Source organism: Hyperolius riggenbachi, chromosome 11 (assembly GCF_040937935.1).
Source record: "Hyperolius riggenbachi isolate aHypRig1 chromosome 11, aHypRig1.pri, whole genome shotgun sequence".
In the NCBI taxonomy this organism is placed as follows: Eukaryota; Metazoa; Chordata; class Amphibia; order Anura; family Hyperoliidae; genus Hyperolius; species Hyperolius riggenbachi.
Genome location: NC_090656.1, coordinates 13,843,604 through 13,915,692, shown reverse-complemented (window position 1 = coordinate 13,915,692; position 72,089 = coordinate 13,843,604). Strand labels below are relative to the sequence as shown.

The 72,089-nt window shown below is 48.7% G+C and overlaps 1 protein-coding gene across 1 annotated transcript; it reads left to right on the top strand.

Moving 5' to 3' along the window:
* The first annotated feature begins 15,960 nt into the window (after window positions 1-15,960).
* LOC137538030 (sulfotransferase 2B1-like) lies at window positions 15,961-53,740 on the top strand. Its single transcript, XM_068259966.1, has 6 exons — window positions 15,961-16,851; window positions 36,012-36,220; window positions 36,352-36,478; window positions 39,858-39,952; window positions 49,664-49,844; window positions 51,707-53,740. Exons 1-6 carry the CDS (start codon window positions 16,713-16,715, stop codon window positions 51,820-51,822), a joined length of 867 nt encoding a protein of 288 aa, XP_068116067.1. The 5' UTR covers window positions 15,961-16,712; the 3' UTR covers window positions 51,823-53,740.
* Window positions 53,741-72,089: the final 18,349 nt, after the last annotated feature.

Below are 72,089 nucleotides of genomic sequence, written 5' to 3'. Positions count from 1 at the left end.
CCGCAAGGACACGGGCCAAAACCTCCATCTTGGAACGATTTCTAACAAAGGCCTGTTGGCCGCATGGCAACCGCCATTTTGGGACTTTCGCCAAAGACTTGCGATTGCCGCATGGACTACCAATAACGGTATTTGAACTGTATATAATCGGACTTTCTGTTTCTTTTCCTCTCTTCCCTCTGTCAAATCAATCTGTTCTAAAATAAGCTGTGTGTATGTAGTTTAGAAATAAACTAACGATTTTATCGTTCAGTCTTGTGCCTGTTCTGGTCATCTGATTGCTGCTATAACGAATCTGCCCTCTGAAGAGTCAGTCATACTACCGCATTGTTTTATGGTTCGCTTATAAATTGTTGATTTGCTAGCTAGGTTGTAAATAACCGTTTCTTCCTTCTAGGATTAGCTAGTACCAGATTACCTGTGCGAAATCGATAACTTTCGTTTCTCGATTGTAAACACAATTCGAGATTGCATCATATAGGGACCCAGTAATCTTTCTTTAACGTCACATTGCTCACAGTCTTTAAGACGTCGGAAGGGACTATTCCCCGAACGGTGACTTAAGCGTGTTGAATGTGATTGGGCTGGCTACCTTATTATGATAGCGTTGGGGTCTCTTCGCCCTAGTTGGAGACTGTCTGCTCCATTCATCCAATCAGACAGTGGTGGCAGTGTATTTACCCGATTTCCAGCGCAAAATCGATATTTGTAGTTTACCGATTGTATATACAATCAGAATTGTACATGTATGGGCATCTCCAACCGATCTTAACCGTTTACTACGCACGCAGTGAATTTGCCTCCAGAAGTCTCTAGTGCATGAGACCTGCATGGCAACAGTGGCCTAGTAATACGGGATTGGTGGATGTTTGTCCCATTACATATTGTCGGCAGCTGCGCGATTAATCTTTGTCAGTCTGTTCACCGTACTTCCTGCGTATGCTAACGGGAGCAGATTAGCCGGGATTGGCACGCTCTGTCGCCCTTTTCTTTCTTCTACCTCTGACGATCCAGCAACCGGTCTCATTGTCCGTCTGCGCCCGTACTTCCTGCGTACGCTAACGGGAGCAGATCTCGACGGGATCGCAGGGCTGGATTGTCACATGCATACTCCCAGGGTGAGGCATTTTTTGGATTGCGGAGGCGTTTCTGCCTCAATGTTAAGTATAGGAAAAACGCAAACCGCTCTGCAAAACGCCTGTTCAGAGCGGTTTTGCGTTACAGAAGCTGTTCAGTAACAGCTTTACTGTAACAATATATTAAATCTATTACACCAAAACCGCTACACAAAACCGCAAAATGCTAGCTGAAACGCTACAGAAAAAGAAGAAAAAGCTTTTCAAAATCTGCTAGCATTTTGCGGATCTGCTAGCGGTTTTTGGTGTGCACCAGGCCATAGGTTGTGCTGACCTAAAATGTTTTGTCAATGTGTAGTCAGAGTAGGGATATGCAAGTATGCTTCCAGATTCACTGGCTGACACACAAGAGTAGGGAAGTGACCTAAATGTCAACCAACGACTCTCTCCCTTACAGGAAGCACTAGGCAAACCCATTCAGGGGTAAGCCTGCTGGTGTGTATCTTGCTGTCCACAAAGCGGATACCAGGACACACAGGACCATGAGGTCGTATGCCTCTGGTGTGTTGTCTGAAGTACAGGCAGATATGGGAGTCAGGAACACGTTCAGTAGCCAAGTAGACGCGTGCATCAGGTTGGGTTAACCTGTTCCTTGCGTCAATTCAGGGAGGTGTCATAAACAATACGAAACATCATGCGCAAAATCAATTTTGTATCGTCCAGCACAGCAGTGTCATTTTTCTGTTTAAACCTACAGGCACTTTTTTTTTCCTTTTGCTTGCTCCCCATCACCCATTGTGAATAGGAAGCACCATTTGTTACTGGCAAATGATGCTCTTGGAAGTGTCAGGTGTGTAGCGGTCACGTACCTGAGTCTTCGGATACCGGTGTGTGGAGTGCAGCGACCCTTGCGACTCACCACCAATTGTCCCTGAGTTTGAGACAGGCAGCGCAGGGCAGTGAGGAGCAGGAGAGCTGTTGGACTTCTGTTTGAGTGTAGGCCTCCAGTTATAGATGAAAGCTTCTCCTGATGATGGAGCCGCAACCCCGAGGAAACATGTGAAGTGCTGAAGAAGACTTGGGGTTCCGGGGAACCAGAAACAGGCCAATGGACTCTTCGTTGAGCAGAACAGGGACTGACAGCAGATTGGTTCCTCAGGACGGTTACCGTCGGCAACCAGGTGAGTAATTGGACAGAGCAGATCGGGTTCTCAGACAAGCCAGTATCGGTAACCAAGCGGGAAGTTGGACAGAGCAGGATTCGGCAGCAGATCGGGTTATCATACAAGCCAGGGCAGGGCCGGATTTACCATAAGGCACACTAGGCACGTGCCTACAGGCACCGGATTGGGCAAGGGCGGGGTTTTAATTGCCCCTTTCAAGTTTAAAAACCTTAAAGTGCGATCCTCCATGACCGCGCCGCTCGCCCCGCCCACTTTCGTCATAATCGGGCAGCCGCCTCACTCTCCTCACACACAGTGACTGTCAGACAGGCTGAGGGCGGCTCTTGCAAGCACAGCTCTCTCCGCCCACCGCCGTATTCATGCCTGGCCTGCACGCAGCGCTGCAATTCCAACAAGCCTAGTAGAGCAGCTGTGTGCATAGGCATCGCTCTGCTGCCGCTGGGATGGGAGAAACCATGTGGGCGCCTGGCAGGCATCGCTTACCTGCCAGTGTTAAGCCTGCCTGTGCCCAGAGCCCTGAATGAGAGGGAGAGAGATAAGTACAGGGAAGGTAGGGAAAAAGCTCCGCCCCCTCTCTCGTCCTGTTCAGCAGCCACCAGCCAGCATGTGTGTGTGACAGGCGGGGAGTTCAGTGTGCAACGTGGTTTGTAGGTTTTCACTCTCCTGACTGATGTCACCGTTGTCTGCCCGCTCCCATCCCTCTTCTCCCTCTTCATCCATCCATCTCCTGTGACTGTCAGGGAGAAGGGGTCAGGCCGGGGCACACTCAGTTCGGGGGTCGGGAGGTTGCTGAGAGTGCAGAGCAGCTTTAGCTCCTGCTGCCTTCTCCCGAGATGGATTCCTCCTGCTTCGCTCTAGTCTAGCCTGACAAAAAGTGTCACATGGTAAGGGAACTTCAAAGCTGCCATGGATGGTACTTTCTGCAGTGAAAGTTAGCTAGCTGTTTGAATGGGGGAGGGGAAGTGAGGGTTTTGTTTTGTGTGGGGATGGGGAGAGTGTGTGTGTCTGTGACCTATGTGTGTGTGATCAGTGCGTCTGTCTGCGTGATCTGTGCGCCTGTCTGCGTGATCCGTGCGCCTGTCTGCGTGATATGTGCGTTTGTGCGAACGAGAGAGATCTGTGGGTGCGACCTTTGTGTATGTGTGTGTGGCATAAGTAATAAAATGGCGTCTGGAAATTTGAGTGCCCAGGAAAGCCAATAGTAGAATATTGGTAAATTTACCAGTATTTTACTTTTAAAATGTAAAGAAGGATGGTAAATATTGGTTAAATATCATTATTTTACTATAGCTCAACCTAACCCTACTCTGAACAGAACCCTCCCCCAGAGGCTTAACCTTAACAGCCCCCCTTCCTCCAAACAACCTATTTGACGCTAACCCTAACAGTCTTCCCTCACACAAACAACCTATCAGATGCCTAACCATAACAGCCACCAACCCCCCTCCCTCCCCCCCACTATTTATCGGGCTCCACAGGCTCCCAAATTTCCAGATAATACCGCCATTTCAATGGCGGTATTATCAATATGCATTACGTTGCACGTTTTTTTTTTAATAGCTAAAAGGGGAGTGTCTTGGAGGTGCGGCCTGTGCTGAGGGGTGGAGCTTAGGGCGCAAGAACGTATGTGCCTATAGGCTCCTAACCTCTAAATCCGGCCCTGAGCCAGGGTCAGCATTCAGGAACAGGAACAGAACAGAGCACGGAGTCACAGAGACAGACACTAGCTGCAATTCTACAGCAACTTGTCAGTATTGCTTCCTGGTTTAAATAGGCCTCTAGGCGGCAAAATGGGTACGCATGCGTGTACGTGATTACGCGTCACGCCAGCGCACAGAGAATCCGCGTCCAACGCGGACCTCCATACGCACACGCGACGTGTGTCAACACCCCCCCCGGAAGAGGAGCATGTCAACACACACACGCCGGACCCCCGTGTGTACCTGCCGCCAGACCAGGTCAGTGACTGTCAGGAAGCCTGCATCAGATTTACAATCCCTCCCAAAACACTGAATTAGACAATAGGAAAATCTCAATAATTTGAGATGGGGTTATTACAGACAGAAAACAAAATAGATTTGCCAGTTTCAAAAAAGAAAAAACAAAAACAAACCATAGCTTGTCCACCTTATAGCATTCTAGCTGCTATGGAAACAGAGTTATTCACCGTTTGCTGACCACGCATGTTAACCTATCGATATTTAGTGTCATTTGATTAATCATTGGCTGCAGGTTACAAATCTGCCCTCGGATTCGCTGTGGGTCAATCCAGACGGAAACGGAGAAGGTTATTGGTAAACGGTGTCATTTTTTTTTTTTGCTTGTAAAAAGTTTGCCTACCTTAGTCACCAGGGGATACACACACCCAGTTCTCAGGTAAATACAGCCCACAAAGTCCGATTCTATAAAAGTCTGTTCCCTGAGCAACCATGTTGTCTCCCAAATTCCATCAACTAAGCTCTTCACACACGTGCCCTCCAGGAGATCAGGGCACATGGACCTCCATCATTTGCTTCTTTTCAAGGACTTTGAACTGGACTTTATTTCATTCAATCCCACAAGGACTGCTAAACTAAGTAAACCCTTCACAGTTACTAGGGATGATCACAGATATGCAAATTGCTCTCAGGTGATACAAATTTATGTAAATTTTTATACAGCTTGAAAATGGACCAATCAATTTAATCTTGGGTTTTACATTGATTGGTCCGTTTTCAAACTGCATACCATTGCATAATTTCGGAACAATTGGCATCTCATTGATCAGGGATGTTGCTTCCTTTGATTTTATGCTTTGTGTTATGTGCTAACTAGTTTATGTAAATGTGTGTAATGCCTTTTTGTTATTAAAATTTTTTAAAAATAGTTTTAAATGGTTATGACCTGTTCCTCAACATACACAATTGTACCTGCTCCTTCGAAAGCGCTACCTTGTGTTCTAGAGTAGTTTGCGTCTACAACCTGTATGCTTGAAATCGGGGACAGATCGACAGATCTGGCGCAGATCCCTGCATATAGCTAAGGGTTAAGTTGCAGTGTTCTCAGTGTGTTATTATAGTTATAGTTGTGCACTGACTCGCACGTGGTGGCAAGCATTTGAATTGTATGTGTGTGGTGAATCCTTTGGCATCAGAAAACTCCTCTCTGCTTGTCGGTTCATAGATTGCGAACCCACAAATGGGCATCTATGCGCAAAGGGACAGTGAGACCGAGTTTCTGGATGAGTGATTAACCCAGTCACGGATCGGCCTTTACGGTCCTTGACAGACTTCTATCCACAGAACTTTCCATAACTGGACTATTAGATCTTTCGTCTGGACTTATCGCAAAGGGCACGGTAATATGACAAACTGCTCCAGGCATTATATTCAGTTGTTTTCACTTTTAAAGGGAACCAGAGACGCCGGACTTATAAAAAGAAAAAAGATTTTATACATACCTAAGGCTTCTTCCAGCCCCATAAGCCTGGATCGCTCCCACGCCGCCGTCCACCGCTTCCTGTATCGGCGGTACCGGGTCCCGTCACTTCCGGTGGACGCGGCCAATTGTCCGCATCACAGGGGCTCCCAGCATACCCTTACGCGTGCGGCTGCGCAGTATGCAGCCGCACGCGTAAGGGTATGCCGGGAGCCACTGTGATGCGGACAATTGGCCGCATGCTGACGCCGACTGGCCAAAACTACAGGACCCGGTACCGGCGGATACAGGCAGCGGAGGACGGCGGCGTGGGAGCGATCCGTGTGTATGGGGCTGGAGGAAGCCTCAGGTATGTATAAAATCTTTTTTCTGGGGCTTCTGGTTCCCTTTAATCATTTTTACTGTAAAGATTTGTGTCAATTGCTATATATAGTTATTGGCCTGGTGCACATCAAAACCGCTAGCAGATCCGCAAAATGCTAGCAGATTTTTAAACGCTTTTTCTTCTTTTTCTGTACCGTTTCAGCTAGCATTTTGCGGTTTTGTGAAGCGTTTTTGGTGTAGTAGATTTCATGTATTGTTACAGTAAAGCTGTTACTGAACAGCTACTGTAACAAAAAACGCCTGGCAAACCGCTCTGAAGTGCCGTTTTTCAGAGCGGTTTGCGTTTTTCCTATACTTTACATTGAGGTAGAAACGCATCCGCAATCCAAAATCTGCAGCAGCCCGGGAGTATGCGTTTCTGCAAAACGCCTCCCGCTCTGGTGTGCACCAGCCCATTGAAATACATTACCCTAGCGGATCCGCACCCGCAAGCGGATCGCAAACCGCAGCAGAACCGCTCTGGTGTGCACTAGGCCATTCTTTTTTTTTTTTTTTTTAAATAAACGATTAGAAATTAGATGCTTGTTCTGAAATCTCTGCAAAAGGTTCACGTTTCCTGAGAGAACGTTACCATAACCGTTTTGATATTAATGCTGTTATTTTTTATATCCCTAGAAAGGTTGTTGCACTCGCATTAACCTTTTTTCCTAGAGGATTTAGCTAAAGTTAGACTTGGCGTATTCTCACGCTAAATTGAGAATTGGTGGCAATGACCGGGTCTCTATACGAGACCACAGATTGTGTATATATATATACACACAATCGAAATTGGACGGTGTGTGTGTCAAAAACATTAGCAAGGGCTTTAAAAAATAAATAAATAAAAAGAAAATCACAAAGCGCAGTGTGTGAATTAGCCCAAAGGACGTGGCCAAGTAGTTTACTATATGATATGTTTACTATACGAGAATTGGTCATACATTGTACATTTATACAGCACATGGTTGGGATCTGGGGATGGAGTTTACTATAGCCAGAAGTTTACTATTCCAGAGGGCAATGCTTTTGACCTCAGTTGGCAGAACTTGTGCTGTAAATTCTTGGAATGCTTTTATCTCTCTCTACTAGAAAATATAGAAACTGAAAGCAGTCCTCTGTTATTGTCTCACACTGCCCCCTAGTGACAAGTGCGTGCGTATGTATGAGTCGCTGGTGATTTGGGCGCAGGGCGAGCCGAATGATGGCTCTCCCTGCTGCCACAAAACTCCCCAGCAGCGTTACTATTCCCCCTCTGAGCTGTCAAAACTCAGAGAGATATGTAATTCAAGGTCCGGCAACTGCCGTAGCCCCAAAGTACCATTACGCGCCCTGCGCAGCATTACATTGCTGCTATGGGGTGGCTAGTTTCAGAAACAACCTGCTTTGTGACACATGGCCATAGATACGCATTACAGCATTACTAATTACAGGTGAAGGAGGATCCGCAGGCACAGTGGGATAGTTGTGACCATGATTAAGGGCGAACTTTAAACCCGATACGCGTTAGCTGTTCCTGTGGCTTTTTTGGGATCAGTGAATAATGGCGCACAGCGCCTATGCATAAAAATGGCGCTGCATCAGAAAGATACGCTTATCGCTATTTATCGTTAGTACTGCATAATAATGGCGCACAGGGAAAAAAGAAGAAAGACGGCACACACTAACGTTATTTATCAATAGTGGCACACACTAACGTTATTTATCAATAGTGTCACACACTGACGTTATTTATCAATAGTGGCACACTCTAACGTTATTTATTAATAGTGGCACACACTGACGTTATTTATCAATAGTGGCACACTCTAAACGTTATTTATTAATAGTGGCACACACTAACATTATTTATCAATAGTGGCACACACTAACATTATTTATCAATAGTGGCACACACTAACGTTATTTATCAATAGTGGCACACACTAACGTTATTTATCAATAGTGGCACACTCTAACGTATATTTATTAATAGTGGCACACACTAACATTATTTATCAATAGTGGCACACACTAACGTTATTTATCAATAAGTGGCACACACTAACGTTATTTATCAATAGTGGCACACACTAACGTTATTTATCAATAGCGCCCTACATAAGCCAAACTGCAGACGTTATTTAACTGCAAAACGGGGAATGGATTTAATGTAAACGCTGTCAAGGTTAGGGTTAGGCACCACTGGGGGGGGGGCTCTTAGGGTTAGGCACCACTTGGGGGGGGGGGGGGGGGTCTTAAGGTCAGGCACCACCAGGCGGGGGGGGGGGGGTCTTAGGGTTAGGCACCACTAGGGGGGTCTTAGGGTTAGGCACCAGTAGGGGGTGGTGGGTTAGGGTTAGGCATCACCAGGGGGGTGGTTAGGGTTAGGCATCACCAGGGGGGTGGTTAGGGTTAGGCACCACCAGGGGGTGGTTAGGGTTAGGCACCACCAGGGGGGTGGTTCAGGGGTTAGGCACCACCAGGTGTGGGTGGTTAGGGTTAGGCACCACCAGGGGGGGTGGTTAGGCACCACCAGGGGGGGTGGTTAGGGTTAGGCACCACCAGGGGGGTCTTAGGGTTAGGCACCACCAGGGGGGTCTTAGGGTTAGGCACCACAAGGGGGGGTCTTAGGGTTAGGCACCACCAGGGGGGGGTCTTAGGGTTAGGCACCACCAGGGGGGGTCTTAGGGTTAGGCACCACCAAGGGGGTCCTTAGGGTTAGGCACCACCAAGGGGGTCTTAGGGTTAGGCACCACTAGGGCGGTCTTAGGGTTAGGCACCACCAGGGGGGGGTCTTAGGGGTTAGGCACCACCAGGGGGGGTCTTTAGGGTTAGGCACCGCCAGGGGGGGTCTTAGGGTTAGGCACCCGCCAGGGGGGGTCTTAGGGGTTAGGCACCGCCAGGGGGGGGTCTTAGGGTTAGGCACCACCAGGGGGGGGTCTTAGGGTTAGGCACCGACCAGGGGTGGTTAGAGTTAGGCACCACCAGGGGGTGGTTAGGGTTAGGCACCACCAGGGGGGTTTAGGGGTTAGGGATAGGTATTGAAAGGGGTTCTGTGTGTTAACGGTAAATAACAATAAGGCTTTAACGTCAAACAATAAGGCTTTAACGTTAAATAGCGATAAGCGGCAAACGGATTAGCGGCAACAACGTGCGCCATTATTCGCAGGCGCCATTTTCAGATGGATGCGGCTTTTTCGTGTCATTTGTATGTGTTTTTTTCAATAAAGAATACCAGCTTTTACTATCCCACTGTGCCTGCTGCGGATCCTCCTTCACCTGTTGTTACCTATGGTTTGGCTAACCTGATCCTGCACCAGTGGGTCGTCCTTCTGGGGGTTTCAGAGCGTTTGGCCTTCTACCTAAGCATTACTAATTAGAAGCAGGGAAATGTAACACATAAGAAATTAAAAAGAGAAATGTGCTAAGGCCTTGTTCATATTATAAGTCGCCACTGCCATCGCTGAGCGCTTTTGTGAGCACTTTGTAAAGCGATTTTAGAGCGATTTGCGCTTAAGCGCTTTTGTTGGGCAATTTTTTTTCTTCCTGATGACACTCAGGAAGTGAAATCTTTGACCTGGAACAGAATAAATACAATGTATTCTTAAAAGCGCTGGGGAATTCGATTTTCAAAGCACTTTTTCAAGCAATTTGCGATTTCACTATACTTTGTATTGAAGCGCAAATGGTCAGGAAATGGCGCAGGAGCCACTTTCGCGATTGGAAAGAAAGCTCATCGCTCATGTGAGAACACTCATGTAAGCGACCATTGCACTAGCGCTTTTAAAATCGCCAGCGCTAAATAAAAAAAAAATCAAACGCTCACAGTGTGAACAAGACCTGAAATAAATTGGCCTGGAGCACTTGCAAGCCTCTAAATAAATTATCTGCTGATCACTACATATCAGGGCAGTTTCTAGGCTACATTGCACCCAGGGCGAGGGTGTAAATATTGACCCCCCCCCCCTCTCCATGGACTCGATAACCCTTACTGTGTAGGGACAGTCACACAGCCACAGGTCACAAGTAGATGTGCCTACTTACTAGTGACCAGTCACTCATCCAGGAGGAAGCAGGGACCAGGAGAACACACAGGCGAAGAGAGCCTGGAAAGCCGTCTCCTCCATGGGTGTTGCACACTGACAGCCTGCAGTACCGCTACAGGACATCAGGTGTCCTCACACGCTGGTGACGTGAAGATGGCTTGACGGCAGCCTAGGAGGAGTCAAGGAAGGTGATCGCGCTGGTGTTCTTTCTTCTTCCATCCAGCTGCACGGAGCGTCACCTGCTTCCTAGCGCCTAGCGGTTATGTCCTTCTGCTTGCACCCCCCCCTCCCCTCCCGTCTTCTACTTGCAGGTCTGTCCGCAAGGCAGTCGACCTACCCAAGTAACAGCCCTGCTACATATCACAGAATCGTGGAACCAAATGGTGCAGTGCTGGTTTCAGGCCAATGAGAGGGGCGCTGCATCTAACCGTAGACGCATATATGAAACTCATATTTTCCACCTTTAGAAGCGTTGCAGAGTTAGCAGTTGCTCTTAAACAGATATAGATCTATAAACCACTGCAGCTCAGATACGATCAGCACTTAGCTTCTGCAAAGACAACATGGCTGCTTTATGGCCCCAGGCATCCACCAGCACACAGCCAGTGCCGGGTGTGAGGGGTATCTCTGAACTGGAAACAGAAACTTGTCTAGAGGAAAATTCCTGAGATTCTCCTTCACAGCAACACAATCTACTCAACAAGCAAACATCTTGTGCCTGACCTGGTGAGCTGCTGTAATGGATAGACAGAGAACTATGATATACACTGACTATCTTAAAGTGTATCTGTATTGAAAAAGTTCCCCAAAGTAATACTTTCTGTACTTTGAGGCTCCTTGCCGGTCCATCTCTGGGACCCTCCGAAGCCTGTTGACAAGGGCTTGGCGATGGAGCGCATTGCACAGTGCAGATGGCTTGCAAATTATCACGGAGCTTAACCTCCTGGGGACTGCGTAATGTAAATCCTACGCCGCACTTGTGGCTGTCCAACTCTGATGCGGTGTAGGATTTACGTCACCTGCCATTTCCGCTCCCAATGCGATCATGCGCACCCGAGAGGGGAGACTAAGCTGTTATATGACATCTACCCTCAGTGATCATGCGCCATGAGGACGCAATAGCAGCATAGGGGGCGATATTGTGGCTGGGAACGCGAATAATCACTCGTGTTCCCAGCCTGTCAGATCCTGACGGTGAAACCGGAAGTGGTCGCCGGTAGGGACGGGAGGATCGCAGAGACATGGCGAGGGCACCGAACGGCTGCAGGGGGCTGAGGGAAGCCCCAGGGGAGTAAAACTCATTTTTTTGGGGAGACTTAAAGGGAACCTTAAAGAGACTCCGTAACAAAAATTGCATCTTGTTTTTTATCATCCTACAAGTTCCAAAAGCTATTCTAATGTGTTCTGGCTTACTGCAGCACGTTCTACTATCACCATCTCTGTAATAAATCAAATTATCTCTCTCTTGTCAGACTTGTCAGCCTGTGTCTGGAAGGCTGCCAAGTTCTTCAGTGTTGTGGTTCTGCTATGAACTCCCCCTTCCAGGCCCCTCTATGCACATTGCCTGTGTGTTATTTAGATTAGAGCAGCTTCTCTCTTCTCTCTTATCTTTTACAAGCTGGATAAATCGTCCTCTGAGCTGGCTGGGCTTTCACATAGTGAGGAATTACAGACAAGGGCAAAGCTGTTTGCAGGAAGAAAAGAGCAGCCTGAAACTTCAGTGCATGAGAGATGCAGGGGGAAAGAAACACACAAAGGATCTCTTGAGATTAAAAAGGAAGGCTGTATACAGCCTGCTTGTATATGGATGCATTAGCAACAGCTTTTTCAAATCACTAGCGATTAGAAATTGCTCCAAGTGGGTTTCTGGTCTACGTGTGTTTGTCAAAAACGCTTTCACCGATTTCAACGAAACTTGGTATACAGATCCCTTAATACCTGGGATGATATGTTCTGGGGGATCTCACGTCCCCCCTGCTCACCTAAGTGGAATTGCAAAAAGCCTATCAGACCACACCCATTCACGTCAATTGGGAAAAAAAAATGTAAAAGGCTGCCATTCTCACAGTAATAAAGCCAGAGTCCCCAAACTTGGCACAGGTGGTCACTTGGTGATGGAGGCTACAAATTCAGGAAAAGTGGGCGGAGCATAAAGAAAGCAATTACATTTCAGCTGTTTATTTTAACCACTTGCCGACCGCGCACTCATACCGAGCGTCGGCAAAGTGGCAGCTGCAGGACCAGCGTCGCCGGCTGCAGGCTAATTAATCAGGAAGCAGCCGCTCGCGCGAGCGGCTGCTTCCTGTCAATTCACGGCGGGGGGCTCTGTGAATAGCCTGCGGGCCGCCGATCACAGCTCGCAGGCTAAATGTAAACACAAGCGGAAATAATCCGCTTTGTTTACATTGTACAGCGCTGCTGCGCAGCAGCGCCGTAAGGCAGATCGGCGATCCCCGGCCAATCAGCGGCCGGGGATCGCCGCCATGTGACAGGGGACAGCCTGTCACTGGCTGCACAGGACGGATAGCGTCCTGTGCAGCCCAGATTGCCAGGGGGGACAGGGATGAGAGGGAGGGGGGGAATTTCGCCGCGGAGGGGGACTTTGAGGTGCCCCCCCCCCGCAACACCCAGGCAGGAGCGATCAGACCCCCCCCATCACATCATCCCCCTAGTGGGGAAAAAAGGGGGGCGATCTGGTCGCTCTGCCTGCACCCTGATCTGTGCTGAGGGCTGCACAGCCCACCCAGCACAGATCAGCTAAAACAACGCTGGTCCTTAGGGGGGGGGTAAAGGGTGGGTCCTCAAGTGGTTAAATGGGAAAATGTAAACTGCAGCCATTATTATACTGTTAATTGCAGAGTTCATACTTGACACAGTTGGTCACTGGGTGACTGGGATTAATATTCAAGAAAGTGGGTGGTGCCTACAGCATAGGGGACTATAAATGGGAATATTTAAACTGCTGCCATTCTTACACCGTTAATGGCAGAGGCTTCAAACCTGGTACAGTCGATCACTGGGTCACCGGGGGTCAAATTCACTTAAGGGGTGTAGCCACAAACACCCAATCAGATTTTTTTGCTGGATAAAACGGCTTCACATTCTTGTCAGTAACACAAAAGCTCACAGACTTGGTCACTGAGGGATTGTATGGCAGCAAACGTGTGTGTTTGTGTGTGTGTGTGTGTGTGTGTACGTGTGTACGTGTGTGTGTACGTGTGTGTACGTGTGTGTGTACGTGTGTGTACGTGTGTACGTGTGTGTGTACGTGTGTGTACGTGTGTGTACGTGTGTGTGTACGTGTGTGTACGTGTGTGTACGTGTGTGTGCGTGTGTGTACGTGTGTGTGTACGTGTGTGTACGTGTGTGTACGTGTGTGTGTACGTGTGTGTGTACGTGTGTGTGTACGTGTGTGTACGTGTGTGTGTACGTGTGTGTACGTGTGTGTACATGTGTGTACGTGTGTGTGTACGTGTGTGTGTACGTGTGTGTGCGTGTGTGTACGTGTGTGTGTACGTGTGTGTACGTGTGTGTACGTGTGTGTACGTGTGTGTGTACGTGTGTGTACGTGTGTGTGTACGTGTGTGTACGTGTGTGTACGTGTGTGTGTACGTGTGTGTACGTGTGTGTGTACGTGTGTGTACGTGTGTGTACGTGTGTGTACGTGTGTGCGTGTGTGTGTACGTGTGTGTACGTGTGTGTACGTGTGTGTGTACGTGTGTGTACGTGTGTGTGTACGTGTGTGTACGTGTGTGTACGTGTGTGTGTACGTGTGTGTGTACGTGTGTGTACGTGTGTGTGTACGCGTGTGTGTACGTGTGTGTGTACGTGTGTGTGTACGTGTGTGTACGTGTGTGTGTGTGTTTTACACACACTTTAAAGTTTGCTGCTATGGGCAGTAGCGTGTGTATTGCATCAAAAAATTACAATTTTCAGCCTTATGTGAACATACTGAGGGACAGGAAGCGATAAACACAGAACAACAGAGATCGCCAAGAAGAGGAGAGAAGTGAGGTGCCAGCATGGGACCCCGCATGCCAGCGTCACTGCAGGTGAGTATTTGTAATTGCTGGACGAGCCTTACCGTTACTAGTTTTTTTTTTTTTGTTTTTTTAAGTGGACTAGTCAGGCAGGTAAGGACAACTGAAGCATGAGGGATCTGGATGCCGCCATATTTTGTTTCCTTTTAGGGCTTGTTCACACCTAGAGCCTTTTCGCATTTTTTTTTTTGTAAAGTGCTGTCGATTTCGAAAGGTATAGGGGGAAATTTTTTTTTTTTCGCAAAACGTTTGAAAAATCGGTTGGTATAGCGATTCCCCCAGCGCTTTTAAGAATACATTGTATTTATTATTTTATCGGTCAAAGCGTTCACTTCCTGACCGGAGTCAGGAAGTGAAAAACAAATCGCTCTGCGAAAGCGCTTTGAAAAGCGTTTTACACAAATTCACAACATGCAAGTAAGCGCCGGTAGGGGGAAAAATAAAATCGTGCGGAAAAAAACCAAACAATCACACATGTGCGACCTTACTAGGAAACCACGTGGGGCGCGCGTGTATGCAGAATGGAGGGATCCCGGAGGCATCAGGGGACAAGCGCCAGCCGCGGACAGGTAATGTATACTTTACATGGGGCACCGGGAAGACATTTTTCATTAGGGACGGCATCGAGACAGCGGATGCAGCGCACAAGGCCGATTCCGGATTGATTTCAGAATTAAATTGATCCGGAATTGGCCTGTGGTGTATGGGCAACTGACAGATCTCTCTCTAATTAAAGATTCGATTTTGGAGAGAGATTTGTCTCTTGGTCAAAACTGCCCATACATCCCTAGATGTACCTTTAGGCTGCTTACACACCAAGACGTTACAGGCGCACGTTAGTGCGCCTGTAACGCTCCCCCAACGCACAGCAATGTAACACAAGTGGGCTGTTCACACAGCCCACGTTGCGTTACATGTAACGCTGCACGTTCTCCGCAAAGTGCAGCATGCTACGGCGTTGGAGCGGCTATAGCCGCGTTAGACTGTTTGCACATGCGCAGTGGGGGGCGGAGAGGAGGCGGGGAGAGCCAGCTACAGTAGCCGCGCACATGGCTACTTAATATTCACTGCACTGGCGGGCGCTGATTGGCCGGCGGGACCACGTGATGCGGAGTGTCTCGCTCCGCATCACGTGGTCCCGCTGGCCAATCAGCGCCACTCTGGGAGACATTATAGGAATCGAGCCGCCTAACGCGGCTCACTCTACCGTCGGCTCTTGCAGCACCATACATTGTGTTAGGTGCATGTTATGCGACCTTAACGTGGCACCTAATGCAACGTCTTGGTGTGCAAGAAGCCTAAAGGGAATCTTAACTGAGAGGGATATGGATGTTTCCTTTTAAACAATACCAGTTGCTTGGCAGTCCTGCTGATCTCTTTGGCTGCAGTAGTGGCTGAATCACACACCTGAAACAAGCATGCAGCTAATCCAGTCTGACTTCAGTCAGAGCACCTGATCTGCATGCTTGTTCAGGGGCTGTGTCTGAAAGCAACAGAGACACAGGATCAGCAGGAGAGTCAGGCAACTGGTATAATGTTAAAATGAAAAATCCATATCCTTCTCAGTTTAGGTTCCCTTTAACACCGTACAGTTCTCTACTGCTATGGTCTGAAGGTAGTTACAGATGTGCTCCCAGACCACCCCCTTCCCTCGTGGTTAGACAGGGACGAGTTTGACGAGAGGCGCCGTACTGCTGCGATCACTTCACTGTGAACTGTGTACATATTTCAAGGAAAGGCAGAAAGTTCTCTGGCTCTGCACCTGATTGGATGTCTGCAGTAACACAGCTTCCTCCTGTCACTGCTTTATATCCTGTACTGAGCCCCCTCCCCCAGACACACTGAGTATATGGGTTTGTAGTGACAGCTCAGAGCAAGGTACTTCAGCAAGGACTAACTTCAGCATTTTGGATTTTTAAACTTGTCTGCCCTGATTGGCTCAGGCAGGCCACCCAGCAGCCCCCCCCTCCCTCCCCCCCCATCTCTGCAGGCAGAGGGCGGAATATTAAGAATCTGAAGGGAACCTCAGGACTGCAAACTTCTTACAGCTGTTCAGCAGGACTCTCCAGCTTACATCTCTGCATTGGAAAGAGTTAGGGCTCATTTCCACGGACAATTATTGTTATATAGCGCCAGCATCTTCCGTGGCGCTGTACAATAGCATACAGGGTATGACAATACAACAGTTGATACAAGACAATAGGATATAACAGCACACAGTTGAACGGTGTGCTCAGCAAGCAGTTGTCGGGCAGTAGTGAGCAGTTACCAGGCAGCAGTTAGTTGTGAGAGTTTGAGAGGCATTTCACTGCCCATCAACTGCTCGTGGAAAAGAAGCCTTATCCTGATCCTCCAGCTTATATCGCTGCACTGAGCAGAAATTATCCTGATACCCTGCCTGCAGTATCCTTCACGTTACATTGTAACAGAGGAATCTGGCTTACATTTCAGCACTGTTATGATTATCCTCTGACTTACATCACTGAACTCTGCAGTTGATTTGATCTTGCGGTCTGTATCGATACACTGTCTGCAGTTATCTTGATCCTCTGGGTTATATTGCTGCACTGAATCCTTCTGATCCTCTGTGGTTAATCAGGAATTGATATGGACAGGATGTCGGTGACAGAAGAATTTGCCGGAATTCAGCTGCCAGGGCACCTCCACACCCCGGAATCCCTCCGATACGCTCAGGACTTCCAGTTCAAGGAAGGAGATGTGGTGATTGTCACCTATCCTAAATCAGGTAAGACTGGGGCAGAGAGCTTGCACTCTATTCCCGTCACTCGGCTTTGGTCTGTGATAACTGAACCCGAACTGCAGTTAGTGGCGCTAGTCTACTTTAGGGGACCCAGCAGGAACCCTCATAGGGAACAGTTCTCTAATCACAGCATAAAGCATTGCGATTGGCCAATTAGTTTGAGTGGGTGCCCTCCTCCACCCAATCACATTAGCTTTATCTCTATGACACTTCCTGCTGGGTCCCCTAAAGTAGACTAGAGCTACATACACACATGCGACAACGATCGTTCGTTGTGAACGACGAACAAACTTTTAATTGACGAAAGAACGACCTGAGTAAAGTTAGTTTTTAAAAGTGTGTAACGATCTGATCGTTAGAACGAACGTTACATCACGTAAAGCAACTATTGCGCCTGCGCATAAAAATGAAAAGTTCCATGGAGAAATAGTAAAATGCGCATGTCAAGCCTAGTACGAATGATCGTTTCCAACGATTTACTACTTTTGCAAACGATCGTCGTCGGAAAAAATCCGCCAAGCTAGATTGTTCGTTTTGAACGATCTAGCTCGTCCGTCGTTAGACTTAATGGTCGTTGGCTGCTTTTTTTTAAACGATTGTCGTTTGGAACAATCGTTTCAAACAACTATAGTCACGTGTGTACGCACCTTCAGGCCCAGTTAGCATCATATGGTCAATCAGCCATAGTGTTTTCATACAAGCATTATATTACGATCTATGGGCTGGATTCACTAAATTGTCATAACTCAAATATCACACCTTATCAGAGATATCACGCCTTATCAACGTTAACACCTTATCAGAGTAGCATAGCGAGCGCTATGAACCCGCAGGGGCCCAGGGCAGGACAAGTGCCATTACCAATTAGCAGGCATAAGTTCGTAGCGCTTGCTATGCTACTCTGATAAGGTGTTAACTCTGATAAGGTGTGATATTTGAGTTATCACGGTTTATTGAATCAAGCCCTATATGTATTACAGGCTTTATGTGGGATTTACATGTCAGCAGTAGTGGCAATATATTCTATTAACAATGTAGCCATTATATCAGTAGCACCAGCAATATGTATAATATTTATACAGAGCATATCCGCAACACAGACATTAGCTGAGCATTATATAGGTGATATATGATAATATCTGCAAATTGGCCATTATATAGGATGGATATGGGTATAATAGCCTGCTGACTTCAGCTTTATCAGTTGTTGAACTGCAACTCCCAGCAGCACAGTTATTGTACCGGTTATGTAGACTGCAGCAATAGTCAGTAATCCTCCAGATTGCTCACCTCCAGGTTCCTTTAAGAAAATACTTAAAGCGCACCTGAAAGGAGAGGGCTATGGAGGCTGACTTACTTTTCCTTTTAAACAATGCATGTTACATGGCTGTCCTGCTGATTCTTTGCATCTAATACTTCAAGCCATAGACCCTGAACAAGCATGCAGCAGATCAGGTGCTCTGACTGAAGTGTGACTGGATTAGCTGCATGCGGTTTTCAGGTGTGCGATTCAGAAGCTACTGCAGCCAAAGATCAGCAGGACTGCCAGGCAACTGGTGTTGTTTTCCTTGTTAACCACTTAAAGGGTCACTTAAGTAAAAAAAAAAACAAAACATTATTACTGACCTGGGGCTTCCACTAGCCCCCTGCAGCTGTCCGGTGCCCACGCAGTCTGGCTCTGATCCTCCTGTCCCCGCCGGCGGCTACTTGCGGTTTCGGTGACAAGCTGGGAACGCGAGTGATTCTTCGCGTTCCTGGCCGCAATAGCGCCCTCTATGCTGCTATTGCGGCCAGGAACGCGAAGAATCACTCGCATCACTGAAACCGGAAGTAGCCGCCGGCGGGGACAGGATCATCGGAGCGAGACTGTGTGGGCACTGGACAGCTGCAGGGGGCTGGTGAAAGCCCCAGGTCAGTAAAACTCTTTTTTGTTTAACTTAAGGCTGCTTGCACACCAAGACGTTACAGGCGCACGTTAGTGCGCCTGTAACGCTCCCCCAACGCACAGCAATGTAACTGCAATGGGCTGTTCACACAGCCCACGTTGCGTTACATGTAACGCTGCACGTTCTGTGCAAAGTGCAGCATGCTACGGCGTTGGAGCGGCTATAGCCGCGTTAGACTGTTTGCACATGCGCAGTGGGGGGCGGAGGAGGCGGGGAGAGCCAGCTACAGTAGCCGCGCACATGGCTACTTAATATTCACTGCACTGGCGGCAGCTGATTGGCCGGGGGGACCACGTGATGCGGAGTGTCTCGCTCCGCATCACGTGGTCCCGCTGGCCAATCAGCGCCACTCTGGGAGACCTTATAGGGATAGAGCCGCCTAACGCGGCTCACTCTACCGTCCTATCTTGCAGCACCATACGTTGTGTTAGGTGCACGTTATGCGACCTTAACGTGCCACCTAATGCAACGTCTTGGTGTGCAAGAAGCCTAAGTGTCCCTTTAAGGACCAGAGCAATTTTCACCTTTCAGTGCTCCTGCCTTTCGTTCACAATTAACTTAATCACAACAAATTGTTTTGCCACCAATTAGGCCTCTTTTCCATGAACGGTTGATCAGCAGTGAAATGCCTCTCAAACTCACAACTGCCTGCTGCTGCCTGGTAACTGCTTGCTGGGCATACACGTTCAACTGTCTGTGGAAAGAAGGCCTTAGGCTTTCTTTGGGTGGTACATTTTGCTAAGAATTATTGTAGTCTAAATGCATTTTAACAGGAATAAGGAAAAAAAATGGAATATAGGTCTTAGTTTTCAGCCATTATGGTTTTAAAATAAAATGTTTACTGTGCATAAAACCCACACATTTGCTTATGTCCTGGGGTACTTATCCGTTAGCCGGGCGCATCCTCTAGGTGGCGACAAAACTCCACCAGAGTTACATCTTTCCCTACTATCCATGTCGGCCTGGAGGGGGAATAGTAATTAGCGCCACCTGCCGGATGCGCCCGGCTAACGGATAAGTACCTGTCCTGGTTATTACAAAGTTTACAATATGTCCCTAATACATGTATGGCAACAATATTTTATTTAGAAATAAAGGTGTTTTTTTTTCTGTTTTGTATCCATCACTAATTACAAGCCCATATTTGCAAAAATAACAGTAATATACCCTCACGACATACATATTAATAGAAAGTTCAGTCCCTTAGGTAACTATGTACGGTATTTTGTTTAATGTCTTTTTCATATGTGCAAATGTTTTGGTAACTATGGGAGAGTGGGGAAGGTAAGGGGTTAATTTTAATGGGAAATGTATGTATTAGTGAGTAATGTACTAGATGCTTCCCCCTTTCTGCCCTGCCCCCAAGTACACAATATGCGTGTACGTTACTTTGGTTTTTGTCAATGACCGCAGGCATCTCATTGAGGCTGATGATCATTGACACAGGCATGTAGATCAGGGAGTTCTCATTCACTGATCTCCATACTAACAGATGGGGACGAGAGTGCACACGACTGCGAGCCGGGAGCGGGCACTGCAGCAGATAAGTAGCTACGTCCCTGGGACTTCAGATTAATTCCTGCAGGGCATAGATATACTGCACACTATGCAGTAACCAGTTAAAAGGAAATGAATACGACAGCTATGATACATTTCTCAGTTCAGGTGTCCTTTAGGACTTTTTATTTCCCTACCTCTTTGGATGACAGGTTCACAGAAGTCAGTCTGAGAATTACTATACTGATAGCTGAATGTTCCCAGCATGCCTTGCAGACTGCATTCAGGAATGTCAGAGTAATGTGGACACTGCTTCTAGGGGTACGAGTGCTGGGGCTGCCATTCTGCTTCTAGGGGTACAAGTGCTGGGGCTGCCATTCTGCTTCTAGGGGTACGAGGGCTGGGGCTGCCATTCTGCTTCTAGGGGTACGAAGGCTGGGGCTGCCATTCTGCTTCTAGGGGTACGAGGGCTGGGGCTGCCATTCTGCTTCTAGGGGTACGAGTGCTGGGGCTGCCATTCTGCTTCTAGGGGTACGAGGGCTGGGGCTGCCATTCTGCTTCTAGGGGTATGAGGGCTGGGGCTGCCATTCTGCTTCTAGGGGTACGAGGGCTGGGGCTGCCATTCTGCTTCTAGGGGTACGAGGGCTGGGGCTGCCATTCTGCTTCTAGGGGTACGAGGGCTGGGGCTGCCATTCTGCTTCTAGGGGTACGAGGGCTGGGGCTGCCATTCTGCTTCTAGGGGTACGAGTGCTAGGGCTGCCATTCTGCTTCTAGGGGCTACGAGTGCTGGGGCTATCATTCTGCTTCTAGGGGCTACGAGTGCTGGGGCTGCCATTCTGCTTCTAGGGGTACGAGGGCTGGGGCTGCCATTCTGCTTCTAGGGGTACGAGGGCTGGGGCTGCCATTCTGCTTCTAGGGCTACGAGGGCTGGGGCTGCCATTCTGCTTCTAGGGCTACGAGGGCTGGGGCTGCCATTCTGCTTCTAGGGCTACGAGGGCTGGGGCTGCCATTCTGCTTCTAGGGCTATGAGGGCTGGGGCTGCCATTCTGCTTCTAGGGCTACGAGGGCTGGGGCTGCCATTCTGCTTCTAGGGCTACGAGGGCTGGGGCTGCCATTCTGCTTCTAGGGGTACGAGTGCTGGGGCTGCCATTCTGCTTCTAGGGGTACGAGTGCTGGGGCTGCCATTCTGCTTCTAGGGGTACGAGGGCTGGGGCTGCCATTCTGCTTCTAGGGGTACGAAGGCTGGGGCTGCCATTCTGCTTCTAGGGGTACGAGGGCTGGGGCTGCCATTCTGCTTCTAGGGGTAGAGGTGCTGGGGCTGCCATTCTGCTTCTAGGGGTACGAGTGCTGGGGCTGCCATTCTGCTTCTAGGGGTACGAGGGCTGGGGCTGCCATTCTGCTTCTAGGGGTATGAGGGCTGGGGCTGCCATTCTGCTTCTAGGGGTACGAGGGCTGGGGCTGCCATTCTGCTTCTAGGGGTACGAGGGCTGGGGCTGCCATTCTGCTTCTAGGGGTACGAGGGCTGGGGCTGCCATTCTGCTTCTAGGGGTACGAGGGCTGGGGCTGCCATTCTGCTTCTAGGGGTACGAGTGCTAGGGCTGCCATTCTGCTTCTAGGGGCTACGAGTGCTGGGGCTATCATTCTGCTTCTAGGGGCTACGAGTGCTGGGGCTGCCATTCTGCTTCTAGGGGTACGAGGGCTGGGGCTGCCATTCTGCTTCTAGGGGTACGAGGGCTGGGGCTGCCATTCTGCTTCTAGGGCTACGAGGGCTGGGGCTGCCATTCTGCTTCTAGGGTTACGAGGGCTGGGGCTGCCATTCTGCTTCTAGGGCTACGAGGGCTGGGGCTGCCATTCTGCTTCTAGGGCTACGAGGGCTGGGGCTGCCATTCTGCTTCTAGGGCTATGAGGGCTGGGGCTGCCATTCTGCTTCTAGGGCTACGAGGGCTGGGGCTGCCATTCTGCTTCTAGGGCTACGAGGGCTGGGGCTGCCATTCTGCTTCTAGGGGTACGAGTGCTGGGGCTGCCATTCTGCTTCTAGGGGTACGAGTGCTGGGGCTGCCATTCTGCTTCTAGGGGTACGAGTGCTACGGCTGCCATTCTGCTTCTAGGGGTACGAGGGCTGGGGCTGCTATTCTGCTTCTAGGGGTACGAGGGCTGGGGCTACCATTCTGCTTCTAGGGGTACGAGGGCTGGGGCTGCCATTTTGCTTCTAGGGGTACGAGGGCTGGGGCTGCCATTTTGCTTCTAGGGGTACGAGTGCTGGGGCTGCCATTTTGCTTCTAGGGGTACGAGTGCTGGGGCTGCCATTCTGCTTCTAGGGGTACGAGTGCTGGGGCTGCCATTCTGCTTCTAGGGGTACGAGTGCTGGGGCTGCCATTCTGCTTCTAGGGGTACGAGTGCTGGGGCTGCCATTCTGCTTCTAGGGGTACGAGTGCTACGGCTGCCATTCTGCTTCTAGGGGTACGAGGGCTGGGGCTGCCATTCTGCTTCTAGGGGTACGAGGGCTGGGGCTGCCATTCTGCTTCTAGGGGTACGAGTGCTACGGCTGCCATTCTGCTTCTAGGGGTACGAGGGCTGGGGCTGCCATTCTGCTTCTAGGGGTACGAGGGCTGGGGCTGCCATTCTGCTTCTAGGGGTACGAGGGCTTGGGCTGCCATTCTGCTTCTAGGGGTACGAGGGCTGGGGCTGCCATTCTGCTTCTAGGGGTACGAGTGCTGGGGTTGCCATTCTGCTTCTAGGGGTATGAGTGCTGGGGCTGCCATTCTGTTCCTAGGGGTACAGGTGCTGGGGCTGCCATCCTGCTTCTAGGGGTACGAGGGCTGGGGTTGCCATTCTGCTTCTAGGGGTGCGAGGGCTGGGGCTGCCATTCTGCTTCTAGGGGTACGAGGGCTGGGGCTGCCATTCTGCTTCTAGGGGTACGAGGGCTGGGGCTGCCATTCTGCTTCTAGGGGTACGAGTGCTGGGGCTGCCATTCTGCTTCTAGGGGTACGAGTGCTGGGGCTGCCATTCTGCTTCTAGGGGTATGAGTGCTGGGGCTGCCATTCTGCTTCTAGGGGTACAGGTGCTGGGGCTGCCATCCTGCTTCTAGGGGTACGAGGGCTGGGGCTGCCATTCTGCTTCTAGGGGTACGAGGGCTGGGGCTGCCATTCTGCTTCTAGGGGTACGAGTGCTGGGGCTGCCATTCTGCTTCTACGGGTAGAGGTGCTGGGGCTGCCATTCTGCTTCTAGGGGTACGAGGGCTGGGGCTGCCATTCTGCTTCTAGGGGTACGAGGGCTGGGGCTGCCATTCTGCTTCTAGGGGTACGAGGGCTGGGGCTGCCATTCTGCTTCTAGGGGTACGAGGGCTGGGGCTGCCATTCTGCTTCTAGGGGTACGAGGGCTGGGGCTGCCATTCTGCTTCTAGGGGTACGAGGGCTGGGGCTGCCATTCTGCTTCTAGGGGTATGAGCGCTGGGGCTGCCATTCTGCTTCTAGGGCTACGAGGGCTGGGGCTGCCATTCTGCTTCTAGGGCTACGAGGGCTGGGGCTGCCATTCTGCTTCTAGGGCTACGAGGGCTGGGGCTGCCATTCTGCTTCTAGGGCTACGAGGGCTGGGGCTGCCATTCTGCTTCTAGGGCTACGAGGGCTGGGTGTCACACTCACCATCTCAGGTCCCGGCGTCAGTCTCGTGTCCGTTCCGGGGTGCGCACGCACAGGGGGTCATTGGCTGTTGTGTCTGGACTTCCTGGTTGGCGGTGCGCGGCGTTGCGCGGTGTGCGCATGCGCGCGGGCTGTTGTGCGCGCGCATGTGCAAGGTTTTGCGCGCGGCGCTGCGCGTGCGCGCGCATGCGCGCATCACTGTGCGCGCAGTGCGCATGCGCAGGGCGTTAATTTCGGCGCCAAAATCCAGTATAAAAGCAGCACTGGCCATTACTCCAGTGCTGCTCGTTCTGACAGCTTGGCGTAAGCCCCGTGGAAGCTCTGCCCTATTAGTTGCTGTATTGATTCCTGGATTTGACCCTTGGCTTGTGACCCCGACTTCTCTTGATTGCCGCCTGCCCCGACTCTTGGATTGTACCTCGTTTTGCTGATTGCCGCCTGCCCCGACCTCTGGCCTGTGACCCTACTACGCTGATCTCTCCTGCCCCGGACCTCTGGCAACTGTCTGACTACGTTTACTCATCTCACATATTAGCGTCGCTGTTCTCCTGACCACTTGCTGAGGTTATCCCAGTTGTGACCTGGCTGGGCACTAGGCAGCGAAATCCTGCACTCCCCTCCTGGGGGTGTGGGCGAAGACCCGTGGTCGCTTAGATCCACTTCTGGGTAACGCCTCTTCCTTCAGTGGAAAGGTCAACAGCGTCTGAAGATACCATTGAAGATAACACTGGGGCTGCCATTCTGCTTCTAGGGGTACGAGGGCTGGGGCTGCCATTCTGCTTCTAGGGGTACGAGTGCTGGGGCTGCCATTCTGCTTCTAGGGGTACGAGCGCTGGGGCTGCCATTCTGCTTCTAGGGGTATGAGGGCTGGGGCTGCCATTCTGCTTCTAGGGGTACGAGGGCTGGGGCTGCCATTCTGCTTCTAGGGGTACGAGTGCTGGGGCTGCCATTCTGCTTTTAGGGGTACGAGGGCTGGGGCTGCCATTCTGCTTCTAGGGGCTACGAGTGCTGGGGCTATCATTCTGCTTCTAGGGGTACGAGGGCTGGGGCTGCCATTCTGCTTCTAGGGGTATGAGGGCTGGGGCTGCCATTCTGCTTCTAGGGCTACGAGGGCTGGGGCTGCCATTCTGCTTCTAGGGCTACGAGGGCTGGGGCTGCCATTCTGCTTTTAGGGCTACGAGGGCTGGGGCTGCCATTCTGCTTCTAGGGCTACGAGGGCTGGGGCTGCCATTCTGCTTCTAGGGCTACGAGGGCTGGGGCTGCCATTCTGCTTCTAGGGCTATGAGGGCTGCGGCTGCCATTCTGCTTCTAGGGGTACGAGTGCTGGGGCTGCCATTCTGCTTCTAGGGGTACGAGCGCTGGGGCTGCCATTCTGCTTCTAGGGGTACAGGTGCTGGGGCTGCCATCCTGCTTCTAGGGGTACGAGGGCTGGGGTTGCCATTTTGCTTCTAGGGGTACGAGGGCTGGGGTTGCCATTTTGCTTCTAGGGGTACGAGGGCTGGGGCTGCCATTCTGCTTCTAGGGGTACGAGGGCTGGGGCTGCCATTCTGCTTCTAGGGGTACGAGGGCTGGGGCTGCCATTCTGCTTCTAGGGGTACGAGTGCTGGGGCTGCCATTCTGCTTCTAGGGGTATGAGTGCTGGGGCTGCCATTCTGCTTCTAGGGGTACTAGTGCTGGGGCTGCCATTCTGCTTCTAGGGGTACGAGCGCTGGGGCTGCCATTCTGCTTCTAGGGGTACGAGGGCTGGGGCTGCCATTCTGCTTCTAGGGCTACGAGGGCTGGGGCTGCCATTCTGCTTCTAGGGCTACGAGGGCTGGGGCTGCCATTCTGCTTGTAGGGGTACGAGTGCTGGGGCTTCCATTCTGCTTCTAGGGGTACGAGTGCTGGGGCTGCCATTCTGCTTCTAGGGGTACGAGTGCTGGGGCTGCCATTCTGCTTCTAGGGGTACGAGGGCTGGGGCTGCCATTCTGCTTCTAGGGGTACGAGTGCTGGGGCTGCCATTCTGCTTCTAGGGCTACGAGGGCTGGGGCTGCCATTCTGCTTGTAGGGGTACGAGTGCTGGGGCTGCCATTCTGCTTCTAAGGGTACGAGTGCTGGGGCTGCCATTCTGCTTCTAGGGGTACGAGTGCTGGGGCTTCCATTCTGCTTCTAGGGGTACGAGTGCTGGGGCTGCCATTCTGCTTCTAGGGGTACGAGTGCTGGGGCTGCCATTCTGCTTCTAGGGGTACGAGTGCTGGGGTTGCCATTCTGCTTCTAGGGGCTACGAGTGCTGGGGCTATCATTCTGCTTCTAGGGGTACGAGCGCTGGGGCTGCCATTCTGCTTCTAGGGGTATGAGGGCTGGGGCTGCCATTCTGCTTCTAGGGGTACGAGTGCTGGGGCTGCCATTCTGCTCCTGTCTCCTCACCTGGATCCTGATGTAGCTCTGCTCCTCAGCTGCAAAGGTGAACACTGATCAGTAATAATTATTCACCCACTCATTGATGTAGAGAACAAGGCAGATTTCCAGGGGTGGAATATGCAAATAATGCAAATAATTCCAAGTTGGTGCACATTTTATGCTACTTTTATGCAGCTTAGAACTGGACTAATCAAATGCTCCAATGCAAATCCAGCATGCAAGTTTCTGCAGCTTGACTCTAGTGGCTGCATGCATGCTCCAGGTGTGACTCTGCTGGCTGCATGCTTGTCCCAGGTGTGACTCTGCTGGCTGCATGCTTGCTCCAGGTGTGACTCTGCTGGCTGCATGCTTGCTCCAGGTGTGACTCTGCTGGCTGCATGCTTGTCCCAGGTGTGACTCTGCTGGCTGCATGCTTGTCCCAGGTGTGACTCTGCTGGCTGCATGATTGTCCCAGGTGTGACTCTGCTGGCTGCATGATTGTCCCAGGTGTGACTCTGTTGGCTGCATGATTGTCCCAGGTGTGACTCTGCTGCCGGCATGCTTGTCCCCGGTGGGACTCTGCTGGCTGCATGCTTGTCCCCGGTGGGACTCTGCTGGCTGCATGCTTGTCCCCGGTGGGACTCTGCTGGCTGCATGCTTGTCCCAGGTGGGACTCTGCTGGCTGCATGCTTGTCCCAGGTGGGACTCTGCTGGCTGCATGCTTGTCCCAGGTGGGACTCTGCTGGCTGCATGCTTGTCCCAGGTGGGACTCTGCTGGCTGCATGCTTGTCCCAGGTGGGACTCTGCTGGCTGCATGCTTGTCCCAGGTGGGACTCTGCTGGCTGCATGCTTGTCCCAGGTGGGACTCTGCTGGCTGCATGCTTGTCCCAGGTGGGACTCTGCTGGCTGCATGCTTGTCCCAGGTGTAGACGTATCCAATTTTGAGTAGTCAATTTTACCTCATCCCTGTAGTAAGAACTTACCTACCAATCTGCTCATAGTACATGGAGGACAGGTGGTAAAATTGGCCAGTCGCTGGACAATCAGAATTGGATGTGTAATGTAACCGTGATGATGATTTATTATTTTCTAGTACGGTCATCTTCCGTGGTGCTGTGTAATGTTAGTAACAATTGTCATATAGAGGTGACAACACAACAGGGACTTAGGCCTGGAACCCACTGACTAGAGTGATTTTCTGAGCGTTTAGGGAGCGATTTAAACCGCTAGCGATTTTCCCAAACGCTCAGCTAATGTTAATGGATGGGCCAAATTCCACTGGAGCGACTGCGATTACCAAATCGCAGGACATGCAGCATTTTTGCGTTTCTGCAATGTAAAGTATATAAACGCTGGCGTAATCGCTCATCAAAACCTGCACAGAATGATTTTGCTAGCGTTTTGAAGTTAATGCACACTGTAAAACAATTAAAATTAATTGAAAGGACCAATCGGAATTAAAAACGCTAATCGCTACACAATCGCTGGCAAAAAGATGACACTTTTTAAAAACCCTACCAAAATCGCTCATGAAATCGCTTACAAACCGCTCATACAAAACGCTAGCGATTACAATTAGCGATAGTGTTTTGTAGTGGGTTCCAGGCCTAAGGGCCCTTCTCCACTAGGGAGCGTGATCGCAAGTGCAATTGCGCTGCATGCGATCATGCAACCCACAATTTCCAATCGCTGGTTTGCGCCGTGAAGCTGTCTGGAAGGGCTCCTCTTTAAGTAACAAGATAAAGACCAGAATAAAGTGCTTTATTGAGGACGATTCATTTCCTTGTAAAACTATATAAAAGTTGATATTGTTTACTTTTATTGACAGCAGCGGAGGATCTTCTGTCACATCCAGCACATGCTGCCATTACTGGGGACACAGACGGCCACCATCACCTGGTGATGTAATGGGGGGGTCACATCTGTATGAGGCTGGGGGAGGATCTGTATAGTTGAGCCATGTGTCCCGTGATAACAATGGCTCTGAGCTCTGTAGCTCCACAGTGAAGATGCAGTACTTTCTCTGTCCATTGGTTGGTCAGGGAGACATATGTGGAGACAGGGAGACATGTGTGGAGACAGGGAGACATGTGTGGGTAACGAGATTCAGGGATCACACAGCTCATTCCAATTTTCAGCAGAGCTGTATTTAAGGCACTGTAGGCATGTGCCTACAGGCGCCTGATGATGCGCCTAATGATGGAAAGGTGGGTCACTCCCCTCCCTGAGGGCTAGGGATGGGCTTTCGAGTCCAAACGGACTCGAATTCGGGATTTAAAAGAAGTCTGACTAGTTAACTTACCCAGGAGTCTCCGGGGACGTCTGCGTTCCATTATGTGTCATAGGCGTAATGAAAGCATGAAGCCGGAAGGAGGAAGTCCTTCTGGACTCGAAAGCCCATGCCTGCTGAGCGCCTCCCTCCCTCCTTCCCTATGCGGAGTCCTGATGAGAGTGTAAATGAGAGGTTAGTCAGCCTGTTCTCAGCATTCCACTTCAGTCGGGGGCACCTCTAGCTACCTAATACTGAGGGAACCTCTGGCTACCTCATACTGAGGGACACCAGTAGCTACCTATGATGAGTAAGGGAACAGCCAGCACACTTGCGGGGCAGCTCGGGGGTTTGTAGGTTCATGGAGGACAAAGTCGCCACCGTCAAATTAGTAATATATCAATTTAAATTATAGGAATAAAGTTTAGAGTCAATCAAGCACATTTTTTAGTATATATATATATATATATATATATATATATATATATATATATATATATATATATATATATATATATATATATATATATATATATATATATATATATATATATATATATATATATATATATATAATGGGCCCCAGGCTGTGAGTATCAGCAGGACTAAGGAAGGAGTGTGTTTAAAGTTTTTTTTGGGGGGCTTCATGATTTATAGTTACACGACTGGATGGGAATAAAGTTTTTAGAGTCAATTAAGGACTTTTTTTTTTAGTAGGAAAATACATAAATTTACATAGATCTGCACATCAGTCCTGAAAGAGGGACAAATGAGGAAGAAAGAGGGACACAGGCACTGGGAGGCTATGTTGGGAGTTGGGACAGTTGGGAGCTATGTCTATAAGCTCCTGTGATGTAAATCCGGCCTGATTCCCTAGCACAACTCCAAACTAGTGATGTTAGCTATGAGTTCCTAGCTAGCTGTAATAAAAAAATTAAATTAAATGGCGGTGCCCGTGGCAAAGAGGGGGGCGGAGTGTTTAACTAACTTATGCTGCCGCCTATAGCCTTTGCATTGCATATCACGCCATTACTTCCTTCTTCCCGGTTTGAAGGAGGAAGTAACCGCGAATGGACCACATCAGCCATAGATGGTGGTAAACCCCACCCCCCTCAGCCACGGGCAGCGCTATGTAATTGAAATTTTGACTACTCGTAGCAAACCTCACTACTCCCAACTGTCCCTCTTTTGGAATCCTTCCTGTCCCTCTTTCTACCCCTTTTCAGGGTTCATGTGCAGATCTGTGTACATAAATATGTATTTTTCTATTGAATTTTTTTTTTTTTTTTTTTTTTTTTTTTTTTTACTTCATACTTTATTCCCATAATTTTATATTGATATATTTCTTATTTTCAAATGTGAATATGAAGGATAATGATGAACCAGGATAGAAAGGACCAGTGGGGTTTGAATTAGAACAAAACATTTTTCGGTACTTATGTATTATCCCATCTGGAAAGTTTGGCAGCTTTTTGTTAAAGTTCTGTTTGATCCCCCAGGAAGATCTGACCATTTCTGGAAAGCTGAAAGTCCCGGCTTTCCTTTGCACCGGGTCCCGAGTCAATGCGATGCCGCCATTCCCATGTTAGGGGGGGGGTTTGGGGGACGAGTGTCCCCTGCATTTTGCTGCAGAGAGCACAGTGGAATGGAGTCTCCTGCGCATGCCAGTAAGCCAGAGAGGAGACGAGGGTGCGTAGCTGCACTGCTCCTTTATCTGTAATGAGAGACCCATAAGTTTTGAAGACCTCCCAGGTGTGCTGCTTATCATCATGTCGGGTTCGTCCCCTACTTCTGTAATTGCACTTTCTGCAGCCAAGTTCACGGGACACCCCTCCTTCAAAACCCCATAACTTGGGGACTGAGCATCATACTGACTTGGGACCCAGTGCAACAGAAAGCCGGGACTTTCAGCTTTCCAAAAATGGACAGAACAAAAAGCTGCCAAACTTTCCAGACGAGATAAGTAAGTACCCATTTTTTAATGAAATCTTTATGGTATGCGTGACTAGGGTTGCGCTGGGGGCATGATTAGAGATGTGGCGGGGGCAAAGCATAAAGGAGAAGTAGCGAGGCGATTTAATGGCTCAAAGTTGCATGAAGGGGGGGGGGGGGGGGGGGGGGGGGCGGCATGTCATACAAGAAAAATGTAGACGGGAGGGAGACTGGCTAATCCCTGATGAGAGCTGTATGACAGGCCTGGAAACATACCGCCCAACTTTTTGAGATGGGATTAGATTAGGGACACTTAAAGGACAAGTGCAAGATGAAAAACAAAAACTAAGCTCTACTTACCTGGGGCTTCCTCCAGCCCCTGGCAGCCGTCCTGTGCCCTCGCTGCAGCTCCGGTGTCCCAGGATGCCCTCCGTTGGAGATGCCGACCTCGCCAGCTCGGCATCTTCTGCACCTGCGCGATCGTGCGGCCGCACCGCCCGCAATCGCACTCACCTGGCCTGGAGCATTCTGCGCAGGCGTAGTACTTCTCCACCTGCACAGAATGCTCTAGGCTACGTGATCGCGAGTGGCGCAGAAAGGGACACATAGGCTGCCAGGGGCTGGGGGAAGCCCCAGGCTAGTAGATCTTCTTTTGTTTTTGTTTTTTTCATCTTGTTTTTCTCGCACCTTTTAAGTGTCCCTCTTTCTTATCCCAAAAAGTTGGGCGGTATGTTTCCAGGCCTGTCATACAGCTCTCATCAGAGTTTAGTCTCCCTCCTGTCTACATTTTTCTTGTATGACATGCATCCCCCCCACATGCAACTTTGAATCATTAAATCCAGATGGCTAACCTAAGCTAATTTGATTGGATCCGTCCCAGGAGAGCTGCCTCACCCGGCAATGTAGGGAGTACTTCCTGCATCCTTCGGTGATGATGGCATGAAGATACTGAGATATTAATAAATACTTGCTATCTTGCTATTATTCTTCAACAAACAGTACCTACTAATTATTAAGTTGAAGTCAGATTAGTAGGAAAAAGTCTTGCACTAGATGCTCCGGGGAGATGGGAACCAGCTGGACGTGTTTGTGCCCTGCAGAGAAACACTTGGCCATCAACAATTGATGGAGAGAGGCACTATACCTTTTACTAAACCACACAGCTATTCCTAGGCAGGGTACAGACACAGAGATCCCAACTGTCCCTCTTTTGAAGGGACAGTCCCTCTTTGGGAGCCCTGTTCCTCTTTCCTCCTCATTTGTCTCTTTCAGGACTTTGTCCCTCTTTATATGTAAATATATATTTTTCTCTACTAAAAAAAGGTGTCTGAGTCTAAACTTTATTCCCATCCTTTAAATGGATATATTACTAATTTTAAAATGTTAATATGAAGGAAAATGAACCAGGATAGAAAAGACCAGTGTGGTTTGAATTATAAAACATATTTTTCTTATGAAATCTTTATGGTATGCGTGACTAGGGGTGTGACGGGGGCGTAATCAGGGGTGTGGCTTAAGTCCCTCTTTCTCATCTCAAAAAGTTGGGAGGTATGCAGACAAGTTGGCATAACAGGGGAGTAAACAAGCCTGAGGCCAGAAACCTACTAGGATCGATTTCTAATCACTAGTGATTTGAAAAACTCTTGCTAATGCAATGCTATGGGGGATGTTTATAAAATCACATCGCTCCAGTGGGATCACACCCATAGCATTACATTAGCAAGAGTTTTCAAATCACAAAACGCTCAGAAAATCGTTCCTAGTGGGTTTCTGGCCTTACAGTTGTTTCGCGATAAGCTGCTTCTTCAGAGGCTTAACAACCTCTGAAGTGGGTTACCACAAAACCGCTGACAGGCTTGTTCACCCCACTGTTATGCCACCTTGTCTGTACCCAGCCAAGGAATAACATGTGGTTTTGTGAAGGTATAGTGCCTCTCTCCTTCAATTGTTGAGTCCTAAGTTAAAGTGTTGGGCCATACGTTATGATTATTTCCTGTATCACAATGTGAATCACTTTTTTGACTTGACTTTTTTTTCGCTGAGCTTTACAGTATATAGTCTTATTGCTAACTGTCCCTCCCCCTTAGAGGGGCTCACAAATTCCTACCTTAGTTATACATCCATTATAGTCTAAGGCCAGGGGAAACCCATACAAACATGGGGGGAAAAACAAACAGAATCAGTACAGGTAGTGTCCTGACCCAGATTTAAACTGCAGACCGAGCACTGTAAGGTAAGAATGCTATCCAATATGCCACCCCCCAGACAACTGCACTTATTGGATTTGTTGGGCCACTGTGTAAGCTGCCCTTCAGACCATGAAACGTGCATCAGGCTCTACCACATGTTCTGCTACAATCAAGTGAATATCAGTGCAGTTTCTAGGCTAAAATGCACCCAGGGCGAGGGTGTAAAAATTGCGCCCCCCCCCCCCCCGCAGCAAGGTATGGGTGCCCGCAGTATAGGTTAGCCAGGTCTAGTTGCACTCAGTATAGATTCCCCCAGAATAGGTACCCCAGTATAGGTAGCCAGCTATAGGTCCCCCCAGTATAGGTAGCCAGGCATAGGTGTATAGATTAGCCAGGTAGGTGCCTCCAGTATAGGTAGCCAGTATAGTTGCCCCCAGTATAGGTTAGATAGGCAGGCGTCCCCGGTATAAATTAGATAGATAGTAGGTGCCCCCAGTACAGGTTAGCTAGGTGGGTGCCTCTAATATAGGTAGCCAGAATAGTTGCCTCCAGCATAGGTTAGATAGGTAGATGCCCCCAGTATAGGTTAGTTAGGTAGGTGCCTCCAATATAGGTAGCCAGTATAGTTGTTACCTGTATAGGCTAGCTAGGTAGGTAGGTGCCCCCAATACAGGTTGGATAAGTTAATGCTCCCACTATAGGTTAGATAGGTAGGTGCCCCCCAGTATAGGTTAGATAGGTAGGTGCCCCCCAGGATAGGTTAGATAGGTAGCTGCCCCAATATAGGTTAGGTAGGTGCCCCCAGTATAGGTTAGATAGGTAGCTGTTCACCAGGATAGGTTAGATAGGTAGCTGTTCCCCAGGATAGGTTAGATAGGTAGGTGCCCCCCAGTATAGGTTAGATAGGTAGCTGCCCCCCAGGATAGGTTAGATAGGTAGGTGCCCCCCAGGATAGGTTAGATAGGTAGCTGCCCCAGTATAGGTTAGATAGGTAGCTGCCCCCCCGTATAGGTTAGATAGGTAGCTGCCCCCCAGTATAGGTTAGATAGGTAGCTGCCGCCCAGGATAGGTTAGATAGGTAGCTGCCCCAGTATAGGTTAGGTAGGTGCCCCCCATGATGGAGGGGGGAGCCGCAGCCGCAGGGAGGGCAGTCCGACCTCTCCCTCCCTCTCCCCGGGCCGCCCTCCGTGTGATCTCCCCTCGGACTGCAGAGTAATGCAGCAGGGAAGCGCTATAGAAAACTACTCACCTCCCTGGTTCCGATCGCTGCTCTCTCGCCGCCAGTCTTATCTCTCCATACACGCTGATACACGCTGCTTCCTGTTTAGCCGGAAGCAGCGTGTGTGTGTGTATCAGCGTCTATGGAGAGAGAGAGGAGACTGGCGGCGAGAGAGCAGCGCTTGGAACCAGGGAGGTGAGTAGTTTTCTATAGCGCTTCCCTGCTGCATTACTCTGCAGTCCGAGGGGGGATCGCATGGAGGGCGGCCCGGGGAGAGGTCGGGCTGCCCTCCCCGCGGCTGCGGCTCCCCCCTCCATCATAGCGCCCCCCTCCCGCACGGCCATAGAAACGGCCCTGGTGAATATTTAGTATAACAGTCATGCCCTATTTCAATGTCCTTAAAAAGAACACTATCGATTAACATGGGTTTTTTTTAAATTTTAGATGAGAATAGTTTCGGAAGTGCTGTTAAGTAGGGGTGTATATATTTGCCTGATAGCCTCTTTGCTTACGGTTATCAAATTCCTTTCACACTTCGCTGACTCCAAATCTGATGGACCAGTGAACCATGAGGGGAGGGGGGGATTTCCTCACACTACATCTGTTTACCCTGTGTGTGAGATAAGTCTTACTAGCTTAACTGCAGCTGCCTGTGCCTCTCTGAATGAGCTGTCTGCATGGAGAGCAGAGGAAATGTATCTTGTTTGTAATTGTGTGTGAAACCTGACACCCGAGGCTTTTCACATAACTCTGTAGTCTGTCATGCAAATAACAGTGTAATGCTGAAGCAGGGGTACACACCTTTGCAAATGAATCATCCCAATACAGCTAAATCCTACACACAATGAATTACAGTTTTTGCCTCTGATATTTAACATGAAAAGTAGGAAAATGTTTACACAGCTACTTAGACATTATTTGTACACTGTCATTTTAGAACACTTGGTTATTGATAGTGTTCCTTTAATAATAATAAAAAATCCACTTATTCATGACTATTGGTAATATTCATAGCTGGATCATCTACAAGGCAATTCTAGGCTGTTGCCTAGGGCTTGGAGAGAGTCTAGGGGCCTGGGAGGTGATCATCAGCAGTCGGCAAAAACTGCTATCTTGCCTGGGGCCCCATTTTATCTTGATCCATTTCTGGTAATAGTGATTGTGTTTTTAATTTGTTCTCTTTACAGACCTACACCATATCCATGGATGGTATGTTACCCGTGGTGGGTCAGTGTCTGACATGGCCTACAGGATCTTTCTATTTTTAGAATGCCTGCATTATGTTTTTAGTTTTTGAATTGTATACCAGGAAAATCTCACTAATATTAAAAATGCAAAAGTTTGGATGTTTCTCAATCACACAACAACGGCTGAACGGATTTGAATGAAATTTGGCACACACATAGCACATTACCTGGAATAACATATAGGATACTTTCTATCCCCATAGCCAAAAAGTGGGCGAGAGACAAATGCAAAAATTACTGAGGAAATGTAAACTGCAGCCATTCTTACACTGTTAATGGCAGGCTTCTCAAACGTTGCACAGTTGGTTACTGGGTGACTGGGAATAATCTTCAGAAAAGTGGGTGGAGCCTACAAAAGCCAATCAAAATTCACCTATTGATTTTCAATGGGAATCTTTAATTGCTGCCATTCTTACACTGTTAATGGCACAAGCCCTAAAAACTGGTACAGTTGGTCATTGGGTGACTGGGGTTCAAATTCAGAAAAGGGGGTGGAGCCACAAACAGCCCATCAGATTTGTTTCATTTCAGTGCAAATTATTGATCCCAAAGACCGCAAAGCTCACAAACTTGGCCATTGAGTAATTGTGTGTTAGGGTTAGAAAGTGGGCATGCCCCAGTGTGGTTTCAGGACCTCCATCTGTTGGCCATGCTCTACACACGCTTTTACAGAGGTCGTATAAGTAGAAATCACTGATATCTCTGGCCTTCTAGTGTTCTCAAGCGATATCTCTAGGCATGTATTAGTCACACTGCCCCTCCTACCTGAGTGGGAGGTGCTCTGCTGTACGCACAGAAGCTAATGCCCTGAATTGTGCATTTATCACAGGTACCACCTGGATGCAGGAGATTCTGACCCTCATCTACAGCCAGGGAGACCCCGAAATTGCCACCACTGTCCCCAACTGGGAGCGCACCCCGTGGCTGGAGCACATATATTTCAAGGACCTCTTGAAGGAAGGAGAGGGACCCCGGATCATCACAACCCACCTGCCTAGCGAGGTCTTGGCCCCGGCGCTGCAAGACACAAAGGCCAAAGTAAGCAGTTGAGCAGAGAGCCATTCTCTAATGAAACTGGGCTTATCTTTCCAGTAGAACATTGTGATCTGTTTTTATGCTGTGTCTGAATTGATGCTGCTGGTTGGTAACAGCCCTGTCTGTATCTTCAGGTCATCTACATCGCCAGGAACCCCAAGGATGTGGCCGTCTCCTACTACTACTTCCACAAGATGGCCAAGTTCCTCCCAGAGGTGGGATCCTTCCCAGAATTCCTCCAACTCTTCCTGGAGGGCAAAGGTGAGGCCGGAGCTCTGAACTCCTCTGTGGGAGAGCATGTGATGGTTCAAAAAGAGGGACTGTCCCTCCAAAAAACAGACAGATCAAAGCTATGCCATAACCAGGGCCAGTTCTAGTCTTTTTGCTGCCTTAGGCAAACTTGTGAGGATGCCCAACCCCAATTCCCATCCCCCCCCCCCCCCGCCTCCCGATTTGGAATGATCGCACAGCATCCGACAATTTTCTCTGCTTCATTTAATGTTCTCACATGACATGCTGCAGCTCAACATAATAGCACTCTGACTGGCTGTGAGTCTGTGACAAACAAACTGCTCAGCCTCTCCATGCCTCCTCAGACAGGACAGCAGTGGCACCTCCTCCCTTCTGCTGTGTAAGTCAAGTGAAACACTGCTGCAGTCCTGCCTCCCCCCTCCTCACTCGCTGTCAGACTCCTCACACAGCACAACAAGCTGCTTTTCCCCAATGCTGCTCTCCTGCCTCCCCCCTCCTCACTCACTGTCTGACTCCTCACACAGCACAACAAGCTGCTTTTCCCTAATGATGCTCTCCTGCCTCCTCCCCCTCCTCACTCACTGTCAGACTCCTCACACAGCACAACAAGCTGCTTTTCCCCAATGCTGCTCTCCTGCCTCCCCCCTTCTCACTCACTGTCTGACTCCTCACACAGCACAACAAGCTGCTTTTCCCTAATGATGCTCTCCTGCCTCCTCCCCCTCCTCACTCACTGTCTGACTCCTCACACAGCACAACAAGCTGCTTTTTCCCAATGATGACCTCTTCACCTCACTCTCCTCTTACTTCTCCTACTCTGACTGCATGCTGTTAGTGTAAAAGCACAAACATGCTTCCCCTGTAATGTCTGCGCCTGGTGCAAATGTTTCACCTTGCTTCATGAGAGAACCGGCCCTGGTCATAACATCAGGCTTAAGCTGGCCATATACCAGACAATCGTTGTACAGTCTCACCACTTGCAATAATGTTTTTTCCTAAGCTAACTGATCAATGTATTCTGAATCTGTTGGCCCTATTATAGATGGCCACCAGATTTGATCATCCGATAGATCCCTGCCAGAACAAATCTGATCTGAGCGGGATCTAGTACTGCCACACACTAGGCATATATTTTTAAAGAACAACTGAAGTACGGTAAGAGGGAGGCTGACATATTTATTTCCTTTCAAGTAGTACCAGTTGCCTGGCTGTGATGCTGATCCTCTGATACTTTCAGCCATGGCCCCTGAACAAGCATGCAGCAGATCAGATGTTTCTGACATGATTGTCAGATCTGACAAGATTTGCATGCTTGTTTCTGGTGTGACCAGCCCTGGATTTACATCATATATCACCTATAGGCACAAATTTCTGGGCATGCTAGACTTTGCCCTCCAAGAACCTACAAACCCCAAATGAACTGCATCACAAGTGTTCTGGCTGGCCCAGCTGTCACTTCTCTCCTTTAGTTCCCTTGCCCATCATAGGTAGCTACCGGTGTCCCTTAGTATAGCCAGAGGTACCCTCAGTATTAGATAGCTAGAAGTGCCCCTGACTGAAGAGAGATCTGGTCAGTGGAATGCAGAGAGCAGGGTGAGTAACCTCTTATTTACACTCTGCTCGGGACTCTGCATTGGGAAAGAGGAAAGGAGGCACTAGGAGAGGAGAGTGAACCGCCTTTCCAACATTAGGCGCCTGTAGGCACGTGCCTACAGTGCCTTGTGGTAAATCTGGCCCTGGGTGTGACTCAGACACTACTGCAGCCAAATAGATCAGCAGGGCTGCCAGGCATCTGGTATGATTTAACCATTTCAGCCCTCAGTGTTTTTTCACCTTATGCAAACCAGCAAGGTGGTGTAGTGGATATCACTCTCGACTTGCAGCACTGGGTGCAAGGAGTATGCATGTTCTCCCCGTGTCTGTGTGGGTTTCCTCTGGGCACTCCAGTTTCCCCCCACAACCCAAAAACATACTGATAAATTAATTGGCTTCCCTCTAAATTCTCCCTAGAATACAATACATACACTACACAATAAATACATAGACATATGACTATGGCAGGGATTAAATTGTGAGCCCCTCTGAGGGACAGTTAGGTGACATAAAAATATACTCTGTACAGCGCTGCGTAAGATGTTGGTGCTGTATGCATACTAAATAAAAATAATCAGTGCTTACATATTATACCATCTGAAGAGTTTGGCAGTTCCTTGTTTAAGTTCTGTTTGCTGCACTACCAAGATTTAACCCTTTTTGAAAAGCTGAGAGTCCCGGCTTTCCATTACACCAGGTCCCGTGTCAGTGTAATGCTCTGTTGCCAAGTTAAAGGGTTTTGAAGGAGGGGCGTCCCCTTGCATCTTGGCTGCACAAAGCGTGATTGCAGAAGTACCGGACAAACCCGACATGGATGATCAGCAGCGCCCCCGGGAGGTGGTCTTCTGTCGCAGGGACCTCATTACAGAAGATGAAGGAGCAGACAAGCTATCCACCCTCCTGACCTCTCTCTGTGGGGCTGGAGACTATTAAGAAGAAGGAGCAGCCCAGCTATACACCCTCTTCACCTCTCAAGATGCAGGGGACGCCCCTCCTTCAAACCCTTTAACTTGGCAATGTAGCATTACACTGACACAGGACCTGGTGTAATGGAAAGCCAGGACTTTCAGCTTTTTAGAAAGGGTTAAATCTTGGTAGTGGAGCAAACAGAACTTAAACAAGGAACTGCCAATATCCAGTGGTCCTCAAACTACGGCCCGCGGGCCGAAAACGGCCCACTGAGGCTTTTTCACCAGCCTCGCCCCCCCCCCCCCCCCCCCACACACACACACAAAATGTATTACTTATAGATGCAGTCCGCTGTACCTTTAAATATCAGCGGGCTGCATATAGAATAGCAGTGCTGGCACCACCCATCCGCATAGAAGCCAGTGAGCAGTCATTTGCTTACCTTAGTCATTTAATTAGGCATCAGGTGACACTGCCATCCAGGCAGGTTGTCACCTGGGTATGCTGCACTGTCTGGTGCCCAAAGACATTCTTTGGGCGCTGCATACCTGAATGGCCGCTGCTGGCAGTTCTCCTCCAGGCATTTATTTATTTTTTTTTTCTGTGGGGAGGGAATCAATACCTAGATTCAACTTAAAAATAATTTTATGTATGCTCCAGCCCCCCAGCAGTCTGAGGTATGTTGACCCCGCCCTTGACCAAAAAAAGTTTGGGGACCACTGCTTCAGACCAAATAATCTATTGTAAAGACAGTGTAGACTTTATTACAAGTGGATAATGCTTCAGAAAATAAAAACAATTGTTCATAGCGTATATAACAAAATATTGACTGGTTGATCCTCAAAGTTGTTAGTAACTACTTACTTGTGTTTTGTCATGCCCCCAGTGCATTATGGATCCTGGTTTGATCACGTGAAGGGCTGGCATAGACAGAAGAAGAACCTGGACTTTTTCTACATCACTTATGAAGACCTCCAGAAGGTTAGTGATTGCCCTGGTCACATTTGTGATCTCCATCCGTCATGGCAAGGTGGGGATGAAGGATTGTGAAGTCTTTGGGGCTGAGGTTGGAAAGAGGACCTGACCGGATCTGTTCCTCAGAAACCAGATTCTTGGTCTCCGTTTTCCCCCTGCAGGTTGAACGTAGATGAGATCAGATAGGTCAGCATCAATAATTGCACAAAGGAGAATGAGTCTGATTTACTAAAGGTCTCCTAATTTAGAGATCATTGGATAGAAGTGATCCATCAAATCTGGCCTGGATCTGTTGAATCTTATTCCTGGTACACACCACGCAATTCCCATCAGATAGACGGTTGAATTGATTATTTCCGATCACTTCTATACAAAATCGTTCATAAAAACGATCCAAAGTCAGATCGGACCTGTTGGAAATAATCGATTCGACTGTCTATCTCAGCCTTTCTCAACCTTTTTACCTTGGAGGAACCCTGTAAATAACTTTTGGATCTCAAGGAACCCCTGCAAACAATTTTTTGGTCTCGAGGAACCCCTACATTTATTTTTCAGGAGGCGTGGTCTTTAAATAAGTTAGGCTGCTAATTTCACTACCCCCTATTACACTGCCACTCATTATACTGTCTCCTGACCCCCCAACTTAGTGCTTCTTGTTACAGTACCACCTATTATAGTGTGCTCTATTATACTTCCCCCACGATGGGGGAAAATGCCAAGGAACCCCTGCAGAGTCCTCAAGGAATCCTGGGGTTCCAGGGAACCCTGGTTGAGACAGCCTGGTCTATCTGAATGGAGATTGCATGGTTAGTGGCATTAGATCAAGTAATCTCATAGGTACGATCTATCACACCCGACTACCGCTGGGAGACGGGTTCAGTTCAGCTGAAGATCCCGGTCTCTTCCAGAAAAACCAGGGTTGTTCAACCTGATTCACCAGTCCAGATTGTCGGCACAGTCCTCTGGTCTGCAGGATCAATATACTAGATTGGCATGTCTTTTGGATGCCCTCATAATCGAGGGACATCCTAGACATTTTTGTGTGGTATGTTTCACTGCCTGTTCAAATGTTCTGATGCTACATTTCTTGTAATCTGTACAGCTATTTTAAAAAGTGCTCGATCAGATTTGCGGCAGTAACAGCATTCTATAGAGCAATGACCGACAGGGCCGGATTTGTACTTTTTACCGCCCTAGGCCACTGTCACCAGCCGCCCCCTTCAGTAGGTAACGACATGACCTCTCCCCCTTCCCTCTAGTATATGTAGCTTGATGACCCCCCCAGTATATGTAGCCAGATGACTCCTCCCCTTTCACTCCAGTATAGGTAGCAAGATAACTCCCTTAATCCCTCCTTATCCCACGCCCCCCACCTTTCAGTATAGGTAGCCAGCTTGCCTTCATCATGTAGCAGCCATCTGTGTCACTCATTTCTCTGCTCATCTCCAGTGCAGAAGCTTCCTCTTCAATTCCGTCTCCAATGCTGCCCAAGTCCATAGCCGCCGGCCACAATGCAAACGTGCACAGATAGCACGGTTGCTGCGGCACAGGCGGCTAGCGGCAGAATACAGCGGTCAGGCTCGCCTGATCTCTCTGCATTGCAGCATTTGCAAGGTTGCCAGTGCTGCACCAGTTTAGCCTGCTGCTTTGGTGCCCTTCCTCCTGTGGTGCCCTAGGCCATGGCCTAGGTGGCCTAGGCCTAAATCCGGCCCTGATGACCAACATACCTGACAGACCCACGGCCAGTGTTCCCAACCCCCCATGCTCGTGTGCAGTGTAAAGTCTCCCCTCTCTGCCGACACGACTCTGCCTCCTCCAGCGTCCGCCGTCACTACGAGCACCTGTACCATGTGGCACCAGACGCATATGAGATGTCGCTACACACATCTGGTGCCATGTGGTATAGGTGCTTGTGGTGACATCGAACTCCAGATAACACTAGGGGCTCGATTCACAAAGCGGTGCTAACCCAGTTAGAGACTTTAGGCCTGATAATCATTGCACCATGCTGGTGAAAAGTCAGTTTAGGCGTGCTAAGTTTAGATAAGTTTAGATCGCACGCAAAGTCCCGCACGCAAAGCATCGCCATTAAACTCTATGCGAAGTGCACCAGACTTTGCTAGCGCAAAACTTTTGATCAGCTGTGCACTGCGGTGCTAACCCAGCTGGTGCTTAAACTTATCACGCCTAAACTTATCACGCCTAAACTTATCATGCCTAAACTGAGTTTAGGCATGATAAAGGGCTTTTCACCAGCGTGCTAACTGTTAGCACCGCTTTGTGAATCAGGCCCTAGGTGTCGCACCGGCAAACAGGGCACCTGGGGGACACTTTGATGCTTGGAGGGCGGCTGGCAGGCAGCAGAGTCACTAGGATGATTTTTGATTGGAAATGGGTCTCCAGTGTATAGGCAGGCAACAGATCCCTCTCTGATCAAATTCGATCAGAGAGGCATCTGTCTCATGGTACATCTTCCCATACATGCAGTGATGAATGGGTATCTTTAACGCCTTGACCTTCCAGCAACCCTCACTATGGACTTACGCGGCTCACTTCTGCTAGATCACTTACATATTTTACTGATTTCTAGACCTAAGGCGACCTTTAGTAAAATTGTCTCAGTTATGGAAGGTAGCTCAAATTTTGTGTATTCACAGACTGATGCCTAATACATATACTGCACATTTAACATTTGGTTCTCGTGGTGTAGTCCAGGAGCACTGATGGACCTCAGGGATGGGCCAGGTGGTCCCCAGCCATGAGTTTACCTCCCAGTAAAAAAGGAATTTTTTTTTTTTACCTTAATGTAAAAAGAGGTTAAACGGACCAATGCAGAGCAAAAATGTTGTTCCTAAAAATAAATAAGAATATTAACATCTTAGTACTTTCTGTAAAATAGTTTAGTAGCTATATGTTATTCGGAAATTATTTTACAAGTTGACAGAGGAGTATAGGTGTATCTCAGCATCTCTGACTTGGCTTGCAGCATCTCACGGACCACAAAGCTTTGAGGAACACAAACGTGTAGATGTCTCCATAAGACATGGCAAGGCTCTGGTGCTTGGTAAAATTCCTAGAGCTACAGAGCAAGTTGGCAAGTAAAGTAGGACTGGCAGGACTCAGGAACTCAGAGCCAGCTCCAATTCCTGGAGCTACAGAGCAAGGCAACTAATGAAGTAGGGCAGACAGGACTCTGGACCTTGGAACCAGTTCCTGGAACTCTAGAACAAGGCTACCAATAAGACTGGCCGGACTCAGGAGCTCAGAGCCAGTTCCAATTCCTGGAGCTACTGAGCAAGGCAACTAATGAAGTAGGGCAGACAGGACTCTGGACCTTGGAACCAGTTCCAGGAACTCTAGAACAAGGCTACCAATAAGGCTGGCCGGACTCTGGAGCTCGGAGCCAGTTCCAATTCCTGGAACTACAGGGCAAGGCTACCAGTAAAGTAAGGCTGGCAGGACTCAAGAGCTCGGAGCCAGTTCCTATTCCTGGAGCTACAGAACGAGACTACTGTTAAAGTAGGACTGGCAGGATTCTGGAGCTTGAAACTGCTCTGTGGCTCCAGGCATTGAAAGCAAAACTATCCGTACAGTAGAGCTTGAAGCTGCTTCCAATTCTTGGAGCTCCAGACAAGACTACAAGTAGGACTGGCTGAACTCTGGAGCTCAGAGCTAGTTCCAATTCCTGGAGGTACAGAGCAAGGTTACCAGTAAAGTAATGCTGGCTGGACTCTGGAGTTCAGAGTTCCAATTCCTGGAGCTACAGAACAAGGCTACCAGTAAAGTAGGCCTGGCCGGACTCAGGAGTTCAGAGCCAGCTCCAATTCCTGTATCTCCAGAACGAGACTACTTTTAATGTAGGACTGGCTGGACTCAGGAGCTTGAAACTGCTCTGTAGCTCCAGACATTGGAAGCAAGGCTACCAGTATAGGGCTAGCCGTAGTCTGGAGCTTCCTGGAGCTACAGAGCAAGGCTACCAGTGGTGGTTGGCAGGACTCTGGAGCTACAGAGCAAGGCTACCAGTAAAGTAGGGCTGGCAGAACTCTGGAGCTTGCAGCTACTTCCAATGCCCGAAGTCACAGATTTCAGAGAAGCTCTGGAGCAACAGTGAAGCCAGACAGGAGATTCTGTAGATAGAGCTCAATTTTTGGAGCCTTTCCCGAGTTCTGCCATCTTTTAGCCAAAGTGCCAAAATGAGAATCTAGACACTAAAATTACACAAGAAATAAACCCAAAAGCCGCATAAGATATTCAGTAGTGATGATGCACATTGCAGCCACTGACGCACAGCTGGTTACGGGAATACGGTCTCTGCTATAAGCAGAGCACAGCTGCAGGTGCTGATAGACCTCTCCCACGTGCAGATGTTACAGGCACAATGGATGTTTTATCTCCTTCCTCTGTTTCCATTACAATGTGCGCTCATGCCTTCGCACTGACATCAGGAGTCAGGACAGGACTGTACAAAGGGAGATAGTCAGTCTTGGCAGTGCTGCTGCTCTACTGGAGATTAGAAGTTATAACGTATACAGTATGTGTGAAATCTGCCTAATTTGATCTCTGCTCAGTAAGAGTTCTAATAAATCAGTGAATTTTACATCCTTCTCCACACCCCCTTGTTTGAAACATCTGCTGCTGTGCTCCACCCTACACTGCAGTGCATCACAGCAGTTATCACGCCCGCCTCTGCAGCTCGCAGAGATTTTCACACAAACAGCACTAGTTCACGTGATAAGCGAAGGTTTCCGCGTGATCACGTGCGCGTTTCAAAACCTTCGCTTATCACGTGAACTAACCATTATTTACCATAAGGCCCTACAGGCACCTGGTGATGGAAAAGCGAGCAGGTAAATACTGTGCTTCCCCGAATTTAAGACCTCCCCTGAAAATAAGCCCTAGCACATATTTTGAAGGAAAAATTAATATAAAACCATGTCTTCTATTTGGGGAAACACAGGTACTGTATATCTACACAGTGCTCTGCTGCTAGTCACATGACGCGCTGTGTAGTCACAGCGGAAGAAGAGGAAGCCTCTACCGCCGGGCGCCGGCTACTACTGAAAATTAGGTATGCATTGCTGAGTGAAAACGGATCCGATCAATAATTGATCAGATCCGTTTTCACTATGTGAACCGGGCCACGGACTGAGCCATCCGGATCCGGTGAAGCAGAGACCAGATCCGCTCACCGGATCCTTTTGGCTCAGAATGCTAATGTGAACCGGACCTAAGAGAAGAAATAGCATAGTCCTATTACAGGTCACCAAAGGGGCTCAGTAAGGGAGACCAGTGCAGAGGAAGATGAATCGGAACACTGAGGACTTATGTTTATGTTTTGGGAGGGACGTCCAGATTTTGCCATGGGGGGCCCACTGAAGTCTGGTTACACCCTGAACAATAATATTACATCTCTCTGGAAAGTGATGGCATCTCAGAGAGGTCTTGTAACTTTTACAGTAAAAAGCAAAGATCAGATCCGTTATGCGATGTTTGCTGGGAAGCATTTTACACGCAACAGATGCTGCGCTCTGCTCCGAAGGCCTGTACAGATTTGTAGATTCTCTGTATACAAGCCTCCTGTATATTATATACAATCAATGCGTGCAGTGAAAAATGCCGTGGGATAAATAAGGGCGCACGGAGACGCCGATAAAGTTATTAAAAACGCTATTTACCGTTTTAATCAAAGTGCGCTGCAGCTTACCCCTCCTGCTTCTATTGAAGCCCTGCCATAGGACATCGGCAGACTATTCAGGATGATCGGCTCAGCAAGTGCCTGCAGCCGTGATGATTGCAGAGGCTGGGCTGTGCGCTGATAGCCCCATAGTTCCGGAGCTGTTACCGTTCCTCTGCCTGACCAAAAAGCATGGTGCACAGTGCAAGCTGGTCAGGCAGAGGAGCGGTAACAGCTCCGGAACTATGGGGCTATCAGCGCACAGTCCTGCCTCCGCAATCATCGCGGCTGCAGGCACTTGCCTGAGCCGATCATCCTGAATAGTCTGCCGGTGTCCTATGGCGGGGCTTCAATAGAAGCAGGAGGGGTAAGCTGCAGCGCAGTTTGATTAAAACGGTAAATAGCGTTTTAAACAACCTGCGCCAATTTTTAACAGTTAAAACGCTAAATAGCGCTTTATAATGTAACTGAATGTGGTGCCATTATTGTACCGGCTGTGCTGTGCGCCATTATTATCTGCTCCAACAATCAATATAACATCTTCCGCAGGGCTGTACAGAGTACATAGACTTGTCACAACCTGTCCCTCAGAGGGGCTCACAATCTAATCCCTACCATGGCTCGAATCACTAAATCGTGATAACGCTTCTCACGGCTGTGATAAACGCTTTTGCGCACAATTTCATATGCGCAAAGGTTTGCGCGCGATAACTAATGACTTCCCGCGCAAAGGCGGGATATCACGTGATGAACATCAGTATCACGTGATAGCACTGCAGATCACGCAAACGGAATGCAGATCACGCGTTATAACTGAAAACCGCACATCATGCGAACCGCTTGAAACTTTGCGCACGATCAGCGTAGAACAAACCCCCCCCCCCCCCAAAAAAAAAACACTTTTAAACACACACTAAATAGTCCAATTGAAAACAGCAGGAAACTAAATTACACACTAAAGAATATCGTGCACAATGATTTACGCCGTATTGAATTAATTCGCATGTTTCACGGCACCATTGCTGATTTCAGTACTAAACTCTATCTGCTAATCACGTGAAGCGCAACACCGTACGCGCAATAAAAATTCACACGATCGCTAAACTTTAGACATGCGCACAATGGTTTGCGCGTGCGAAAAGCTTTAACACGTGATAACTCAGTTATCACGCTTTTGTGAATGGAGCCCCCATATGTCTATTGTAGTCTTAGGCCAATTTCGGGGAAAAGCCAACTACATATCTAGTGGGCCAATCAAAGTGCGGGGATCACATCCTTTAAGCACCATACACACGCTCAACAGCGGAAGTGACTGGACCTGGAGGGGCTCAGGGCGGGACGAATGGAGCGCTCGTTATTGGCAAATAGCCGGTGTAAAGTTACTAGCTCTCGCTATGCTGGACTACAGCAGCCTAGAGTGCGCTCCTGTCACTGAGGGTAATTACACGTGCTATGCTGCCACTAGCACGCATAGCAAGCAGTCTCTTACATTTATGGCACGCTGATTAAATAGCGTGAGTAACAGGAGGTTACTTGTGTTATTTTTTTATATTGAATCAACCCCAATTTATCTCTCCTCAAATGCTAAACTCACAATTTATCTCCCCTTACTTGACCTAAGTAACGATTCAATTTTTTCTTAGGGTTGATGCAGAAAATCCTGTCAATATTACCCTTATTATCGGCACTGTGTACTGCAAGATAACTATAAAGGCAACCTGCGGTATTCGAATAGCACGACCATTGCTACGGTAACATGCACTACTCATTAGTAAGGCTGCATTACCATAGCAATGGTTGCGCTAGTCGAGTACCACGGGTAGAACTAATAGCGTACACGGTCCCGATAGTAAGGGTAATAGTGCCGTGTAATGTCTGTGCATTGGCAATATTACCGCAATTTCCTGCACCAAACCCCTTATCTATTTATCTCATGAATTATCTCTCCTTATCTGTTTATCTCATGCATTAGCTCTCTTTACAGTAACGGCCATGCCCATTGGGATCCACGGCTGTTTGGCAGTTTGGCTCCAGTTCTGCCATGTAGCCACGGCCTGAATTACTAGCCATCTCTAGAGATGTCGCGAACATAGAATTTTCCACTTGTGAACAGCGAATGTGAACTTCCCCAAAAGTTCGCGAACATACAAACCCGCCGAACCGCCATAGACTTCAATGGGCAGGCGTATTTTAAAACCTACAAAGTTTCTGGCCACAAAAGTGCCATGAGGGCGATTCATGCTAAAAGTCCCACCAAAAATTACGGAGTTGACAGAAAGTCGGGTTTTAATCCCTAAAGGGCAGAAATCGCATTACATTCCTACAAATAATGCACTGGAGTGGTACTGTGCATGCAACTTAATGTAGCAACAGCAGTAGTGTGCACACAGCTGTGGGTGTCAGTGGGCTGTGGAGTGTCACACACCAAAAAAAAAAAACACAGGTGACCGATGTGCTGGCCCTCAAAAGAGCTGTTTGGGGTGCTTTCACAGCAAGTGAGGAACAAGAACACAGGCCTAGCTAATGCTTTCCCTACCTATCTGCAGCCTGCAGAGAATAAATCCAATATGGCCACTGCAACTGCTTTTTAATAGGGGGATGGGGGGTCCAGGAGGGGGTGCTAGCTGATTGGTTGCCATGTGTCTGCTGACTGGGAGGTAAGGGGTCAAAGTTTGGCTCCATGAGGATGTATAGGGGGCAGGTCAAACACCATATGTTCACAGTTCACCGAGAGCGCTAAATGCGGAACTTCGCCAGGGACTGTCCGCCAGCGAACTATCCAGACCATCTCTACCCATGCCATGCAGAGATAGCGATTCGGCTGCGTGTGGCATAAATCTGCCGCATGACGTCCAGATTTGCATGTTACAGATGGGCAAAGATTCCCCGTGCAGCTCACATGTCGGGAAACGCTGCAAATCTGTATATAATGGAAACTTCTCCTTTAAAGTGAACCTGAGATAACGACAAAGGGGAAAAAATGATACATACCCAGGGCTTCAGCCTTCTTCAGGCTAATTGTCCATCGCTGTCCTCTGCTGCCCCGACATCTCTGCAAGTCAGGGCATACTGCGCATGCGCGGCCCAGCTGTGCGCACTACATTATACTTCCGTCACCAGGAGCGAGCAGCTGTGCCAACTGGCCCCGACTTGCGGAGATACCGGGGCTTCTACCGCAGGATCTAGGCAGCGGAGGACGGCGAGGGTTGATTAGCCTGAAGAGGGCTGGTGGAAGCCCTAGGTATGTATCATTTTTCAGGTTCCCTTTAAGGTAAAAAATAAGTAAGGTTTGTAAATCAACCCCATGGTGAGGAAGCCAGTAGGAAGGTCATCCATCCACTATTGTTGTATAGATTCTTTCAAGGAAATTCTTTTGTAAAGAATAAAGAAAATACTGAGACTCCCCCCATGAGGAGATAGACTAGTCCAAAACCTCTCAGATTTTAACTACTTAACTGTAAGTCACAGCAACCTAGGACAATTCACTGCACATTTTATTCTGGGAGATATGAGCAGGGCGAGGCTGTAAAAATTGTGCCAGCCCCCCCCCCCCCCCCCCTCCCCCATGGACTTGCAAAATCAGTCACACAGCCACAGGTCACAAGTAGCAGGGACCAGGAAAACACACAGGCGAAGAGAGCCCGGAAAGCCGACTCCTCCACGGGTGCCACACACTGACAGCCTGCAGTACCGCTACAGGACATCAGGTGTCATCACACGGTGGTGACAGCCTGCAGTACTGCTACAGGACATCAGGTGTCATCACGCGGTGGTGACGTGATGATGACTTGTCGTCTGACGCAGGCAGCCTGGGAGGAGTCAAGGAAGGTGATTGCGCCGGTAATCTTTTGTTTTTCCATTTGGCTGCACCACGCGTCACCAGCTCCCTTGCGGTTATGTCCTTCTGCCTGCCCCCCCTTCCTCTACTTGACGGTCTGCGCCCTGCCCGCACTGCCCAAGAAACGTCCCTAGACATGAGCATTGCATATGCACGTTGACCACTTCTGTCTTCATTGCTTTCAGCCAGTCTTCTTCCTCCTTAGGATTTGCGGAGGTCCATAAAGAAGGTGTGTGGCTTCCTAGGCTGCCCGATGTACACAGAGGAGGTGGACAAGGTGGAGCAGCATTGCCGGTTCTCCGTCATGAGTCAGAACGCGATGGTGAACTATACGCTGATCCCCCGCGAGATCCTCAACCACGACCAGAGCAAATTCATGCGGAAAGGTGAGCGGCCATGACTCAGCGCTTCCTGCTGAGTCTGATTGCTTTGGTTCCCAGCTTGCAGTAAATTTGTATGCAAGCTAGAATGATTAACATCTCATTGACTGCCTCTAAGCAGGGATTAATATTATTATTGATTTTCTATAGCGCTAGCATCTTCCGTGGCACAGTACAACAGCATACAGGGTATAACAATACAAAATATACAATACAACAGTTAAAGGGGCACTATGGTGAAACAATTGTTAAATTGAAAATATGTGCAAACATAAACAAATAAGTATTACTTTTCTTCCAGAGTAAAATGAGCCATAAATTACTTTTCTCCTATGTTGCTGTCACTTAAAGTAGGTAGTAGAAATCTGACAGAACCGACTAGCCAATCTCCTCATGGGGGATTCTCAGCAAGGCTTTTATTCTTTATGAACATATTCTTTAAAAAGGATTTAAACCATGATGCTGGCCAGCTTCCCTGCTCGCTACACAGTTTTTCGCCAGTGGGACAGAGCAACTGCCATTCACTAAGTGCTTTTGAAGATAAATAAATCCCTGAGAATCCCCCATGAAGAGATGGACTAGTCCAAAACCTGTCGCTTCTGTCAGATTTCTACTACCTACTGTAAGTGACAGCAACATAGGAGAAAAGTAATTTATGGCTCATTTTACTCTAGAAAAAACGTACTTATTTGTATATGTTTGCACGTATTTTAAATTTTCAAATTGTTCACCATAGTGCCCCTTTAATACAATACAAGAGTGGATAACAGCTGATGCAGTGAACAAATTATCTACATATTTTTACACAGGGGTGGGGAAGGTATGTACTGTACACCTATTACACAGCATTGTGAGACAAATGGGGAAGAGAGCCCTGGCCAAAAGGCCTTACAGTCTAAAGGTTTAAGGGAGATGACAGTAGGTAAAGGGAAGCTTTGTGTGGGGTGGTAGAAATGGTGGTCAGTGGCTGAAGTGTCCTGGATAGGAGAGTATGCTTGCCTGAAGAGGTGAGCTTTCAGATGCCTGGAAAGAGTAAGTGTGGGGGAGTGGCGGATGTGTTGAGGGGGAGTGGCTGGATAGTGTACTGGTTAAAAGCTCTGCATTTTAAGTGGGAGACCAGGGCTGGCTGGGGGTCAGTACCTATTCAGTAAGGAGTCCTTGGGCAATACTTCTTAACACTGCAGAGTGGCCCGTTGAGCGCGCCCTTGGTGCAGCTCTTGAGTGCTTTGCAGAGCCGGTTCCAGCTACAATGGGGCCCTGGGGTAAAGGTAACTTGGGGGGCCCCCTGACACCACCTTCCAACAAAAAAAAAAATACCCCCAAGGCCCCTGCGCCTGAGCTGCCAGGCCTGATCAAATTCTCCCCTCCTCAATTTTGGAGCAATTTTGTGTAACAGATTACAAATATTGTTACAGTAAAGCAGTTACTGAACACCTTCTGTCACAAAAACACCTGGAAAAACGCTCTGATCTGGCATTTTTCAGAGCGGTTTTCCACTTTCCTGTACTTTAACATTGAGGCAGAAATGCCTCAGAAATCTAAAAAATGCTGCAGCCCCCGAGTTTGTGTTTGTGGAAAAAACTAACCACTCTGGCGTGCACCATCCCATTCACTTTCATTAGCCAAGCGGTTTTCCCCCTGCAAGCATTTTAAAAAACGCTCCAGAACCGCTTCGGTGTGTACCAAACCAGAGTAAGGATTTTAAATTGTATTCTTTATGTAACTGGCAGGCAGTGAAGGGAGTGACAGATGGGGATTAGGTGGGCGGAGAGGTGGATGAGTCGTGCAGCAGAGTTCATGATGGGCTGTAGCGGGACTAGACTGTTAGTTTGCCACGTTTTCACGATCTGCTGTCTTGTTTGTGGCAGGTATAGTCGGTGACTGGAAGGAACACATGAACCACGAACAGAGCGAGGCCTTCGATGAGATCTTCCGGGAGAAGATGTCAGACTGTGATCTGAAGTTTGTCTGGAGTTTAGACTAAACAAAGGAATGATCTGCAGATCATATTAATACCAGAGACCAGCAATAACTGAAGAAACCACGGACTTCGGTATCATGCATCTGAATCTCACAGACCACTGTTTACCTTCTACTATGTGAGACTCAAGGCTGTGACAGGTTCTCTTTAGACTCCATCGGAGAGGTGAATAATCATGAAAGAGAAACAAAATTTACTAAGGATTGAGAATATATGTGATCAGCAAACCTGGCCTTGTTTTCAAAAGGCTGTTAAGGGACAGTTGAAGTTAGAGGGCTATGGAGGCTGCCATAATTATTTCCTTTTCAACAATACCAGTTGCCAGGCAGCCCTGCTGATTTATTTGGCTGCAGAAGTGTCTGAATCACACACCTTAAACAAGCATTCGGCTACTCCAGTCAAAAACACCTGATCGAGGATGAAGAGCCTGACAGCCTTTTCGCGCTATGCGCTTCTACGGAGGCAGCCTTCGTAGAAGCGCATAGTGCGAAACGGCTGTAAGGCTCTTTATCCTCTACACTCACCGCACCTCATCCACGTCCACTCTGGGTATGCGCCACTTTTGCTACATATGCACGTTTTTATTATGTTCATTACGATGGATTTATGAATAAAGTGAATGACAGCAGTGCCTGCGCTTTTCTCCGCCTTCCTGCATTATATGCATTGCACACAAGTCCATCGACGTTTGGTCACCTTATAGAAGAAATGCTGGAACCTGTTTGTCTCACCCCATCCTGAGTGGCAGGTGTGGGGAGGCAGGAGCAGTATGTGATCGTGGTTGCCATGTCTCTGTACTGCACCAGGCAACAATGGCTCCATCAATATTCAATAAGATTTCTGCTGATTATTATCATTATTGACTTATAAAGTGCCAACGTATTCCCAGGGCCGGTTGTAGACCTTTTGCCACTTGGAGCAATAAATTGTGCGATGCGTGTGTGCAAAGCCAGACCGGAGAGGAGATGCATTGGAATGTGCATTGTAGGCATTGGTACTATGCTTGCCTCCCTCTGTTTCCTCCAAGATAGCCTCTCCTCCCCGCTGGCCTGCAGCATCTGATCCCCAGGATGCCAGGTATGAGGATATATTGGGGTGAGGATGATATGTACGGTAATATGCAGAATATAGCCGCCGTATGGTATCGCACAGAAGCGTATTTTCCATTGTTCAGACTGTATCATATGTGATGTATGCTACAGCTATTCTGGCTTTGGGGAAAGCTGTGTTTACTGTATGACAATAGGAAGTGCTTTTGAGTTTCTGAATGCAGTTCCTCTGAGAGTGGGTCACTGCTAATTGGGTTGTCTGCATAGATTTTTTAACTCTTTGACATGTAGACACCCAATTGTCCCAAAAGACAGTCGGATCGGACTAATTGAATCTGCCAACTTCATAGGCTATCAGGAAACTCGGTACTTTACATATGACAGCCTGATGCAATGTTGAAAAGCCTCACTTCACAATCTTTTGATGTATAGACTTTTACCTGGGGAAATTGGATGTTAAGGAAGTCTTTTGTTGGATGTGTGTGAAAATGCACTCTTACATGGAAGTTAGATCTCTGGAAATTGAATTATGTCTGAGATTTAATTAAACTAGTTCCCCTGTCCAAACGGGCTTGCAGCCTCAAGGCAAATATTCCAGCATAAAGGCAGGGGGCAGATACCTAAAATAAGTCCACTCCTGACGGTAGCTGCAGCTGGACTCCCAGCCCAAGCTAAGTTGGCTCCTGGTCCAACCAGAACTGTGTCCATCCACAAAACCCAAGTCCAAGGTTCTTCTATCTTGATCCCTGTTTTTATTTGGTAAGCAAATCGCTTGTGTGTATCTTGTAACTTTTTTACTTTGTAACTTTTTTACTTTGTTTTTTGTACATCTTTTGTATATATTATTTTCTGCATTGTTCCATTTTTTTTTCCCAGGAATATTAAATCGTTATTTAATAAGCTTGACTTCTGCTGTACTAACCTAACACTCATAGCCTAGAAGAGACTGAAGTGTAACTGTGTATAAGTCCATGCCGCATTGTACGTTTGAGCAACGCTACCGTATGAGATTGCATTGTGTGTATGGGGCACTTTTGCGCTCGACAGCAGAGTGGCTAACCGTATCGTTCGGAACGACTGTTAGTGGTTTTGCTGCACGACGGTGTAACTTGCATTACAAGTCAGTGCCTGATTGTGCTGTGTTACTGTACAATTGTACTGTGTGTGGGTGTGCGTGGCGTTCCCGTATTCGGCCTAAAGCGCAAAGCTGACCCGAATACGAAAACGTGCATTGCGTGAGCACTCGACAGCAGAGTGGACATTTCTAGCAACAGCTAGTGGTGGCAGTGAGAAGTGTTTGAGGGGTCACAGCCTTGTTTTTAGCTTGAATAAGGCTGCACCCCGCTTGATCTGGTCAAACCCGCAGTCGGGAACCGTATACGCAGGCGTGCCGCGGGCCGGTTCCTGACACCAGGTATGTGCTGCACCTCCTCCCATAGCATCTCCTCCCTGCTGGCCCGCAGCGTCTGATCCCCAGGATGCCGGGTATGTGCTGCACCTCCTCCCATAGCATCTCCTCCCTGCTGGCCCGCAGCATCTGCTCCCCAGGATGAGGGTATGTGCTGCACCTCCTCCCATAGCATCTCCTCCCTGCTGGCCCGCAGCATCTGCTCCCCAGGATGAGGGTATGTGCTGCACCTCCTCCCATAGCATCTCCTCCCTGCTGGCCCGCAGCATCTGATCCCCAGGATGCCGGGTATGTGCTGCACCTCCTCCCATAGCATATCCTCCCTGCTGGCCCACAGCATCTGATCCCCAGGATGCCGGGTATGTGCTGCACCTCCTCCCATAGCATCTCCTCCCTGCTGGCCCGCAGCATCTGATCCCCAGGATGCCGGGTATGTGCTGCACCTCCTCCCATAGCATCTCCTCCCTGCTGGCCTGCAGCATCTGATCCCCAGGATGCTGGGTATGTGCTGCACCTCCTCCCATAGCATCTCCTCCCTTCTGACCCGCAGCATCTGATCCCCAGGATGCCGGGTGTGTGCTGCACCTCCTCACATAGCATCTCCTCCCTGCTGGCCCGCAGCATCTGACCCCCAGGATGCCGGGTATGTGCTGCACCTCCTCCCATAGCATCTCCTCACTGTTGGCCGGCAGCATCTGATCCCCAGGATGCCGGGTATGTGCTGCACCTTCTCCCATAGCATCTCCTTCCTGCTGGCCCGCAGCATCTGATCCCCAGGATGCCGGGTATGTGCTGCACCTCCTCCCATAGCATCTTCTCCCTGCTGGCCCGCAGCATCTGCTCCCCAGGATGAGGGTATGTGCTGCACCTCCTCCCATAGCATCTTCTCCCTGCTGGCCCGCAGCATCTGCTCCCCAGGATGAGGGTATGTGCTGCACCTACTCCCATAGCATCTCCTCCCTGCTGGTCCGCAGCATCTGATCCCCAGGATGCCGGGTATGTGCTGCATCTCCTCCCATAGCATCTCCTCCCTGCTGGCCCGCAGCATCTGAACCCCAGGATGCCAGGTATGTGCTGCATCTCCTCCCATAGCATCTCCTCCCTGCTGGCCCGCAGCATCTGAACCCCAGGATACCAGGTATGTGCTGCAACTCCTCCCTGCTGGACCGCAGCATCTGATCCCCAGGATGCCGGGTATGTGTTGCACCTCCTCCCTGCTGGCCCGCAGCATCTGATCCCCAGGATGCCGGGTATGTGCTTTTCTCAAGGAAATAGCAGAACTTGTATCTTGCATAACACTGAAACACCCTAGGTGGATAATTCTTGGAGACTTTAACGCACGGGTCGATACACACTCTTCCCAATTTGGAACTAAGCTACTTCTCTCCATGAATGAACTGGGCTTCTCTCAAGCCGTCAACCTCTCTACCCACAAAAAAGGACACACTTTGGACCTCATTTTCCATTCAGAACTCCTAATATCCAATGTGGAAATTGATCCAGTAGTTTGGTCAGACCACCACACTGTCCACTTCTCCTTTACAGCACCGGCTACAAAACACCAAGTGAAAGAACTAATAAAATATCGTTCCTTGAAAGGTTTGACACCCCAACACCTTCAGAACAGCCTCAATCTAGGTGGACTGACAGATCACAACTTCGGCCTTGAATCCATGGTCCTTAAATATAACCACGATGTCTCAGCCGCTTTTGACGCCATAGCTCCCTTAAAGATTAAACGTTCCGCACCATTACATCATGCTCGCTGGTTTGACAACTCTATAAAGGAACTAAAGAAACAGGGACGCAGACTGGAACGAAGGTGGCGCAAACATCAGTCTCCTGATGACAAGCTTTCCCTAATTGCTCACCTGAAAAAATATCAAACGATGATTAACAAAAAGAAGTCCTTATTCCTGTCTCACGAAATTGCAAATGCAGCCAACAGACCTGCCCAACTCTTCCGCACGGTTGACAGTCTCTGCAATCCATCTTGCAGGAAATCCAGCATCAGACCTTCACAGGAACTGTGCGAGAAATTTGCCCACTTCTTCTCAGACAAAGTCTCCTCCATACGATCTGTCATTCAATTCACAGCCCCAGAAACCCATGCAGAGCCATATAACAGGTACAAAAATAGCCTACCACCGTGGTCTGGTTTTAAGGTAATCACTGAAAAAGACATCTTGGATATCCTCTCAAACCTTCGCCAGACTACCTGCGATCTGGACCCTGGCCCCACTAAGTTCATGTTGAAATGCCCTGAACTATTTACACCGGCATTCCACAAAATAGTCAACGGCTCCTTACAAGAAGGGTGGTTTCCCTCTACTCTGAAAGAAGCAATCGTCAGGCCTCTACTCAAGAAACCATCCTTAGACCCAGATGCTCTAAACAGCTACAGACCTGTCTCAAACCTCCCCTTTCTGGGAAAAGTTATTGAAAAGGCTGTCTACCTCCAACTTGAAGCCAGGCTCTCCAGAAACAACATCCTTGACCCTCTTCAATCTGGTTTCAGGAAATATCACAGCTGTGAAACAGCCCTCACCCAGATTTGCAATGATCTGCTCATTGCAAGAGACAAGGGTCAATGTTCCATCCTGATTTTGCTCGACCTCTCAGCGGCTTTTGACACAGTCGATCATGAAATCTTACTCAACAGGCTACAAGAGTACTGTGGCATAGATGGCATTGTTCTCCGGTGGTTCAACTCCTTCCTGGCTGGCAGAACACAAAGGGTAGCCTTAGGGCCCTTCCTCTCCAACCCTGTACCACTAAAATACGGTGTACCTCAGGGCGCAATATTATCCCCTTTACTGTTCACCATATACATGCTGCCACTTGGAGAAATCATACAAAAACATGGCCTGACATATCATTGCTATGCTGATGACACCCAGCTATATTTGTCATTCAAACCTGACGTCACAGACCCTACTCCACAAATAAACGCATGCTTAGCTGAGCTTCAGGAGTGGATGAATAATAATTGGCTAAAACTTAATGCTGACAAAACTGAGGTTCTTGTTATCGAGGGCCAGGGCTCAACAGCAAAGCAGCTCCAGTCTCAACCAACACCGCTAAGGATAGGGAGCTCAGACCTGAACAACTCAGACTGTGTGCGCAGCCTGGGAGTACTGATTGATGGGAAATTAAGCTTCAGGAATCAAATCTCAGCTGTTGTGAAACATTCCTTCTTTCACCTAAGGAATATTGCAAGGATTAAACACCTAATTCCTTCAGAGGATCTTCCAACCCTAGTTCATGCCTTCGTCACATCAAGGTTAGACTACTGCAACGTCCTCTACACAGTCCTGCATAAGAAAGACTTACGCCGCCTGCAATTAGTACAGAATGCCACCGCAAGGCTGTTAACGAGCCAACCCCGCCATTGCCACATAACACCAACCCTGAGCTCACTCCACTGGCTACCGATAAAATGGAGAATTCTGTTTAAGATTGGCTTACTGACATTCAAATCCTTGCACAATCTGGGCCCTGGATACCTGAAGGACTTGTTGCAACTACATCACACCCCCCACAATCTTAGATCAAAAGGACGTAACACCTTGGTCACCCCCAGAGTCCACCTCAAAACCTTTGGAGACAGAGCCTTTTGTCATGCTGCCCCTACACTTTGGAACTCCCTGCCACACCCAATCAGGACAGCCCCATCCCTGGAAACATTTAAGTCTAAACTGAAAACCTACCTTTTCAGTCTGGCATTCATGAACATCTGACTATCTCCTCTGTAACACAACCCAGCCTGCAACCCTGTATTAATCTGAGACACAGCTATGCGCTTTGAGTCCTATGGGAGAAAAGCGCTTTACAAATGTTATTGTATTATTGTATTGTATGTTCTTTTTTTTTTTCTCTGCCTGAAAGAGTTAAATATCAGGTATGTAAGTGGCTGACTCAGTCCTGACTCAGACAGGAAGTGACTACAGTGTGACCCTCACTGATAAGAAATTCCAATTATAAAACGCTTTCCTAGCAGAAAATGGCTCCTGAGAGCAAGAAAGAGATATAAAAAGGGGAATTTCTTATCAGTGAGGGTTACACTGTAGTCACTTCCTGTCTGAGTCAGGACTGAGTCAGCCACTTACATACCTGATATTTAACTCTTTCAGGCAGAGAAAGAAAAAAAGGAACACAGCCTAGTTATTAGTGTGCTAGGCACTGTACATACACATGTCTATCTCATGTCACATGTCAGTTCGGGTATCCTTTAAAAAGACACAGAAGAAAAGCCCACCGCGGACGGACATGCGAGCTGAACGCAATGTGAACAAGGCCTAACAGCCTGAATGAATTGACACTTCACAAATTGCCCGGTAACCGCAGCCAGTTTCTGCTTTATCGAATGCAATGAAGCTTTGTGAATCGAGCCCAGAGACTGGAGGTATTCAGAGCGTGTCTTATATGGTGTCAGGAGCTATTCACAATGCAGATAAAGAAGGAAGTTGAGAAGCAGGGCGGTTTCCTGTGCATAGGAAAAACTGACAGAAGACTTTGCATGCCGGTTAAAAATACACACCTAATATATACATTAGTAAAAGCATAATGCACGCAATATAGTGACTATGACCTGCAATGGACTTTAATACAAAGTCTGCATGCAGCAAGTTAGAATAACGTGATCAGTTACAACCCAGAGATGTGAACAGGCCCATAGAATTGTGTGGGCAGTGAGCTGACATGCAGAATTATTCTGCAGCGCAACTGACCACTGTGAACTGGGCCTCATACACCTATTCACTGTGTTGTCCGTAAAGGACCACGATCACGAAATTGGAACTTTTAAAATCCATGTAAACGCATACAGATAAGAAGTACGTTTCTTCCAGAGTAAAATGAGCCATAAATTACTTTTGTCCTATCTTGCTGTCACCTTTAGTAGGTAGTAGAAAGCTGACAGAACCGACAGGTTTTGGACTAGCCCATCTCCTCATGGGGGGGGGGGGGTTCTCAGGGTTTTCTTTATTTTCAAAACTGCTAAATGCCTCTGCCTCCCCGAGTTATGCTTAGAGCTGACAGAGTATTGCAATGCCTCATGGGACTTGTAGTTCCACCACAGCTGGAGTGCCAAGGTTAGCCATCACTGACCTAGGAGTAGGGATGATCAATGAGAGCCGTGGAGACTGCATACCTCCCAACTTTATGAGATGAGAAAGCGGAACACTTAAAGTGGTGTGAAACTCTGACGTAACATTCAATAAAAGTGTTTTTCTACTTTTTATTATTCATACAGTTATCATATTTGCTTTTGTGCACAAGTAATATTGTCTGTCTACAATTTACAAGTTTCCACAGTGTAGTTTTTCTTGCCCTGAAAGCTGCCATTGCATTTTATTCTAACTGCTTTTTATTCTATATTAAAATCTTCTAATGAGTTGTTCGGAACTGTGTGTGCCTGAAGCAGAGACAGCTTCCCAGCAAGTGTTTTTGTTACTTGTTACACACACACACACACACGCGTAAACAAAGATACTGTTATCTCCAGTTTGGATGAGGATTTGAAGCTGAATAGCAGATCAAAGTGCTTTGTTTAACAATTTCAGTGATGTTCTGCTAAAACATTTTCTGGGATAGCTTTAAAGCTGTAAGGAATCTTTTAAAGCAAAGCAGAAATACTGACTTTCAGTCCACTTTAAGCCATGCCCCTGCCACACCCCTGATCATGCCCCATCACACCCCTAGTCACACATACCATAAAGATTTCATAAGAAAAATATGTGGTTTTATAATCAAACCACAGTGATCCTTTCTAACCTGGTTCATTTTCCTTCATATTAACATTTTAAAATGAGTAATATATCAATTTAAAGGATGGGGATAAAGTTTAGAGTCCAACACATTTTTTAGAAGAGAAATATATATGTTTACATAAAAAGAGAAACAAAGTCCTGAAAGAGAGACAAATGAGGAGGAAAGAGGGACAGAGGGACAGGGCTCCAATAGAGGGACAGTTAGGAGCTATGAGACTGCCATCCACCTCACCTACGCTAGGACCTCTTCTGCTATATGCAGTCATGTAATTGGAATGTGTTTTGTTTGCGTTGACACTCCATGCTGAATAAACGTAGAATTGCACAGCAGTGCCGGACTGTTACTATGTTTTTGCATATTTGGACTACACTTCTTACATTCTGAACACACGGAGCTTTCATAGGTGAGAAGCGCAGCCTCACCCCACAGAAGACTCATACACCACAAGTGTGTTCATCATACCAGCAGCTTCATAGTGCCGGCTATCCTCTCTTCATTGATCATTTGTATGTTTATTTTGACTTTTTATTTTCAGTTCAGGTTTGGTTTAAAGTACTCCTAACCCCGACCTTAGCCCCAATATTATTAATGTCGTTTTTGTTACTGGTGCTGTGCAGCTAGCTTACATCAACATACTCCCACCTCCAGCGCCCCCTGTAGCCCCCGTTCTGTTCAGTCATAATCTTCGACTGAGCAGAACGTCGAATATGGGCAGGGAGGAAGTGGCAGTTCTTCCTCCTCTTTGCCCGTCCATAATTCAGCCCCCTCCACTTGCCACTATAGTTCCCCTTATGATCCACTGCACACAACGGGCCGCGGAGCTACGCTTTGTGTGGGCATGTGATAATTGAGGTTGGCTATCCTTCCGACTTCAATCACCACAAGATCGCCAACAGCGCAGCTCCCCTGTGCACTGTGTGCAGTGGATCATAAGGGGAACTATAGCGGCGAGTGGAGGGGGTGGAGTTACGTTTGTGCAGAGGGGAGGAAGAGTTGCCACTTCCTCCCTGTCATATTTGATTGCCCCTAGGGGTGCTGGAGGTGGGAGGATGGTGCTGTGTGTTAGTTGCATAGCACCAGTAACAAAACGATATTAAAAATATTGGGGCAAAGGTCGAGGTCAGGAGTACTTTAACATTTCGTCCATCACCATTATGGCAATTACGTATATGTGTAAGGAACCTGCCCGCACCTACGCCTGTCTCCAGAGATTAAACATGTTCCTGGAAACTAGTTCATAGCATTCGGGGGGGTTGGCCTCAGAGCCGGGACAAGGTCCTTTAGCACCCAAGGCTGAGACACCATCCCTCCCACCCCACCCATCACATACTGATTGCTGTTAGACTAAGAGGTACCCCAGGACCCCCAACACCTTAATCTCTAGTTATCTGGCTTGCAGTCACTGCCATGTATCCCCTTTTCTTATTTCTCTCTGCTTCAAACACAATAGGAGAATGATGGCTCGTTCGCCCCTTCCTACACTGCGCCCTGAGGCTGGAGCCTCTCTTGCCTCTGCCCGGCCCTGTAAATTGGCCTACATAAAAGTAATCACACAAGAACAAGAAGGCGGCGAGGGGTTTAGGGCGGAGAACCTCTCATTTAGTTGATGTGCTGCACTTGGTTTGTGTCAATTCTTTTTGCTGCTTATTCCCTTCAAACCACTTCTGACACATTCATAGTAAACTAACATCCGATTCTGAGAATGTGTATAGCTGAATAACATCAATCAAAAGACCTCAAATCCACAGACAGGAAGAGGAAACCTCATTGCCACAGCTGGATGTGTGTCTTTCTGGCAGCAAATAGACATGGCTTGCTTGTATGTTGTACTACATGGAAGGTTGTGAGGCCTCATCTAGTTATCTTTATTGCTCATGTCCTGAATATCAACAATGACAATGGCCATATAAATTGTAAAAAAGAGAGAAATTGAGAGCCCAATATGGTGTAGTATGTCAGAGATACGAAGGGAAATGAATAGGTGAGATGGTTATACTCACAAACATGGGTTACCGCTCAGGCAACCACTGTATAGGCAGGTGAGGAGATTAGACCTGTCCTCACTCAGGATTAAGAAGTCGCTCTCTGTAGATCAGAAAAAATGGGGTAGGGTCACCCCTCCACCTGGGGTGGACTCAAGTATACTGGTAGGTGATCAGAGGCGCCAGCAGAATAAAATTAATATAAAATTGTTAAGAATTGCCAGGAGGGAAAGTGGTGGACTTCCCCTCAACAATTAGACACCAAGGTCTGTCATCGAATCAAACGACACAGAGGTGCTAAATTCACTGCACATTGATTGCTGTGTTTGTTGTCCCCGTTTTATTGCCTGAAGAAGTGGGTCTGCTCCCACGAAACGCGTTGCAGATTTTGGGGTACTATTGAATAAATGTATTCGTTTGATTCGATGACAGACCTTGGTGTCTAATTATTGAGGGGAAGTCCACCACTTTCCCTCCCGGCAATTCTTAACAATGGCCATATAAAGACATTTTACAACAGCAGCAAAGAGCAGACTTACTGGGAGGCTGCCAGAGAGGCTCATGGGAGGTTTACCATCTAGCTAAGCAGAGGAAATAAAGGTCAGAAATAATAATACAGATCCTGGCAGCTCTACAAAAATGGCCATATGATGTCCCATGATGCCACATTCTAGGCAGTTGGCTTTTTTTTTTATACTCGTTTATCCAGAACGCATCTAACCAGCAGTCTCAACCAATGAGCATAAATTGGCGGCAGCACTCGCAGTGGTTAAGGCCAGCTTCTTAGGCTGTTTGTGGGCTCTGCTGTGCTTAAAGGGATACTGTAGGGGGGTCGGGGGAAAATGAGTTGAACTTACCCGGGGCTTCTAATGGTCCCCTGCAGACATCCTGTGCCCACGCAGCTACTCTCCAATAGAGATGAGGCGAACATCTCTTATTCCCTGGGCCTCTTACTACTTCCGGGTCGCTATGACCCGGAGTAGTACGCCTGCGCTGCCCAGCGGAGCGCGTCCTAGATCGCACTCCTGTTGTCGGGCCCTTTCTGCGCATGAGCGTGACGTCATGGACGACGTCACGCTCATGCGCAGAGAGTGCCCGGCAACAGGAGCGCGATCTAGGACGTGCTCCGCTGGGCAGCGCAGGCGTACTACTCCGGGTCATAGCGACCCGGAAGTAGTAAGAAGCCCAGAAGGGTTCGCCAGGCGAACGGTTTGGCCCATCACTACTCTCCAATGCTCCGGCCCCGCCTCCGGTTCACTTCTGGAATTTCAGACTTTAACCACCCTGGCGTTCTGATTAAATCGCCAGGGTGGCTGCGGGAGGTTTTTTTTTAAATAAAAAAAAAACTATTTCATGCAGCCAACTGAAAGTTGGCTGCATGAAAGCCCACTAGAGGGCGCTCCGGAGGCGTTCTTCCGATCGCCTCCGGCGCCCAGAATAAACAAGGAAGGCCGCAATGAGCGGCCTTCCTTGTTTTGCTTACATCGTCGCCATAGCGACGAGCGGAGTGACGTCATGGACGTCAGCCGACGTCCTGACGTCTGCCGCCTCCGATCCAGCCCTTAGCGCTGGCCGGAACTTTTTGTTCCGGCTACGCTGGGCTCAGGCGGCTGGGGGGACCCTCTTTCGCCGCTGCTCGCGGCGGATCGCCACAGAGCGGCGGCGATCGGGCAGCACACGCGGCTGGCAAAGTGCCGGCTGCGTGTGCTGCTCTTTATTTCATGAAAATCGGCCCAGCAGGGCCTGAGCGGCAGCCTCCGGCGGTGATGGACGAGCTGAGCTCGTCCATACCGCCCAGCTGGTTAAAGTCTGAAAACCACTGCGCCTGCGTTGCCGTGTCCTCACTCCCGCTGATGGCACCAGGAGCGTACTGCGCAGGCCCAGTATGGTCTGTGCCTGCGCAGTACACTCCTGGTGACATCAGCGGGAGCGAGGAGACGGCAACACAGGCGCAGTGGTTTTCCGACTTTAAAGTCTGAAATTCCAGAAGTGAACCGGAGGCGGGGTCGGAGCATCGGTGAGCGGCTGCGCGGGCACAGGATGTCTGCGGGGGATCATTAGAAGCCCCAGGTAACTTCAACTCATTTTCCCCCAACCCCCCTACAGTATTCCTTTAAAGTGGATCCGAGATAAACGTTTACTCATTGCATAGTTGTGTTCCTTTCATATAGTTTATACAGCATTCCTCAAGCCAAATACGTTTTTTTGTTTTGTTTTTATACTCTAATTCCCTATAAACTAAACAAACCTTGCCCACAGCTCCTTTTGTGCCTTGGCACTCTTATGCTGGGTACGATGCGTTTTTTCCGTCGATTTTCCGTCCGATCGATTTCCGTTTCGATTCCGCTATCTTTTCTTATCCATTTCCATTCACTTCTATGAGAAATCGATCAGACAAACGATCGTAAATAAGATCGGACATGTCGTAAATTATCTATTAAACCAATTATCTAACAAAAAATTGTGTGGTGTGTACTTAGCATTAGAGCAATGTAGCAAGGGCTTATTGGAGTTCAGTCTGGGCAGGAGGAGGGGTTGTTACTGGCCAGAGATTTCAGAGGCAGAAGGGAGGGGGGGAGGAGGACTTTTCACAGACTGTGGGCTGGACATGCTATCAGCTTGCCTGTGTGTAATGTGACAAGCAGAACATGGCTGCTGTCATTGTATCATGGAAAGACATAACCATATACTTTTGAAGCTGTCTGCAGCTGGATTTGCTGTGCAAACTATCTAAATTTTAGATAAGATATATAGACAAGCTACTTGTTATAGTTAGTTAGTTTTTAATCTCGGACCCACTTTAAAATACAACTGAGGTGACATGATGAGATAGACATGTGTATTTACAGTCCCAAGCACACAAATAACTAGGCTGTGTTCCTTTTTTTCTTTCTATGTCTGCAAAAGTTAAAAATCGGGTATGTAAGTGGCAGTTTCTATCCGGGTTGGACTGGGTCAGACTATAGCATAACCCTCACCGATAAGTATTTTCAGCCATAAAACACTTTCCTGTCAGAAAAGCCATAACTTTTGTTGGCTTCAGAGCTCCTGAGCTCAGGACAGGTTCACTTTACATGTCTGGTGATCTTTTGAAAGTTCAGGTTCCACAGACAAAAAGCAGCAATAACTTCTTTGGTGAAGACACCTCTTATCTTACATGATGCTACTGAGATAAGATAGTATTTTACATTTCCTCTTCTGCCTGAGATGTGAAACCGACATTAATTGCTTCCTGTTTTGTTTTGTTTTTGTGTGCAAAGACTTTGTTACAAAACAGCAACAGATAGAGAGAGAGGGAGGGAGAAATAACAATGCCTGCCTCACACTCCATTTATGTATGGAAATTACTCCACCTTGTATAGCATCACATTATTAAGACTCTGATAAGAACACAACAGCTGCTCTTTCATCTCTCAGCCTTATCTCATGCTGAAAATTGTTCAGTGGATAATTGTAAGGAAACGCGGAAATGCCGCCGTCTCTCAAGGTGAGGCGGCTGTTTCCGCGTCCAGCATGGCGTCACAACGCGGAAAAAACGCTGCATGCCGCATAGGCAGTGCGGCGGAATCCGCATTGGGAACGGCGGAATCCGCATCAGAGGCGGCCCCCGCACTAGATACATTGCATGACAGTACTGGTGTGGCTGGGACTGATAGTCCACCAAGATTCAGACTTACACGCGCGCGAGCACAGAGGCAGAGTTTAAATAGCAGTTAGAAGGGTGTCGGCTGACCAGCTGGGTCAGCTGACAAATTCCACTGCTCCCATTGGACCAGCAATTATGGAGGTCCTGGAAAGGTCCTAGAGTATATATACTGCTGGTTGTTCACTTGCTCTTTGTCTGGCGTGCGATCACATATGTGGGAGCACCCAGATCCGTAGTCAGATCCTGAAGTGTGCCGGGACCAGCTGGAGCTGTAATCCTACACTTAGCTAGATATTTGATAGCTAAAGTACTAGTTTGATTGTGAATATCTGTTATGACTTTTGCCTGCCTCGACTATCCTCCTGAACTCTGACCTTGTACCTCGATATTTCTGATACTCTGTTGCCGAACCTCGGCTCGTTCCAAGACTCTGTTTCTGCCTCCTGATTTTGTACCCCGATATATCTGATACCCCCTTGCCGAACCCTGCCTGTACTTTGACTCCGCCTTTGCCTACTGTATTTGTACTTTATCTGTCCGTGTGTGTACGACCTGGCTTGTCTGACCTCGAGAACCGACCTCACGATTGGAGGCGGTTCCCAGTCCTGTTAGTGACACTTCTTCCTGAGTGTCACTCTCGGACTTTCCTTCCTACTGTCAGTCTGACTCCTCCCGTCTTGGAGAGCTCAGGTCTGCGAAAGGAATACGTGCAGTTCTCCTTGCTGCACTGAGGCCTAGGCCTCCTAGTGTTACTGTTACACCAAAACACTACACTCTACTCAGGCGAACAGAGGTTAGTTTGTATATCGGATTATCGGTGAGACTGCAGATCACTTATAATCTGGTATATATCTGTATTTCCGGCGATACTGCAGATCACCGGTAATCAGATACTCTCTGCGCCCACCGATCGTTACAGAACGCCAGACCCAAAAAATGCAAATGGACGCACATACTGACCGTCTGGGCGCACTTGCCACTTCGGTGGAAAACATCAACCAAGTGCTGGGTAGCCACAAGACTATGATTGATGTCCTGTCAGGCTCTGTGCAAACCCTCCAGACGTCAGTTGATTCAGTGCGATCCTCTCCTAGTACTGACATACGTATGCCTGTACCTGATAAATTTTCCGGCCACAAGTCTGACTTCCGGAATTTCAGGAGTAGAGTGTTATCGTATTTCGAGTTGAGACCCCGATCCTCGGGGACTGAGACCCAACGGGTCACCTTTATTAAAACTTTGCTGTCTGGTGACTCCCAGTCATGGGCATACAACCTGCCTTCTACCGATACTGCTCTGACCTCGGTAGAGGAATTTTTTAAGGCCATGGCCGTAATCTACGACGACCCTGACCTTGCTGCATCCTCTGAGCGGAAGCTCAAACTTTTACGGCAAGGCAGGGGTCCAGTCGAGGATTATGCGGCCGAATTTCGTAGGTGGTCAGTTACGGCCAGGTTTGGCACTTATGCCCTGTTAGATTACTTCCTGTCTGGGTTGTCAGATGAGGTCTCCGACCTAATGTTAAGCCAACCCGAACCCAAAACAGTCGACGAGGCCATCTCATCGGCCATTCGAATCGACCGTAGGCTACGCCATCAGAGACAGACTAGGGGCAGTCATCGGCTTAGGCCGACCTCTTACACAGTGCCTCCCGCTGCACCCCTAGTAACTCCGTCTCCTTCTGTCTCATCATCTCCGGTCTTGCCTCCACCTGAGCCGATGCAGATCGGTCAGTCTAAATTGACCCAAGTGGAGAGAAGACGGAGATTGTCGGAACAACTATGTTTATACTGTGGTGAAGGGGGGCATAGGGTACGAGACTGTCTCATTAAGCCTAATAAGGATAAGCCGGGAAACGCTACCGCCTAGGAGTGATAAGGGGTGACACCCTAGGCGCCCAGCTCGCACCCCTGAAAGAAAGACGATTGCTCCTCCCCTGTACGATTACATGGGGGGACAAATCTGAAGCCACAGAGGCCTTTATTGATTCAGGCTCCGCGGCTAACTTCATGAGTTCCGAATTTGCAGAGAAGTTGGACATTCCTCTCACCCCAGTAAAACCACCTATCCAGGTTACTGCCGTGGACGACTCCCCGTTACAAAGGGACCGTCCGCTGTCCCAGACACCAGAGGTGGAAGTCATTACTGGGGTACTGCATAGGGAGAGTTTACGTTTTTTTGTGTTACATATGACCACCTCCACCATTGTCCTAGGTATGCCTTGGCTGCAGCTTCATTCGCCACAGATCAATTGGGCGACAGGACAATTAACCAGTTGGTCAGACTTCTGTTCCCAACAGTGCCTAGGAAAAGTGGTATTAGGTCAGACCAAGGTACATGTGGAGGGTGTTCCCGAGCAATACTCCGAGTTCTCGGATGTATTCTGTCCCAGGGCTGCTGATAGGTTACCTCCTCATCGCCCTTTCGATTGCCCCATCGATCTCCGTGCCGGTTGTATGCCCCCTAGGGGTCACCTGTATAATTTGTCTGGACCAGAGAAGGTGGCTATGCAGGAGTACATCCGTGACAATCTGGCCAAGGGGTTCATTCGCCCCTCCCGCTCGCCTGCAGGGGCCGGTTTCTTTTTTGTTAAGAAAAAAGACGGAGGTCTTCGACCTTGCATCGATTATCGGGGCCTAAATAAAATCACGGTGAAGAATCGTTATCCGTTGCCATTAATAGACGATTTATTCACGCAGGTCACAGACGCTAAGATCTTTTCAAAATTGGATCTGAGGGGTGCATACAACCTGATCCGCATTAGAGAGGGCGATGAATGGAAGACGGCCTTCAACACACCCGATGGGCATTACGAGTACTTAGTGATGCCCTTCGGGTTGTGCAATGCGCCAGCCGTCTTCCAGGAATTGATTAACGAGGTATTCAGGGAGGTGTTGGGTAGGTTTGTGCTTGTATACCTTGACGATATACTAATTTACTCCAACAACCTCTCCGAGCACAGGGTCCATGTCAGATTTGTGCTAAACAAGTTGAGACAAAATCTGCTGTACGCCAAGTTGGAAAAATGTATTTTTGAAGTTACATCTGTCGCCTTTCTGGGGTACATAATCTTCACCTCGGGCCTGTCTATGGACCCTGCCAAGGTATCCGCTGTTCTGGAGTGGCCTCAGCCGGTGGGGTTAAAGTCGTTGCAACGTTTTCTGGGTTTTGCAAACTATTATAGGAGGTTCATAAAGGGGTACTCCACCGTTATTGCACCTCTCACCAGTCTCACTAGGAAAGGGGCGGATACTACTCACTGGTCGCCTGAGGCCCTACAGGCATTTTCGACCTTGAAGGAGCTGTTCTGCACAGCACCCATACTAAGACACGTAGACACTTCCTTCCCTTTTATTGTTGAGGTAGACGCCTCAGAAGTCGGGGTGGGGGCTGTGCTGTCTCAACGTTCAGGCTTACAGGGTAGATTGCACCCATGTGCCTATTTTTCTCGGAGATTCTCTCCAGCAGAGAGAAACTACGATATAGGCAACAGGGAACTCTTAGCCATTAAACTAGCCTTTGAAGAATGGCGTCATTGGTTAGAAGGAGCGGAGCATACTATCACGGTTTTTACCGACCACAAGAATCTGGAATACATCGAGGGGGCTAAGAGGTTAAGCCCTCGTCAGGCTCGATGGTCCCTGTTTTTTTCAAGGTTCACATTCGTGATTACGTACACCCCGGGCAGTAAAAATGCTGGACATCCTGGAGTTGCCAGAACACAGGATCTTGTAGCCAGGTGTGCCTGGTGGCCTTCCCTGTCTGTTGATTGCAGGGAATTTGTTAGGGAATGCGCAGTATGTGCTAAGAGTAAACCCTCCCGGCTGGCACCTGTCGGTACCTTACAGTCTTTGCCCGCCCCGAGTGAGCCATGGACCCACTTGTCCATGGATTTCGTGGGTGAGCTCCCCAGGTCTGAAGGCATGTCGGTCATTTGGGTGGTAGTCGACCGCTTCAGCAAGATGGCCCATTTCGTGCCCTTGAAAGGACTCCCCTCGGCTCAGGAATTGGCCGACCTGTTCATCATCCACATTTTCCGGCTGCATGGCATTCCGGAAAACATAGTGTCGGATAGGGGAGTCCAATTCATTTCTAGATTCTGGAGGGCATTTTGCCACCAAATGGGCATGAAGCTGTCTTTCTCGTCCGGCTACCACCCACAGACTAATGGCCAGACTGAAAGGATAAATCAGTCTCTAGAACAATTTTTGAGATGTTATGTTGCGGAGGCACAAGACGACTGGGTCAGATTTTTGCCCTTCGCAGAATTTGCTCAAAATAACTTGAGAAATTCCTCCTCCGGATTTTCGCCTTTTCAGGTGGTAACGGGGAGATCGCCCAAGTTTTCCCCCTTGCCAGTTGCCTCCTCTCCGTTTCCAACCCTGGAAGCCTGGCACAGGGCATTTAAAGTCATCTGGGGGAAGGTGAAGAGTAATCTGGAAAGGGCATTCCAGAGTCAAAAGGGTCAGGCTGACAAAAGACGCTCATTGGAGTGGAAGTTCCAGCCAGGAGACTTGGTCTGGGTGTCCACACGTCACTTAACCCTGAGACAGCCCTCAGATAAACTGGGCCCCAGGTTTGTGGGTCCATTTTCAGTGGCCAAGAAGATCAACAACGTTACGTATTCCGTTGATCTTCCCGCCAGCATGCGTGGGGTAAAGTCCTTCCACGTATCCCTGCTTAAACCAGCAGTCCATGTGGGTCCCACTCCTCCTCCTCCTGTGGTGGTGGACGACCAACCTGAGTACGAGGTAGAAAAGATATTGGATTCACGCATGGTACAGAATTCGGTACAGTACCTCGTACATTGGAAAGGGTACGGCATTGAGGAGAGACAGTGGGTACCGGGTTCACGCATGCATGCAGACGAGTTAAGGAGGGAGTTTCATGCCTTACATCCCGAGAAACCTGGTAGGAGTTGTCCGGAGTCCACTCCTCGGGGGGGGGTACTGTAAGGAAACGCGGAAATGCCGCCGTCTCTCAAGGTGAGGCGGCTGTTTCCGCGTCCAGCATGGCGTCACAACGCGGAAAAAACGCTGCATGCCGCATAGGCAGTGCGGCGGAATCCGCATTGGGAACGGCGGAATCCGCATCAGAGGCGGCCCCCACACTAGATACATTGCATGACAGTACTGGTGTGGCTGGGACTGATAGTCCACCAAGATTCAGACTTACACGCGCGCGAGCAGAAAGGCAGAGTTTAAATAGCAGTTAGAAGGGTGTCGGCTGACCAGCTGGGTCAGCTGACAAATTCCACTGCTCTCATTGGACCAGCAATTAGGGAGGTCCTGGAAAGGTCCTAGAGTATATATACTGCTGGTTGTTCACTTGCTCTTTGTCTGGCGTGCGATCACATACGTGGGAGCACCCAGATCCGTAGTCAGATCCTGAAGTGTGCCGGGACCAGCTGGAGCTGTAATCCTACACTTAGCTAGATATTTGATAGCTAAAGTACTAGTTTGATTGTGATTATATGTTATGACTTTTGCCTGCCTCGACTATCCTCCTGAACTCTGACCTTGTACCTCGATATTTCTGATACTCTGTTGCCGAACCTCGGCTCGTTCCAAGACTCTGTTTCTGCCTCCTGATTTTGTACCCCGATATATCTGATACCCCCTTGCCGAACCCTGCCTGTACTTTGACTCCGCCTTTGCCTACTGTATTTGTACTTTATCTGTCCGTGTGTGTACGACCTGGCTTGTCTGACCTCGAGAACCGACCTCACGATTGGAGGCGGTTCCCAGTCCTGTTAGTGACACTTCTTCCTGAGTGTCACTCTCGGACTTTCCTTCCTACTGTCAGTCTGACTCCTCCCGTCTTGGAGAGCTCAGGTCTGCGGAAGGAATACGTGCAGTTCTCCTTGCTGCACTGAGGCCTAGGCCTCCTAGTGTTACTGTTACACCAAAACACTACACTCTACTCAGGCGAACAGAGGTTAGTTTGTATATCGGATTATCGGTGAGACTGCAGATCACTTATAATCTGGTATATATCTGTATTTCCGGCGATACTGCAGATCACCGGTAATCAGATACTCTCTGCGCCCACCGATCGTTACAATAATTAATGCAAATCAAGAAAAAGATGGAAGATGCCTCAACAGTCAACACAGCAAAGCAGCGAAGAGCAGAATGTGGGAGCTGCTGACTTCAAAAGTTTTCTGTCTGGCAGCTGCGGAATCATCTGCTTAGCTGATTAACTGTAACAGAACACTAGGGGGAGACACTTCAATGTCAGGAAGAACTTGTTTGAGAGGCTTTTGCTGTGAGATGGAACAGAAGAGAAAAGGTTTCACTGTCTAACAGGGCACGGGGGAGGAGCTTTACTCTTAGACAGCACTTTGGGGAGGAGCTTTACTGTTAGACAGAGCTCAGGGGAGGGGCTTTGCTGTTGGACAGATCTGGGGGGAG

Coding starts and splice junctions, on each gene's coding strand:
- LOC137538030 (XM_068259966.1), top strand. CDS start 16,713: ATGGACAGGATGTCGGTGACAGAAGAATTTGCCGGAATTCAGCTGCCA. Junction 16,852..36,011: donor TGTCACCTATCCTAAATCAG/GTAAGACTGGGG, acceptor CATTTATCACAG/GTACCACCTGGATGCAGGAG. Junction 49,845..51,706: donor GAGCAAATTCATGCGGAAAG/GTGAGCGGCCAT, acceptor TGTTTGTGGCAG/GTATAGTCGGTGACTGGAAG.